At 46.0% G+C, this 65,931-nt stretch overlaps 1 protein-coding gene across 4 annotated transcripts; it reads right to left on the bottom strand.

The window, feature by feature from the left end:
* Nucleotides 1-5,587: 5,587 nt before the first annotated feature.
* On the bottom strand, nt 5,588-50,140 carry WDR62 (WD repeat domain 62). 4 transcript variants are annotated; one of them, XM_084905187.1, is made up of 32 exons: nt 49,939-50,140; nt 47,650-47,741; nt 46,684-46,746; nt 42,317-42,374; nt 41,912-42,082; nt 40,778-40,915; nt 40,202-40,384; nt 37,884-38,044; nt 36,369-36,618; nt 29,362-29,499; nt 26,895-27,124; nt 25,715-25,806; nt 23,477-23,602; nt 19,680-19,747; nt 19,476-19,597; nt 18,581-18,656; nt 17,860-17,971; nt 17,707-17,770; nt 16,875-17,000; nt 15,706-15,839; nt 13,911-13,963; nt 11,935-12,153; nt 10,076-10,200; nt 9,632-9,735; nt 9,174-9,284; nt 8,766-8,900; nt 8,385-8,496; nt 8,143-8,275; nt 8,003-8,063; nt 7,149-7,817; nt 6,016-6,173; nt 5,588-5,921 (listed from the first exon to the last, which is right to left on the bottom strand). In XM_084905187.1, exons 1-32 carry the CDS (start codon nt 50,074-50,076, stop codon nt 5,658-5,660), a joined length of 4,686 nt encoding a protein of 1,561 aa, XP_084761313.1. In that variant the 5' UTR covers nt 50,077-50,140; the 3' UTR covers nt 5,588-5,657. The 4 variants fall into 4 exon arrangements, with proteins under 4 accessions (XP_084761313.1, XP_084761314.1, XP_084761315.1 ...); XM_084905188.1 differs by having other exon boundaries at nt 26,946-27,124; XM_084905189.1 differs by having other exon boundaries at nt 36,369-36,558.
* Nucleotides 50,141-65,931: the final 15,791 nt, after the last annotated feature.

The raw sequence follows: 65,931 nt of genomic DNA, 5'->3' as shown, positions 1-65,931 counted from the left end.
ATGGCTGGTTAGTCAATGACGGGTAAGACTCCTCAAGGGAAGGGCAACCCAAGCCAGGCACAGCCGCAGGAGGCCATCAGGAAAGAACTTGGGAGTCAACAGAGGTGTGGCACAGATCCTCACTCTCCCAACATTACAGGGGCTTGAACACTCGCCCCTTCTGAGGGAGGTCTCCTGCCCCATGGCTGCTTCACGCTTCCCATGCTCAGCTCAAATCAGGACCCAGGCAACAAACACATTTGGCCCAGCTCAGATTGAGACCCAGCTACAAACACAGACTTGGCCCACCCAGCTCATATTGAGACCCAGGCAACAGAGAAGTGGTTGATGGCAGCTGTCCTATATCTAAATCTAGCCTAAATCCAGTACTCAGGGCTTTCTCAAGGATGCAAATAATCCTTTCCATTAATATTTACAGGGTAAATTAAGATTGTCATTAAAATATTAAATTTGACAGTAAAATAGTCAAGTTTTCAGATAATTTTTTTTTTTTTTTTTTTTTTTTTTTTTTTTTTTTTTTTTTTTAATTCTAAAGAGCACTGGGATAGTCCTATACAACACATCTGCTGGCAGCATTTGGCTCCTGGACAGCCACTTCTTTTTTTTTTCTAATATATTTTATTGATTTTTTACAGAGAGGAAGAGAGAGGGATAGAGAGTTAGAAACATCCATGAGAGAAGATTATCGATCAGCTGCCTCTTGCACACCCCCTACTGGGGATGTGCCCAAAACCCAGGTACATGCCCTTGACCGGAATCGAACCCGGGACCTTTCAGTCCGCAGGCCAACCCTCTATCCACTGAGCCAAACCGGTCTCGGCAAGTTTTCAGATTAATTTAAATTGGCTAAATGAAATAAGTGAATATTCAAGAAAATCTAATTGTACAAAAAGCTGTTCCTAAAGCATTAACCAAAATTTCTATTGGTAGTTCATTTCATGGTAAATTGCTTAACATGCAATTAACCTTAAAGTAATCATATTTTTGTGCAAAAATTAAAATGTAAAGTTATCAAAACTGCGTTATAAAAATTTTTTAAAAACCTCTAATAAATAAAATAAAAAAGGAAGACAGTAAAATATCCTGTAAGAAATATCCTATAAGTAAATATATCAGGCCTTAATTAATTTAAAAATCTTTGCTTTTAAAAATCTTACTAAAAAAATAATTTCCATTTATAATGCTAACAGCAAGACACATGATATCAAAATAAGCCATTAGAAAATCATTTGGATAAAATCAAAAGGATCTCAAGTCTAATATATAGAAATGATTTATTAACCTTTGGTCGAGAATATGTTTATATTTCCAGAAAACTCCAAGACTGTCTGGATTCCTGCAACAACAGATCCCAGAGAGGACCTGATAGAATTGTTCTATCCACAGAATAAGCAGTGGCCCACAAGAACAGAAATAGTCCAGATATAAAGATAGTGAAGATGTCTTACTATGATAGCATATGATAGCTATGTGCATTGCTGCAGGTGGCCCAGGACCAAGGGCAAGGAAAGTCCATGTGCATGCACTTCTAGACCATGTATGCACACCCTTCTGCATAGAAATCAAAATGTTTAATGTTTTTACTAAGACCCTGACTTAGGTCTTGCTTTATTTCTAACACAGGGAAGGGTATTAACTGCCACATTAAAGGAGGTATTATATCTCAATTTTATGAATGGATCCAGTTCTAAAAAGGCTGGATCTACTGCAGTTTTGAGGACAAATGTCCTTCAAACCTCTTATATTTCAGTAGAAATACAAGCTCTTATTGATACCTTAACATATTTTACCTCAGAGCCCATCAACCTATAGTAATAGTGCTTTTGTGGTAAGTATAAGCAAAAATTATTGAAACAGCTACTATAAGGCACGCTAATTTAGAAGACCTTTTCATTTAATTTTCAGCCTTTAAAATGTTAGAGGACAATGTTCAGGTTTTATTGGAAGCAATGTCCTCAGTGTGTTATCCACCTCTCTGTGCCAACTTTAGGGGTAAATCCCCAAGGACTTAAACTTAATCAAATCTGGTAAAATATATGTCACTCAATAGTGGAAAAAGCCAATCGTACTCTTAAAATCATTTATTAAAACAAAAAAGGGGGAGACAGGAGGCTCTGTCATGCTTTTATACTTTAAAATTTTTTAAAATTGTTATGCAGAGGATTGTACAGCAGGTAAAAGGCATCAGGCCTCCTGTACGATAGCCTCCACTGAGTCAGCTAGGTGGAAAGGAGTATAAACCACACAAAAGTTTTATCAGATTCAACAATAATGTGGGGAAGAGGTTGTATTTTAAATCTTTCCAGAAGGAGCAATGCAGCCTATTCGGGTGCCAGTGTTACATCCCTCAGCACAATGGACTCAGAAAAGCTCCTGTGCCCCTTCACCCAAAAGGACTGAGAGTTGCCCAGAGTGGGAGAAAAAAACTGAAAGCTATGTAAGGGACTGTGGTGCCAACATGGAGTCATCTGAAGACTGAAGTGGAAGCTACTTCTTTAACCATGTTCCTGCTCATGCTAGCATGTTAGCTTCCAGTCTGCTGCAGTCTTGTGCAGCAAGTCCAAGGACTGAGTAAATCTACACCAGCAACAAAAGAGAATCATTTAGTAGCTAAAAATGTTAATTTGTCCATAGTTCTGATTTCTCATATTGTTGTTTTGCATTGGCATTGTTATTATTTAATAGCCAGAGTTTTGCTCTTGACATTCAAGTTTTGAAAATAACATGTATGTAATTTAGTTTTTGCATTGGCATTGTTTGCAATTGTTTTTAATTTTAGAGCCCTATTATTGTTCAAATTTTATTCTTTTTTAAAAAAATATATTTTATTGATTTTTTACAGAGAGGAAGGGAGAGAGAGAGCTAGAAACGTCGATGAGAGAGAAACATTGATCAGTTGCCTCTTGCACACCCCCTACCGGGAATGTGCCTGCAACCAAGGTACATGCCCTTGACCGGAATCGAACCCGGGACCTTTCAGTCCGCAGACCGACGCACTACCACTGAGCCAAACCGGTTTCGGCTATTGTTTAAATTTTATTTTAATTAGTAAAAAAGGGTGATATGTAGAGAGCCGCCTGAGAAGGCACATGGACATTCTTTTAATTCTTATCAGCTGAGCCCAAGGGCACTGGCAGAATCCAGTTATCAGTACTGATTTCTTAATCCACGTGCTTGGAATGAGGAACAAATAGGATCTTGATTCACCCAGGTCTTGATATGCTAAATCTTGTACCAAAAAATAAGCTTACCCAGATTTTGATGAGTAGGATCTGGGCACACCCAAAACTCCTTTTGACCTTAAACTCCCCTTTGGAAGCCAATAAATATTCTGTGTTGTCTATGGTGAGTGTGACTGTCTCTCCATCAGAGAGATGGCACCCACCTAGCTCCCAGCTTTATGAATCTATTTCTGCCTCTTGTCTCTTTCTTTCTCTAATTTATTAATCCCCAGCTCCTTCCCCCAGGAACCTGTCGTTTTTCTGTGCAGGACGTGGAAAAAGGAGAAACACCACAGGCAGACATACTGGATTCTTTTGAATTACTAGCACACCTCCTTTGCATTGAGAACCAGGCGAGATGGTCAGTCCAAGAAAATCAAAGGAATCTCCATTTCCATTGCCTATGACTGCTCTGAAGGGGAAGGCGTCTAGAAAGGCTTTGCAACCCCCAGCCCCCTTTCCCCCACCCTGAAGGCTGTTTTGCTTCATGCTTTTGCTACTAGTTGGGTAGGGGTGTGCTGCTGAGTGCATGTTGCAGTTGTGAAGGCCTAAGCTGGAGGGTGAAACTCAAATGCCATAGAAGGTGATAGAGCAGAAACTATCAACAGTAACAAATGTCCCTATAGCGTGCACCCCCATAAGCAGGTGTTTGCTACTTGGAGTTGAAAGCTTAACTATAATACAGGATGGGAGGAGCAATTTTCTCAAGGGACAGAGTCACAAGTTGGTCTCCTGGGTGTCCAGGGTCCTGGATGCCAAACCTTACCTCTGGGCTCTTAGGTGACTGTGACCAAGCTAGGCAGGAGCAAGGAAAATGGGTCTCCTGTCTTTTGGGGGTGGCCTGTTAGAGATGCAGTCCTACCAGCCCTGGACCACCTGGGCTCATTAAGGCAGAAAGAGGGAGCTTTGAAAAATAAGATTGAGCATCTCCCCAAACACAAATATCAGGGCCTTTATATTGTTTCTTGGATTTAAATGTCATTAAGCAGTTAAGAACTTGCTGGTGCGATCTCCTCCTCCTCTCACTGCCTGTCCCCTCGCTTGCTCTATTCCAGCTGTCCTGGAATAGAGTGAGCTATTCCTCACATGTACATTTGATCCTCCCATGGGGCCTCTGCACTGGCTCTTCTGCTGGATAGTTTCCTGAAATGTCCACATGGCCTGGGCCCTCTATCAAGCCTAGTCACCTCAGTAAGGCCTTCCTTGACACTCTAGCCAGCACACTGAATGCCCTCAGCTTATCTAGTTACATGATTATTGTTTTAGTTCTTGTGTTTTGCTCTCTAGAAGGCGAATACCACAAGGACAGATGTTTTGTTCTGTCATGTAGAATAATGACAGGCACCTGGGCACCAGCCAGCAGGATTTTATTTTTTTTTAACAACTGCCCGATTGGTTCTGATGTATATCAATATTTTTGGAGGCAGCAGTAGGCCATGTCCTCCTGTTGAAGGGTCTGGCTCTGCCTCTGCCACCAGGTAAGCCCAAATTAGTTTCAGTTCTATGGGACCCTGGACAAGACACTGGATCTCTCTCAACCTGTTTCTCATGGGTCATGACCATCAAACAGAACAGGGAGGAACTCAGGCAAGTGAGAGTTTAGGCCATAGCAGTCTGCACGGTAGGACTGTGCTTTAGGAGAGGGCCCCACCCCTGCTGGCTTCCTTTTTATACACTTGGGACAGTGGGGGCTTTTGTGGCAAGAGTGGCCCTCTCAGCAGATATGCACATGGCTAGATGCCTGCTGCCTAGGGAAGTTGGTACTGGGAGCTCATGGGATGTTGTAGTTGAGTACCGTCTTCCTGCTGGGGAAAAAAATTACTGTCCCAGCTGCTGGGTAGCCTGGGAATGCTGTCCAGATTGTCCAATGGGTAAACCTGTTCATCTTTCCTCTTTTTCCCCTGCTGCAGATGGGAACAAAAGCCTGGCTCTCTGAGGATCCAGCATGGGCCTGACCCAGGGGCCAATGGTAATATGTGCACTGGTAGTCAGGGTCTGACACATGATGATCGCAGCAGCTCCAGTGGGTTCTTGGGCATCAGTAGGGGGTAGGAAAGGACTGGCCCCTCTCTGGGGTATAGGTGGGGCTCAGTGGGCAAGGACCACATATGATCCCTCAGCAGCTCAGTGGGCTGGGGATAAGCAATACGAAAACCAGGTGCTGGGATCATTATTACTGCAGTTCCAAAACTTCTTGGAATGGTGGTCCTGTGTTCCCAATGACAGATTCCGAGAACAGGACTTAGCATCAGGGCTTATGAGAGTTCTTTGGGATGGTCCACCAGAACACTGCCCTCCACCCTCCCTCCCTGCATCCATCCACCTGAAGGGGCTTTGTAGATGTGCCAGATAGGCACCAGCACCCATTCTCCCAAATTGTCCGTTTATTTGCTTAAAAATAACTATTTCGTCAGAAAGTAGCAGGGCTGCTGACCCTCAGTCCCCCTGTGCCTTCCTCCGCACAGCCTGCACCAGCAGCTCTGAGTAGTGTTCCAGCAGGGCACGCAAATCTGGGCTGGCCAGGGGGCACAATGTAGGTGGGGAGGGAGGATCTGGGCTGGGAAGAGCCTGGGCTGGGGCCACATCATTCCCAACCAGCCAGTCATTGGTCTCTAACTGGCTGTGGATCCAAAGGAAGGTGGAGGCCAGCTCAGTCCGTGCCTGCCGTTGCTTGGTACTCAACTGGTCACTGGAGACCATCTGCAAAGGGTGCCAACCTTGTTAGGAACCACCCAGGCCAGGCAGCCCCAAGGCATTCCCTCAGCCCTTTCCCCTGACTCTGGGCTTGGCTCACCAGGTGATAAAGGTCCAGGGCTTCTTGGAAGGCAGTCTGTAGTTTCTGCACAATGTTCCCCACACTGCTCATCTCAAGGGAAGCTGGGGACAGGACTCTGGCTGGCACTCCAGGCTCCCCCCAGTGTCCAGGGCTGTCCCTGAGTACACTGAGTGCATCTGGGGATAGAGGGCAGGGAATGAAAAAGACACCTCTAACTTTACAGCTGTTCTGAGAGAGGCCATGGTGACTGGACTGATCCCTATTACTGTCCCACTGCCTGCAAAATGTACTTTCCTCAGTCCCCCAGGCTCCCCTCCCTCCCCTCCTGCAGGTCTCAAATGCCACTTTCTCTCGGAAGCCTGTTTTCATCATTTTGTTTAAAACTATAACAACAGCCTGGCAGATGTGGCTCAGTGGTAGAGAGTTGACCTATGAACAAGGAGTTCCGGTCAGGACACATGCCTGGGTTGCGATCTCGATCCCAGTGGGGGGCGTACAGGAATCAGCTGGCCAATGATTCTCTCATCATTGATGTTTCTATCTCTCTCTCCCTCTCTCTTTGAAATCAATTAAAAAATATGTATATGTTTTAAAACTGTAACAACTGCCCCCACTTCTCACTCCCTAAACCCTTTTTCTTTTTAAAATATATTTTATTGATTTTTCACAGAGAGGAAGAGAGAGGGATAGAGAGTAAGAAACATCGATGAGAAAGACGTGCACACCCCCCACCGGGATGTGCTCACAATCAAGGCACATGCCCTTGACTGGAATCGAACCTGGGACCCCTCAGTCCACAGTCCGATGCTCTATCCACTGAGCCAAACTGGTTCTGGCACTAAACCCTTTTTCTTTATTTCCCTCCTTAGCACATCACTTTGTGATACATTTAACACTTTCCTCATAGATTTAATTTGGGCATCTTTCCCAATTAAGGTGTAGATTCTTTGTAGTCTTGTTTACCACCTCATCCCATCCATGTCCTCAGGGCCTAGAACAAAAAGCCCAACACATACAAAGTGCTCACTAAATAGTTCAGTAAAGAATAAACGAATGTCATAGCCCCTGTGACCAGGCCAAGTGTCTACCTTTGGAGCTGTTAAATGAGATGAGTTTGGGAGACAACCCCTTATCCCAAGGGTGATACTCACCAGGGGTGAGCTCCAGGAGAGAGGTGATGCTGCCAGGCATGGCCTCTGAGAGTGGGGGGCTGTTGGGGTGGGCAGGGGTGTTGAGGGGCTCAGGGGCCAGAAGCCTTGGAATAAAGGCGGAGTTGTGGAGCCTCAAGGAGCTCATATCTATAGGGCTGGAAGCTGGGAAGCTAGCTGTTGTGACTGTGACATCGGACTGGGTGGCTACAGGTTCCTGGGACCAGACACAAGTAGTGGGTGGCTCCAGTGGGGGTGAGGGCAGTAAAAGCCTGTCACAGACGCTTGACAGGGTCTGCTTGAAGCTGGCCCGGGCTTCATGGCTGCCCTGGGAGGGAAGGACAGGCTCTTGGCCCTCACTGTCAGAACTGGTTGCTGCCGTGGTGGTGATGGCCTGAAGCTCCTGGTCCAGGGTGGCCAGCTTCCCCAGGGATGAGGGCCTGCAGAGGGGTCTCCCTCCCTCTTTGTCAACCAAGACAGGGTCCTCACTGTCTTCAAGGGAAATGCTGGGTGACATCTTGACACAGGAACTGGCAGCAGCCTCTATATAGGAACAGGTAGAGGGGGTGTGGAGGCCTGGAGTAGGTAGGGTTGTGGGTGCCAGAGGCTTCCTGTCTGTAGGCAGCGCTGAGGAGGAGGGGACACAGGAAGCTGGGCCTGTGAGGCAGGGGGCTGTAAAGGAAGCAAATATCCAGGTCACTTTTACATCCAAGCCAGAAAACTGATAGACAGGGCCCCACCCCAGGATAGCTGCAGGGTCTGAGCGGACTTTCCCCATCCCACTCATGGTTCAGCTGGGCATCCAGGGCCATTTGCTGAGAAGCCCAGGGATGTCTACTAGGAATGGTGACACTCACTCAGTGGGCACCAGGCCTCCAGATTGTCAAGGGACTCCTTAGCTTTCCTCCCAGAGAGGACCTGCAAGCACAACCATGAGGTGAGGACAGGCTTCCCAGCTCCCAGCCCTATGTCCTGAGGAGATGGCCCAAGTACTCACGTTGGTCCTCCCTGAGAAGGTGTAGCCAGTACCTGGTTCTGCTCTGGCCTGGTTCCCCTGGAGGTCTCTGAGTTTGACCTCCGGGGACTTCACAAGGTGCAGGTGCAGCGGGGAAGGGAAGGTGTGGTTGAGCCTGTGGGGAGGAAACCAGGCAGTTGTGCCTGCCCTGGGATGTTCCCGAGGACATAGCCCCATCCTGGAATTCAGAAAGCTGGAACATTCAGCAGTTTACCAGCTCCTACCTGGATGTCTTCTGGAGACGTGAGAGGAACTGGGCTGAGATGCTCAGCCGGGGATTAAAAAAGTCCTCATCTGCAGAGGCCGTCACATCTCTTAGGGATCTGTGAAAGAGCTCTAGGGGAAGATGCCAAGGGTGACCACAGAACCCCTATAGCCAACTAGTCCTAGGTCCAGGCAGACCCACAAAGCACCAGGCAAATCCTTCAAAACTCCCGTCAATAGACCACACAGAGCGACTGGAGCAGGAAGAAGAAACTGTGCAACTCAGTGCTTAAGATAAAACATGTGCCCTCCCACTATTTTCATGTTCCCCTGCTAGGGAAAGCCTAACCCAGAGATGCACACACAGTGCCTAGGCAGGGCTGAGAGGAGCAGGGCCCTACCCTCAGGGTGGGTGTCAGTAAGCGTCTCAAAGTGGTGGCGGAGAAACCTCTCTTGCTCAGGGGTCTGGGGCAGGGAGCCATTGGATATGCTTGTCAGCTCAGGCCGAGACAACTCTTCTGCAGTTCCTGGGCATTCTGTGAGAGGCAAATGGAGCAAGCGGGAGAGAACCTTCAACACTTAGTCATGGCAGACACCCCGACAGACACTTAACAATGGAGAAAGCTGGACTTGCCCAGCACACACCCTGGTGCCACCAGGCTTAGAAGGAAAGACTGATGTCTCTGTCTTCTTAAGTGAGGCTCAGTTGGCACCAAGTGTAGGGCTGATGTGGGGCCAGAGTTTATGTATCAAGACCAACCCCTAAGCAAGACCCATGCACTGCCCTTCCTCATGTCTGGCCTATTTACCTGGTATAGGGGTCACGGTCACGTCAAACCGAGGGTCTGAGTCCAGCTGTAGAGGGGAGGAATGGATGGTGGTGAAGGTACACTCCAAGTAGGCTTCTGAATCCCCTGAATCTAAAGAAGCAGGGAGGGGAAATGGGAGAGTCAGGAGCCCAAAACCACGCCCCTTTTGGGTGAGTCAGGTAAGTGGTTCAGTTTTCTAGATTTTAGTTTCCCCATCTGGAGAATGGGGATAATACTCGCCCCCTATTTTTATGGACCAACAAGGTTACACTTGGAGGAGGTGGCAGAGCTAAGCTGCCATCAGTAGGCAGTTTGTCTCCAGAATCCTCTGGTAACACCAAGGACCAAGTCTGTCTTCTACAATAGATTCTTGAATTTCAGGAAGGTCATCCTCAGTGCCCAGAATGAGGCCTAGCAGGATGAGACTACAGCAGGGTCCTTGCCAGGTCCCGACTCACCCTCAAGTTTGCTCTGATCCTTCGAGCCCATAGAGGAGACCCTGAGATAGGAGTCACCTTGCTGGTCTCCAGGCTCACTCTCCACTTCTTCTGAGACGTACTTGCTGCAGAGCCAATAGGGGAGGAGGAGGAAATGATAACATACTACTTAGTAAACAACTGGTCCCTACTCAGAACCCCAAAACATCTGTACCTTGCTCCCTTTGGGAGCACTACTTTGCCTCTCCTCCTTCCTCCAAAGGCTCCCTTCCCCCCAGAGTGCCTTGCACCTCCACCTAGAACCATGGACACATGCTGCAGGGCTGGGCTTCTACTCCATCTGGGCCACATCCCTTCCTCCCCACTCCCATAACCTACTGCAAGAGCAGTTCTTCCAGAATGTGCCTATCAGCTGAGGCTTCCTCTCTCCAACTAAGGCTCCCATTGTGTGTGAAAGACACCCACCTGTCTGTCCCTGGGACAGTCACCTCTACCTCCAGGGAGCTGATGACATCTCTGGCTTCAGAGCACTCCTTCTGTGGAGGCAGGAAGGAAGGATTCCTACAGCCATCTTCCTGGGGACTCTCTGACTGTGGGGTGAAGAGGCACAGCCATCTGAGGCAGCTGTGGCAACCAGGGCCCTTCCAAGTTTCTAAGTGTTACAGTAAAGAAGTCGGGGATAATGGCAGCCCCCACGGTTGGATGCTCACTGTGCACCAGGGCCTAGACCAAGCCTTTTGTTCACCAAGAACTCACTATGTATCCAACTGCATTATCATAAGCCCCTTTACAAATAAGGAATAAATATGGCTCTGACTCTGTAAGTGTTTATTTATATGAAGTTCAAAAACAGGCAAACCGGCCCTAGCTGGTTTGGCTCAGTGGATAGAGCCTGAGGACTGAAGGGTCCTGTGTTCAATTCTAGTCAAGAGCACATGCCTGGGTTGCAGGCTCGACTTCCAGTAGGGGGCATGCAGGAGGCAGCCAACCTAAAATTCTCTTTCATCCTTGATGTTTTTTTCTTTCTCCCTCTCCCTTCCTCTCTGAAATCAATAAAAATATATGTAAAAAAAACAACAACAGACAAACCAGTCCATGGTGAGAGAGGTCAGAATGCTGGTCACCCTGGGTGGAAGTACTGACTGGGAGGGGCACAGAGTCTTCCTGGAGGTAGACATGCTTTATATTTACCTTGGTGGTACATATACACAGGAAATAATTCATCAAGCTATTTACTTAAGATTTGTGCATAACTGCCTGTATATATTATACCACAATAAAAAAGAAAACATATAATAGGATAAAGAAGAATTTTATTTGGAAAATAATAAAATAAGAGCTAAAATTGCTTCAGCACCTCTAAGGGGACCCAGGCTCTGTTCTTAGCACTAGATTTCTATAAAAGTCCTTTGAGGGCTTTTTTTTTTTTTTTTAAATTCTCACCCGAGGACATGCTTAGAAAGAGGAAGGGAGAGGGAGACAGGGAGGGAAAGATAGGTATAGATATATAGAAATAGAGAGAAACATTGATGTGAGAGAGTAACATCGGATGCCTTCTGTATGCTCTGCTACTGGGGATCAAACCTACAATCCAGGTGTGTGTCCTGACCAGGAATAGAACAGGCAACGTTTCAAGCACAGGATGATGCACAACCAATTGAGCCAACCACCCCAGCCAGGCCTCTGAGGACTATATTTCAATAACCATTTTAAGAAATATTTTTAGTCATCTTTTTTTTTTATTATTATTATTATTTTTATGTCTATATTTTTGAAAACTGAAGCCCAGAGAGGCAGGCCTTGCTTTAATTCACACAGCAGAAAAGAGGCAGAGCCGAGTTCCACTTGTTCAAATGCCCCCCTACTCAGGCCCAGGCCTGCTCTTGGGCCCAAACTCTTTTTTTTTCTTTTCTTTTTTAAAAATATATTTTATTGATTTTTTACAGAGAGGAAGGGAGAGAGCTAGAGAGCTAGAAATGTCAATGAGAGAGAAACATCAACCAGCTGCCTCTTGCACACCCCCTACCGGGGATTTGCCCGCAACCAACGTACATGCCCTTGACCGGAATCGAACCTGGGACCTTTCAGTCCATAGACTGGCTCTACCACTGAGCCAAACCGGTTTTGGCTGGGCCCAAACTCTTAATCCTCAAAGGGACTCACCTTCTACATTCCTGGTCTGCCCTAAGAAGTCTCACCAGGCCTAGGCTCACCCTTCTGCCCTCTACCATTTTAGGCAAACCTCTCGTGCCCCTGAAGTGGTACAGTTAGTAGTGTTTTCCAAATGAGAGCATTGACAGTTGTGGAGCTGGGGCAGTCCTTACCTCATTCAGCAGGCCTGCCAGGCGCTGTGGCTTCACTATATCCAGAATGGAGTCCTCCAGACTGTCGGACTTTACGGGGGTAAAGCAGCAATCCAGGTCACGGACATCCAGGATGGTCTTGAGGGGCTCCTGATCAGCCCGCTCTGCCCACCGGCCATGTGGCTGGTAGCTATGCTTGGTGTAGAAGGCTGAGCCATCCACCATATCATCATCTCCAAGCTGAGGATGATGAGATGGTCAGGCAGCCAGCCAAATGATCACAAACTCCAATAAGGGCCAGGGACTGCACAAACCTCATCCAGTCTCTTGGCTTTAAACACTACTCAGAAAGAACTTCCAGACACCTGTCTCCAGCCTGAACCTTGCTCTTAAACTTCAGAAGTATCCATGCAACTGCCCTACAGCTCCAATTTAGCAAACACATTGAAAACTGATCTCCCCAAACCTCTTTCCTAAAGTCTTCCCCATCTCAGCTATTCTTTCCAGTTGCTCAGGCCCCAAACATTGAAGGTCATCCTTCAATCCTCTCTCTTATTTTGTCCCTCATACTCCACATTGTATTTCCTCAGCAAAATCTGTCAGCTTTGTCATTCAAACACATCCAAGATACAGCTACTTCCCCTTCTACCCTGGTCCTGCCAACTGATGCCTACTACCAAGACTGTTGCTTGAGACAGTGGAGGGTGGGTGTTTGAGAATTCAGGCCACCTAGCATCGATTCCATGTCCTCTAATTCCTAGCAGGGTGACCTTGGACAAGTTACCTAACCTCTTTGGGCCTCAATTTCCCTACTGTGAAATGGGATATGAAAAGCCCTTATCTCAATGAGAATTAAATAAGGTTTCACATGTAAAAGACTTAGAACAAAGCTTGCACAAAGCAAATGTACAGTGATTATTTGTTGCATGTAATTCCAATTGTAATCCTATATAATAAAAACCAAGCGACCTAAACCAGAGACCAGAACGACTGTGGCCCCTCGCCCCAGTGAGCCCCGCCCCCCCGTAGGGATCCCCACCCTATGCCCACTAGGGCAAGCCGGCCGGCTCCCACCCATGCACTGGGCCTCTATCTTATATAATAAAAGGTAATATGCAAATTTACCCTAATGGCAGAATGACCAGAACGACCACTTGACCAGTCACAATGAGGCAGGCACACTGACCACATCTTTGTCCCTTTCCCTGTCCGGCAGACTCTGATTGCCAAATGGTGAAAGGGGAACTGGGAGTGGGTAGTGGGAGACGCGAGGATGACCTGCGGTGGGGGTGGGGCCGGCAAGTGAGCAGGAATGGCCCCTTCACCTGGCCAGCAGGCTCTGATCATCTGATGGCAAATGGAGAATGGGGGGGGGGGGGGGGGGAGAGTGGTGGCGGGGGGTGGGAGGGGCCCAGGGCCAGTTGCAGGCAGCCAGGGAAGATGGCCCTGATCACAGGACAGGCCTAGGGACCATACCCACACACGAATTTCGTGCGCTGGACCATACCCACACACTAATAAGGGGAAGCTTGGGGGCCTGAGAGAGCATGGCCAGATGCCCTGACCTGGTCTGCAGGGAAGGGGATTACAGGAGGTATTTCCCTGCAAGGCTTTTATCTGAGGCCTGATATTGTTCCTAAAATAAACCCTCCAAACTAGGGTTTAGGATTCTGCTAGCCTGCTCTTCCTCCAAGATAACAATCATCCATTCAATTCTAATATTATTTCCTTCCTCAAATTTTTCCCCTTCATAGCACTTATAGGCTCCAAAAATAGTTTATTGTGGATATTGTCCATCTCCTATGTAAGAAAATGAACTTGTGAAGGCAGAGATTTGTCAGTAGATACATGTTGCATGAATGAAGGGCTATCTAAGCTGAGACTAGAAGGGTGATGGGATTCTCCAGGGAAGAGAGATATGGAGAGGGAAAATAAACAAGAACATGGAGGAGGGTACCCCTACTTGGCCAGGTATCACAGTTTCCAAGCAGACTTACCAGCCGCTTTGCCCAGAGTGGCAGCTTGCCATTGGTCAGTAGGCACTGAGGATCTGAAGAGACACATAGAATCATGAAAAGAGAATAAATAACCCAACAACCATACATAAACAGGCAATTCTCCAAGCAGACAATATAGAACCCACAGACATATCAAAAGATGCTTAGCCTCACTAACTGTCAGGGAAATGCACATTGACACAATGGGATATAATGTTTTACCCATAAGATTTGACCAAAATTAAAATGCTGCATACTATCAAATGGTGGCAAAAACATGGGGGAAGGAAGCGGGAACACGGATGAGGCAGTAAGTGGATTTGGAGGGCCCTGTTCTCATTTAAGAGAAAAAATATATAACCCCGGGCCTAGCATTGTCAGTCCTCAGCCTTTGTCCTGGAGAAACACTCTCACACATGCCTGAGGAGGACTAGCAGTGGTCAGCATAGTCTCCTTCACAACAATATAAAGTTAGAAAAAACTAAATGCCTATCCAGAGGGAGTAACTTAAAATACCCTACTTTGGTGCTGGTTAAAGGAGGGAAGTTTCTGCTTCATATCCACTAACATACAGGTAGATAAGATACTTTTGAGAGGAAAAAGATACAGAACAATATTATAGTATAATAAAATTTGTGGTCACATATATGTTTGCTATGGATATGTACAATATATCAATGTTCATGAAAAGGCCTATAAGGAGTCACACCTGGAGAGGACACTAGATTGGGAGTGAGGGTGGGTGATGAAGAAAATTAACTTATCCTGATTTTCCCCCAAAGCTGAATTTTCATGATGCTGTTGCCTGCCAATCAGCCATCAGTTGGCCTGTGCCTGTTGGCCCCTTGTTGCTGGAGCCCACCACCCACATTAAAAGCATCTAGTGTTAATCTCTATTCCCATAGCTGGAGCCACCATGCCTGGAGCCACCAGGCCTGAGGGACCTAAGAGAAATCTGTCAGGGCTTCTGGGAAAAGGTTCCTTTCTAAAAGATTCTGGGAGGAAATGCTCTATTCAAACATGATTCTGATGCCTTAAACTTAAGCAACCATCTTACAATTATGAGGCCTACATCAAGGCAATATACAGAGGAGCAGAAATTTATAGAGGGCCTGGCCTTTTGTAAAGACATTAAGCTATTGCTCTCCCTTTTGCCTGAACTACAAAATCTGTTCTGTCTTCTGGTTAATGTGCTCTGTTTCTTCTAGGACCTCATCTTTACACTCCTCCCAGGAAAGGAAGAGTCTACCTGATTGCAAAGCCAATATAGAGAAAAGTAGATCCCAGAGACAGAGAAAAATACATTCCTTTAACATCACCTGACTATTTGTGTTTGTTTTTTTAGAGAAAGCCTTTTTTTAAAAAAATATATTTTATTGATTTTGTACAGAGAGGAAGGGAGAGAGATAGAGAGCTAGAAACATCGATGAGAGAGAGTCATCGATCAGCTGCCTCTTGCACACCCCCTACTGGGGATAACCCGGGTCCCTTCAGTCCCCAAGCCGACGCTCTATCCATTGAGCCAAACCGGTTTCGGCCACCTGACTATTTGGATCCAGCTATGCTGAAGCCAATCCTCTTACATTTTCAGGCACATGAACCAATAAATTCTTTTTCCAGCTTAAGACAATGAGAGTCTGGTGCTATTACACTAAGAGAGTCCTGACTAAAATATGATTATTGAACTTTAATATATGCCAGGCATGAAAGCAAAGCAGTGGGTGAAACCTAGCAATGACCCCATAGACTGACAGAGGTCAACAGAGGGCTCCTTTGGATGGGCCCCCTTCCCAACCTGGATCCAAGCTCTCTTTGGATGGTGTCTTCAGTAATTCTTCAGGTTCACACTCTCCTTCCAGCTCATCCTCCGTCTGCTCTCCAGATCTTAGAGAGCAAATCTCGTTGGGCATGGATGCATATGTCTCCTGCCTGAAACCAGGAATGAGGAAGGCAAGGAAAGAAATAGGTAAGTAGGGTGCTAGAGGAACCTGCCTAGGGCCAGGACCCTGTGCTAGATTCCAAATGAACATATTACTAACTTCAAAATGGTACTGGGAGGTCTCACTACTCTGCTAGAAACATATCACCATAATAAATGAGATTTGAGAGTCTGGGTTCAGAAAATAAGACAAATGCTCCAAGGGCCACCCACAGCAATGGGACCTTTGAACAGTAAAGCAGATAGTGGGGCTTAAGTATTGAGCTGCTGGTTCTGTTTTGGGAAGTAAAGGGTGGCAATGAGATTTTTAGCTCCTTTGGAATACAGGAGACTAAAACATGATTGACACGAGGTGAGCACTGGTGCCAGGACCTGCTCCAGCCAGAGTAGGGTGCGAGACTCAAAACCAGGAGCCAAAGGTAGCTGCTCTCTCCCTAGGTGCCTATATCTACAATATTTCCAAAACCACTGCACATATCAAGGGCTGGTCCCCACAGGGAGGCAATGACAAAGCCTCAAAACAGAGATGGGGACAGCTCCAGGAGGAGAAAAAAAAAAAAATCCCACAATCTTGCAATAAAACCGAGACCTCCAAACCAAAATCCTAAATAAAAAACTAGATCATGAATTCACTCCAAATAAAAGTGGTCTTTCAGCATAAAAACTTCAAAGAATAGAAGATATCTCAACACCACTGGACCCCTTCCTGACCTTCTTCCCTACTCCTGGAGCCTCCTGGGCTTCCCTATCTGGAGAGCCTGGGAGCACTGTGATAGGGGAATATCACAGTGCTCCCAGGCTCTCCAGGTACTTTGCTTTTCCACTCCCAAACCCTTCTCATATATATTATCACAGCTTTGTATTCAAAGCCCGTCTTCTACGCTCGACTGTGAGAGTGCAGAAGGCAGGGCCCAGGGCTGTCTTGGCTGTGGCAATGTCCTCAGCATCGTCATCTTGGGGCCAAGGGCAGGAACATATTCCTCTGAGGGAGGAGAGATTGAATATGTACAGGTGGCTGCTAGGACCTGGGATGGCTTCTCCATTTCCCATCCTTTGTATTCTGCTGCTGCTGCTCCAGATGGTCAATTTCCAGCAAGTGCTGCTTCATGCAATTGGTAATCTCTGGGCCCAGGTGCCAGATGAACACACAGCTGTAGAGGCCAAAGAGAGATGTGGAGGGAGAGGAACAATGACTATGGATGCAATCTAACTCTGAAGCCACCTGAGTCATCACAGCCAAGACTGAATTTCCTGGCACCTCCCAGAAAACACAGTCCATCAGCTTAGTGCAGGGGCTGCAGCCATGCCAGGTCCACATCCTGGATAGGCTCCAGGGCAGCTAACCAGGACCTGTTCTGAAATCTTCCAGACCAACGAAGGGGGCTGTGAGAAAGCATTGTAGCAAATTGAAGGGAGTGGCAAAAGGGACTTTCTTGAATAACAACATTGTGATAAGAAATTCATTTTTATTTATTATATTTACTATAAATTAGTATATATATCATTTATATAAGGAAATATATCAGAATGACATATATGATCATCGCTTTTGATTTTCACCATATAATTTTCAAGGTAGATGGTATCAGCTCTCTTACAAAGGAGCAAACTGAGGCTGAAAGAGGGAAATGACCTGCAAATAAGTAGCAGATATGGGATTTGAACTCAGGACTGGGTGTGACACCAAGGTGCATGCTGATCAAGGAGAGAGAAAGCTGGAATTTTCAGAAGAGCTCTCTGCACAGGCAGGTTGTGAGCCTGGTGTTTCTGGTCTCTGAGGCCCTGCTCTCCCCACAGTGTAGGTCCCACCTGTTCCTAAAGGGAGGCCAGCCTGGGCAACCTCGAGGCCTTTCCCACCTGTCTCCAGATACTGTAATCAAGTGACGACAGTCATAGGTGAACTTCATGCCAGTGACAATTTCTAGAAACAGAGCAGAGAAGCTGCATTGACCTGAGTCAGAAGGCTATGTGGGGTGGGGAGATGTCTCAAGTATTGTTAGGCACACCCACCAGAATGGCCAAACATCTTGGCAATGCACTCGCCCGAGTAAAAGTCTATCACCGAGATGCTTTTGTCAGAGCAGCTTGTGGCCAGGAAGGTGCCAGAGGGGTCCACGTGGACCTGCCAAGAAGAGGATGCAAATGATGTTTCATGTTGCCTGCTTCTCACCCTCAGCCCCCACTGATTGAGGACCACCCGCCTGCTCAACTCATCCCAGAGCCCTCACGACACACACCCTGGTTCGGTAAGAACTCCTGTTCCCATTTCACAGGTAAAGAAATTAACAACCACAACAATGGTACTGATGCACAGAACAACCCTGTGACAGAAGCTCTCTATATTTGTATTTTACAGATGATGAGCCAGACTGGAAAGATAACGCTTGCCCAAGGTTACAATCAGCCTGAACTCTTACCTAGTCCAGAGGCTCTGAGAAGGTCCTTGCCTTGGCCTGGGTAACACAGGCAGGGGATAAGCCTGGCAAGAGAGCCCAGGCCTCTTCGCAGCACATTCTGTTGCCCTCAAAACGGAAACCAGTTAAAATGGCTCCACTTGGGAAATGGCTCAGTAAGTAAAGGTGAAATAGTGTGAGCTACCCCTTGGCTCTCAGCCAGACCAGAGTGGGTAGTTGGCCAGCAAGTGATCCTTTGACCAGAATAGCAGATACAAAGGGGAACCTTGTGTGTGAGGTGTGTTATAGTTTTCACCCTGGGGGCTGTGGCTCCTCACCTTCAGCAGAGACCCTTCGTCACCTTGGGAGCCCTTGTAGCATTTCTTCTGCTTTCCATTCATGGTGTTGTAGACTCTGGGGAGGTGGTTGCAGAATATGGCCAACACGGACCTGTCTACCCGCCCCCTCCTTTCTCTGGAAGCCCACTGCCACTGCTTATCCCCCATTCAATGCCTGGACTGAAATTCCATCTCAGGCTAAAGTCATGGAAATTACTTATTAGGGTGTCTGTTGAATTAATGCCTGTCTCCCTGCCATAGAGCAAGCTTGAGTGTCTAACACCCAATTTGAATGAGCAAATGAAGGAGGTGAGAACCTCTTTGTGCATGCTATGTCCTCCGCACATTCTCTTCTCCCCTTCTTGGCTCAATCCTTCACAGTCTCAGTTCAGACATTCCTTCCATCAGGCCCTGTTTGATTCCCAGGTGGGTTCAGGTATCTCTCCAGAGCCCAACCCCTTGGTTTCCCCTATCCCAGCCCTGACCACTCCATGTGTCGCTGCCACGTGAAGTGTCCACTTCTCCTCCACAGGACTGTGAGTTTTGTGAAGGCAGGGCCTGGAGCTGCCCTGCTCACTGCTGCTACTGACTATCCCAGGCAAGTGCTCAGGGAATATAGGAGAAAGAATAAGTTTTAAGTCATATCAGCACATCTCAGTCACCCCACATAGGCTTCTGGAGAGCCTGAAGGAACCCTCTGCTAATCTGGAGGCTATGCCTAGGTGAACCCACCTCCTAAGAAACACCTGCTGGGTCCCTCTACCCACTCAGCTTGGTGAGCAGGGTGAAGGAGAGCAGATAGCTCATGAGAAAACAGACTTAACTAGGTCCCATTCAGGCCCCACTTATCAAGCAGCCAAGGCCAGGCTGAGTAAGAGCCCAGGCAGTTCCTTACCTCACGTTGCGGTCCTGGCAGGCCACAGCCACGTACTTCTGGGTGATGTCAATATCCATGTCATACAAGGTAGTCTTTTCTGCCACATGGTGTGTTCGGACAAAGTGGAGCCCATCGGAGCCCTAGCAGGGCAGGCAGGGCCTTCAAAGGACAACTCTGACAAGCCCCCAAACCCCAGCCCCCAAGAAGGCCACCTCACTCTACCCGCTGGGCACTGCGAAAGTAGATGCTCTTGTCGGCCCCACAGCTGATCATTTGGATGTCTCTGTTGCCTGGAAGAGGAGGAAGTGGTGTATTAGGACACCCTAGGCCTCACTGGGGCTAGGATCCTAGCTACAGAACTCCACTGCAAGAGAATTCTGCTAGGAGTCAGAGCGACTTTCCAGTGGTTAGGTGGGTGCTAGGTGCAGATAGGAGTCTATAAGATGTGAGCAGTGTGTGTGAGGGGGTACAGATGGAACAGTTGCAAGGGAGGCCTCTGTTGAACAAGGATACCTAGGGAAACAAAAGCCAGGGACACAGAAGGGGCACCATGTCTAAGAAAGGTAGACTACTGGAGGCTCATGCCATCAAGAACTATCAGAACATCCCCACATACTTCAGGCCAGGTCCCATGCCACGTTGGCTTCCCTCTTCCTGACTGCTCACTAGCCACTCATATACAAATGGGACCCAGGGCCTGAGTCACATGGTCCTTGACTCAGGGTGCACAGAGTCAGGACAGGACCAGGACTGAAGCCTGGCATTCTCTGGTTAAATGCTGTGTTCTGAACCCTGCTTCCTCTCCAAACCTCAGCTTCCTATCTGTATAATAAGCCTATAATGGCCCCTGCCCTAAGAAATTGTGTGAAACCTTTGGGAACAGTGGCTGGTAAGCACTTTTATTATTGTTCTTCCTTTATTAAAAAAAATATTTTTATTTGTATTGATTTCAGAGAAGGGAGAAATACAATAGAAATGTGGTGAGAGAGAATTACTGATCAGCTGCTCCTGCACGTCTCCTACTGGGGATCAAGCTTGCAACCCGGACATGTAACCCATCTGGGAATTGAAACATGACCTCCTGATTCATAGGTTGACGCTCAACCACTGTGCCATACTGCCTTTCTTTATAGAATAACAGCACAAATACCTCACAGAGTTGTGGTGAAAATGAAAAGGCAAAATAAATACTTAGAAGCTTGGTACAACAGATGCTGCTCCTTCATGACAAGACATTTGAGAGAGCCCAGGACTGACATACAAGTTAAGATGTTACTCTAGCAGGAGTCACTGGCTCATAGAAGCGAGTGAGCCATTTGTAGGAGGGAGTATGACATGGGAAAGACCCAGAGAGGGCTTTAACATTACTGTTAATGTTCTGCTTTTTAATCTGGGATGGTAGGTCCAAACATTTAGTAATGTTAGGACCAAGAACAATCAGAACAATCGCTGGCTATAAAAAATTGATGTATGTATTCTAGTGCATACCTACTGACAATGAACCTTGATGTGGATATTCACTGTATTAGTCATGTGCCACTTAATGATAGGGATATATTCTGCGAAATGTGTTGTCAGGTGACTTTGTCATTGTGATACCATCACAGAGAGCCCTTAGATGATAAAGCCTATTACATGGCTAGACTGTATGGGATAGTCCATTGCTCCTAGACTATAAGCCTGCACAGCATGTTATTGCACAAAACAACACAAAATTAAATCAAGCATTAGAGAAAATGATAAGATCAAGAGAGTCAGTTAGACAAGATGTATAAGGCTGCTGCCAGTGTAACATGGCATACTGTTTTATAGCAAACTTTGTTTTGTAAGTATAAAGAGTATATGCTAAAATAACTTATAGTAAATACACAAACCAGTAACTTAGGTGTTTATTATTATTATTATTATGTACTACATGTAATTGTATGTGCTATACTTTTATATGACAGGCAGCTAAGATTTGTTTACATCAGCATCACCACAAACACGTGAGTACTATGATGTGTATTGCATTGTGATATTACAGTGGCTACAATGTCACTAGGCTATAGGAATTTTTTAGTTCATTATGTTATGGAACCATCTTCATATAGGCAGCCTGATATTGATTGAAATGTTGTCATGTGGCACATATTATATTCTGTAAACTACATGTACTGTCTTCTACTTGTATGGACATGCTTCACAGGAAAGAATTAGAAGACTGAGTCTTTCTTTAGCAGGATAGTTTCAGATAGATTCAGACCGACTGGTGCCCAGTTTATATTGACTATCATCAATGTTTTGGGCATAACCAAGTGAGCCAGCCTGGCAGAGTGGGGCACTTGGAGCTTCATCCTCTCAGACTGGCTGGGGCTCTAATGAAGGCCCACCTTTCAGAAGATGGCCTAAAGGACCAACTCCTGGCCCAATTATCATCTTTCTTGGATCTAGACCATTCATTAAAGATGAGGTCAGTGCCCTGGCTGGGTAGCTCAGTTGTTGGAGAGTCATCTAACAGGGTTGTGGGTTTATTCCCCTTCAGGGCACATAGAGGAATGAACCAATGAATGTATAGGTAAGTGGGACAGCAGATCTCTCTCTCTATAGATTTCTCTCTTTCTCTTCCTCCCTCTCTGTTTCCTTCGCTCCCTCTCTCTCCTCTCTCTCCAATCAATCAATAAATTAACTTTTAAAAGGCAAGAGGCCAAACTGCCAGATTTGCTGCTTTATTCTAACTACTTCTAGTCAATGGAAAGAGCAGGGTGTCTGAGAAGGATGTCTGAGAAGTTTTAGTGAGGTCTTCATCAAGACAAAACATAACTTGTTTTTGTTCAGCATCCTATCACCTTTGCTAGAGAGAGGTAGGGCAAGAAGTGGAGAGGACCAAGGGACATTAATACATTCTCAGTCACAAAATTATACTGTAAATAACATTTCATAGTCAAGAACTAGACTAGATGAATGCATTCTCCCATGAATATATATATTTAAAAAAAATACATATTTCATTGTTTTTTTACAGAGAGAAAGGTAGAGAAGGATAGAGAGCTAGAAACATCAATGAGAGAGAAACATCGATCAGCTGCCTCCTTCACACCCCCTACCGGGGGATGTGCCCGAAACCAAGGTACATGCCCCTGACCGGAATCGAACCTGGGACCCTTCAGTCCACAGACCAACGCTTTATCCACTGAGCCAAACCGTTTTCGGGGAATATATACTTCTTAAATAGAGCTTTAAACATGTTCTTAGGTTCTGATCACTTACACCCCACAAGGCCTGCCTCCCCTCCCCTTGGAACTCCTGAGGGACAGGGATTTCTATACTGAACCTTTTCAGTGTTGGAAGAATCCCTTTGATTTCCTGGTTGAGCATGGGCTTTGGAGAAGGCAAGATCCTAGGCCTGCACCTACTAACTGTGTGACTCTGGCTATAAAATGGGTTAAGGAATGGGATACTACTAGATGGCACAAGGATAATCCCCAGCAAAGAATTAGCCTCTAGCAATTGTCACGGTTACTTTTCCCCCCGGTTAATGTCATCAGTGCTCAACCTGTCTTCTCAGAGGACTGGCACCCTGATTTCTCTTTGGAGACCAGCCCTCATCTAATACCAGTCCTCCAGGATCAGGAGCAGAGGTAGGTGGTGGCTGGGCACACGAGCACGACCTGGCCAAAGAGAAACCTCTAAAGCCCTGGCACCAATAGCTATTCTGTAAAGGGCAGGGGCCTCAAACCAGCAAAAGAAGTCAGTTCCAATTTCTGCCAAAATGGATAGGAAGGTGGCAGATTTCTCTCCAGTGGCCCAGTGACAACCAAGATCCTGCCCTCCAGAGAAAGGCATAGCTATCAGAGGAAGAGAGTCCTAATAAATAATTTAATTTAAAAAAATTCAACCTTTGGATCCAGCTGTGCCAGCTTGTTTCTCCCCTTTGGGGGGGGGGGGGGGGGTCCTAAGCTGAAAAGAGTTTTTGCTGTTACTTGCAGCCAAAGGAATCCATTAAATGAGATTGTGGAAGCGAGAGGGAAGGGACTCACCTGCAAATTTGATGGCTGTGATGGAGGAGGAGTGGTCATCCAGGGTCTGCTCCAGCTTGTAGTTCTTCTCCACGTTCAGCACGTGGATCAGTCGGTCCCGACTGGCCGAGGCAAGCAAGGTCAGCCCTGTGAGTGGAGAGGGTGGCCCTGGGTTCCCTGGAGACTACTTAATGCCTTGGCCTCCTAAAGAGCAGCATGGCGAACTTTCCAGGTCTTTGGTTCCATAATTGCTGCTAACTTGCTCTAAACCCAGAAAGGGAACACTCCCTCAGCTCCATGCAATCTTTCCCCGGTCCTCCCAAATCCAGGCATTTCACATCCCATTAATCCAGGGAGGATTAATCTTCATGTAAACATGGATGCTCCTTCACTTGTGCCACAACAGACATTCTAGTAGAGTCCAGCACTCCCTCCAACTCCTTGGCATGCCCTATTAACTTCTCAGCTTCCCCAAAACACTTCCCCTTCACTCTCTGAGCTCTGACTACATGGGCTTTGTCCAGGCCCTACTGACTACCTATCCACTGCCATACTTCCTTCTATCATTAGGCCTTTCCTGCTGGCCCATTTATTTATTTATTTATAAATATAGTTTTATTGATTTCAGAGAGGAAGGGAGACAGAGAGAAATAGAAACATCAATGATGAGTCATTGATCAGCTGCCTCCTGCATACCCCACACTGGGGATTGAGCCTGCAACTCGGGCATGTGCCCTGACTAGAAATCGAACCATGACCTCTTCATTCATAGGTCGACGATCAACAACTGAGCCACGCCAGCCAGGCTCTCCTGGCCCCTTTAGACAGTGCCTACACTGGTCACCTGGTACATCTGAGGTGTAACATATGACTAGAGGTGGAAGGGAACTCAGGAAAGATAAACTGAATAAACAGAGATTCAGAGAAAGTTTAGTGGGATAGAGGGTGCCAGGGAAGGAAGAAGGAAAGAATCATTAACATATGAGGATATACCTCTGCCTAAGTTAAGAATGTATCATCAAAATCAAATTATGAGGAAAACAGACATACCCAAATTGAAGGAAATTCTACAAAATGACTGGCCTAGCCCTGCCTGTGTTTCTCAGTGGCTAGAGTGCTGGCCCACACACCGAAGGGTCACGGAATCAATTCCCGGTCAAGGGCACACACCTAGATTGCAGGTTCAATCCTGGCAACCAACCGATGTGTCTCTTTTATATCAACGTTTCTCTCCCCTCTCTCTCTTTTTTCTCTCTCCCTCCCCTTTTTTTCTCATGTGAATCTGGACTGGAAAAACAAAGGTGCTAAAACGACAAAATATTGGGACACCTGGCAAAATGTGAATAAGGACCATAAGACAGATGACAATATAGCATAAAATCGAAACTCCCACATTTGATAAGCCCTATGATCATATAAATGGATGTCCTCATTCCTAGGAAATACAGAAGCATTTAAAGGTGAATGGGCATCATACCTACATTTACTCAAATAGTTTAATAAAAGAAAAAAAGAGAATGTATATGCTATTACTTTATTACGTGTGTTTATATACACATACAAACACAGAGAGAAATGAAGAAAGGGGAAGCAGATAAAGTCACAGGGTCAACAGAATGTAAAAGAAAAAATGTGGAAGCCAAAACCGGTTTGGCTCAATGGTAGAGCGTTGGTCTGCGGACTGAAAGGTCCCAGGTTCGATTCTGGGCAAGGGCATGTACATTGGATGCGGGCACATTCCCGGTAGGGGTGTGCAAGAGGCAGCTGGTCGATTTTTCTCTCTCATCGATGTTTCTAGCTCTCTATCTCTCTCCCTTCCTCTCTGTAAAAAAATCAATAAAAATATATTTAAAAAAAGAAAAAGAAAAAACGTGGAGAATCTGAGTAAAGAGTATGTAGGTATTCATTATAATATTCTTATAGGCATTACACTTTTTCAAAATAGCATGTTTAACTATCAATCTATCTTCATTAGCAGAGGATGAACTTATTCATACATTCAGCATTCACCTCTTCAGCCTGAGTACTGATTGGGGAACTGGGCACCAGGGTAAGCTAGTCAAGTCCAATCCTGCCTGCCAGTGTCTTGTTTTCTGGAGTCCTAGACACTTTGGTTCCAGGGCTTAGGACTGGGCCCTTATTAAACACAGCACTTCCAGCTGTCATTCAGAGTCCTAATAGATATCAAGTACCCCTCTATGTGGTTCTGCCAGGGGGCCACTCCCCTGCCTTCCTCCTGCCACCCTGCCATGGGCTCACCAGTCTCAGGCTTGGAGTATTCCAGGCATAGCACCTCAGCATCATGGGCTTCCATCTTGACCAGCTCATCCATGAAATGCAGCTCATGGATCCTGGGAGACATGCACTGACTGCTATACCCTTCTTGGAGGGCCCTCCCACCCCTGCTCCCACCCCAGGCACTCTGCCATTGCCAGGCAGGTGACATGGAGAACTAGTTTAGAGATACCCAACCACTGTTATCATCCCCAAACATGCCATCTTAAAGGAAGCAATGCCAAATGCGGGAGTATCACAGTGAGCACCCAGCCCTAGGGCAGAACTGTATCAGAGGTGATCCCAGGGGAAAGGGGGAGCAGAAGTCAGAGGTCATATTCAAGGATAGAACCTGGGGGGGGGGAGATTTGATTCCAATCTGTCTTCCTTAAAGTCTTAAATCTAAACTTTCTTCATTCTCTCCAAGTGAAATAAAACAATCAAGAGGTCATCCAGAGTTGAAATAAGAGACAATCATCCCAATTTCTCTCTCTCTACCTATGTAATCTTAGCCTAGTCACTTGGCCTCTCTTAACTCAGTAAACCTATCTGAAAATGGTGTTGATAGCAGCACTTACATCAAGGGTCAATGAGAATACTAAATTGGTCGTTACACACAGTAACAGGCCAGTGGCCAGCCCTAGGGGGAAGAGTGCTATGCCCACGTAGCTCTTGTTACTATTTTTGTCATTCATGGCAGGCAGCAGCCCTATATATTCCGTTTGCCTCATATAGTGATTGATATCAAAACAGTTGCCAGCATTTAAAGAAATAATATAATTCTCACAGAAAAAAAATCCTGCACTTTCTGTTCTTCTTGGACAATGAGAACACGACAGCTTAGAGGACATGTCTCCAGTTCCCCTGGTCCCTTCCATCGCTCAATAGTCCCAGGACCCATATGGTCACAGCTGTCATTCATCAATTTAAACCTGGTCCCTTTAACAGGGCTCATAAGCCATCAGCACCTGTTGAACCAGTAACATCTTGAAAAAACTCTGCAGTGAGGTCCCAGTAGCTACTTTAACCTCAGCCCTTTTGGAAGACACTTCTTGGCATAAGTTCCAAGGGGTGGCTGGTAACAGAATGGCTACTCAAAGCCCCTCATTCCCAATGAGTAGCTGGAGGTACAAAGGTCAGGGTTCCTCCCCACCACCCTGAGTACCTGAGCCTGAACTGGGAAGTGTACACTGGACAACCACAAGAGTCCACTTGCCTCAGATTTCCACTTCGGTCACCTGAAGCCAAGTGTTGGCCATCAGGACTGACTTGCATGACTCGTACCCCAGCTTTCACGTCCATAGGTGTCCCATTCTCACTACCCCGGTCTGGGAAGTGTGACATGTCCTGAAGGTGCTGAATGTCATTCTCTACATATACTACCTTCAGTAGGGTCTGCAGAAAGGAGAGGGCTGAAGTCAGTACTGTGAGATGGTCTGAAGCACCTCTGAAATTTTGTATCCCAAGAGCTAGTTTCCTATTCTTCATTGTAAACGAAACTCTAATTTTGACATGGGAGGTTCACTACTCAGAATAATAACTATGTTTCCCAGCCTCCCTTGCAGCTCGTTGAGGCTCTGTGAATAAATTCTGGTCAATGAGATGTAAAGCAAGTGAGAACACTTCTGCTTCCTTCTTGCTGCCTGAAACTCACTGATATAATGACTGGAACTCTAGCAGCCATTTTGGATGATAAAGAGCAGAGTAAGAATTAGAAGGCTCTTGGATCACTGAGGGCTTCCTGCAGCTGCCATAACAGACTAGGATTACCTCTAGACTATTTTTATGAGTCAGAAAACAAAAAATTTACCTCTTGTTTTGGGATTTCCTATTGTATACAGCCAAATATAATATGTATATCACAGATGCAGAAGAAAAGACAGTATAGCATTGTGGTGGAGGGTGAAGGGAGTAGTAAAGGAATACCTGCTATACATTCCCTACATTAATGGCCATATATATAATATATATGTGTATATATATATATATATATATATATATATATATATATATATTTTTTTTAAACATTCTTCCCCCCCCCCCGCCCCCACAGAGAAGAGCTTTTTCTTTTTCTTTTTTTAATATATTTTATTGATTTTTGTACAGAGAGGAAGGGAGAGAGATAGTTAGAAACATCGATGAGAGAGTCATCTATCAGCTGCCTCTTGCACACCCCCTACTGGGGATATGCTCTTGTCCGGAATCGAACCCGGGACCTTTCAGTCCCCAAGCCGATGCTCTATCCATTGAGCCAAACCAGTTTGGCTATTTTTTAAATTTATTTTTATTTTTTTTTAACACAGAGGAAGAGAGAGGGATAGAGAGTTAGGAACATTGATGAGAGAGAGAAACATCGATCAGCTCTCTCCTGCACACCTCCCACTAGGATATGCCCACAATCAAGGTACATGCCCTTGACCAGAATCGAACTTGGGACCTTTCAGTCTGCAGGCTGATGCTCTATTCACTGAGCCAAACTGGTTAGGGCATTAATGGCCTTTTTTTGTCCCAGCCCCACTAACTTCTCACCAATCTCTTTCCCACTTCAGGGCCTTTGCACAAGCTGTTCTTTTGGGATGAGACACTTTCCCCTCCCCTCTTCACTCTTCCCAATCCTCCATATCTGAATGTAGTTATCTTTTCCCCCAGGAAGCTGCCCCTGATGTCACAAATAAGATCAGATGACTGTTATATATCCTACTAGCACTATGTAATTTTCTTTCATGGTGCTTACCACACTTATAATTATATAACAATTTGTACAGTTATTAGTTCACTCTTTGCCTCCCCCAACTAGACTGTGGGTGCCATGAGTACAGAAGGGTTTATCTTAGTGACTGATGTGTCTCCAGCAGGTAGCATGCACAGACCTTAATAAGTATCTGCAGAATAAACAAATGCATGATTCAGGTCTCAGTTCCTCAGAGAAGCACCCTTAGTGACCTAGCAATACCAAACATTTCTTCAGCAAAGTGTTTTCTCCCCAGCCTCACCTCATGGCTCTCTGTAGTGTCCTGCCAGCACCCCTACCCATGGCCTTACTGCATGGCAGCTAGTTGACAGGGGAAGCCCCTGCCTGGCTTGGTTGGTGGACCCAAGAGCTTTCCTAAGGAGCTCAACTGAAGACTTAGGGAGCAATTTCTCTTCTGTTGGATATGTCAGGTTACCTGGAATGGCTGTGTAGACACACCTGGACAGTAGCTGCTCACTGGCAGAGAGAGAGCTATGCTACTCAGAAAGAAAGAGAGAGAGCCGAAACCGGTTTGGCTCAATGGATAGAGCGTCGGCTTGGGGACTGAAGGGTCCCGGGTTCGATTCCGGTCAAGGGCATGTACCTTGGTTGCGGGCATATCCCCAGCAGAGGTGTGCAAGAAGCAGCTGATCGATGACTCTCTCTCATCGAAGTTTCTAACTCTCTATCTCTCTACCTTCCTCTCTGTACAAAATCAATAAAATATTAAAAAAAAAAAAAAAAAAAGAAAGAAAGAAAGAGAGAGAGAAACAAAAAAGTAACCTGTCTTGGTTTCTGGTTCCTGCCCAAAGTGCAGTCTAATAGTAAGATCCTATAAAACGTCCTCCTGCCTCAATGTCCTAGTTCTTCCTAAAAGATGATTCACCTTGAAGTCACTCACATTACTGAAGATGTTTTTCTGCCAGGGAGAGTCAGGGCTGTTATTTATGTTCCAGAAGCGAATGGTGTTATCTGAGGAACAAGTCAGAAAAGATCCAGTTGGCAGACAAGCTCTCTGATCTTCAAACTCAGGATACACCTACAGTTTCCAAATAACAAGGCAAAGGGCAATTCATTACAACCACTTCAATGATAGCACTATGATATACTGTTGTATTTTGGTGGGAAAAAAGTAAATTGCAGAGCCATAACTAGCATGGCTCCATGGCTGGGGCGTTGGCCCGCGCACCAAAGGGCTACAAGTTTGATTCCAGATCAAGGGCACGTCGTATCTGGGTTGCAGGCTCACTCCCCACTCCTGTTCAGGGTATCTTTGGGAGGCAATCAGTTGATACACATTGATGTTTTTCTCTTTCCTTCTTTCTCCTCCCTCTTTCCCTTCCTCCCTCTCTCAAAAGCAATGAGAAAAATATCCTCACAACCTAACCAGTTTGGCTCAATGGATAGTGTTGGCCTGTGGACTCAAGAGTCCTGGGTTCAATTCTGGTCAAGGTCATATGCCTTGGTTGCAGGCACGTACCCAGTGGGGAGTGTGCGGGAGGCGGCTGATCAATGTTTCTCTCTCATTGATGTTTCTGACTCTCTATCCCTCTCCCCTCCTCTCTGTAAAAAAATCAATAAAATATATATTTTTAAAAATAAATTAAAAAAAGAAAAAAAATATCCTCAGGTGAGGATTAACAACAACAAAAAAGTTGCAGATAAGTAAGCATAATTTAATGCTTTCTATGTTAAAAATAAGCAAGAGAAAAGGGACACAAAATGCTACCATATATCGTCCATGCCCTATCTTCGGCCCAGGCCATAAAATATCCCCACAGATAAATTTCCAAGAAAAAATGGGCAGCTCACAAAACACAAAAGGAAACAAGGTACCATGAGCAAGCAGCAACAGAAACATCAGACAGAATAAAAAATAACTATGCTTAATATTTTTAAAGAAATAGAAGAACTAGGACAAGATTAAAAGTATGAGTAGCCAACCAAAAACTATAAAGAATAACTAAGCAGGGCCAAAAAAGAACAAAATAAAATTGTTTCTAGAAGCAAAAAATAGACAAGGGAAACAAAAGAATGAACACCTCAAAATCAACACCCAAAAATCGATGACTTAATTAAAAAAAAAATTTTTTTTTAATTGATTTTTCACAGAGTGGAAGAGAGAGAGGGATAGGGAGTTAGAAACATCGATGAGAGAGAATCATCGATCAGCTGCCTCTTGCACACCCCCTACTGGGGATGTGCCCGCAACCAAGGTACATGCCCTTGCCCGGAATCGAACCCGGGACCTTTCAGTCCGCAGGCCGATGCTCTATCCACTGAGCCAAACCAGTCCCGGCAGGATACTAGGCTCGATGACTTTTTAATACACCAATAATGAATTCTCAGAAAGAGAAACTAAATAAACAATCAAATTTACCATTGTAACAAAAAAATTAAGATACTTAGGAATTAACTTAACCAAGGAGGTAAAAGACTTGCACTTGGAAAACTATAGGACATTAAAAAAAGAGATAAAGATATAAACAAGTGGAAGAATATACCTGTGTTCATGGATTGGTAGAATTAACATCATTAAAATGTCCATACTGCCAAAACCAGTTTGGCTCAGTGGATAGAGCGTCGGCCTGCGGACTAAAAGGTCCCAGGTTCGATTCCGGTCAAGGGCATGTACCTTGATTGGGGGCACATCCCCAGTAGGGGGTGTGCAAGAGGCAGCTGATCGATGATTCTCTCTCATTGATGTTTCTAGCTCTCTATCCCTCTCTCTTCCTCCTTGTGAAAAATCAATAAAATATATTTAAAAAAATGTCCATTGTACTCAAGACAATCTATAGATTCAATATTAAAATACCAACTGCATATTTCACAGATCTAGAACAAGTACTCCAAAAATTTATTTATTTATTTTAAAAATATTTTTTTTATTGATTTAATTGATTTCAAAGAGGAAGGAAGAGGGAGAGAGAGATAGAGACATCAACGTTGAGAGAGAATCATTGATCGGCGGCCTTCTGCATGCCCCCCACAGGGGATCGAGCCTGCAACCGGGGCATGTGCCTTTGACCTGGGACCCTTCAGTCCACAGGCCAATGCTCTATCCATTGAGCCAAACCGGCCAGGGCCAAAAATTTACATAGAACCAAAAAAGACCTCTAATAGCCACAATAATCTTGAGAAGGAAGAACAAAATTGGAGGGATCACAATACCAGCTATCAAGTTATACTATACTACAAAGCCACAGTAATCAAAACAGCCTGGCATTGGCACAAGAACAGGTGTATAGATCAATGGAACAGAATAAACCTCAGAAATTGACCCACACCATTAGGCTCAATTAATATTCGACGAAGGAGGCAACAATAGTCAAGACAGTCTCATCAATAAATGGTGTTGGGCTGAAACCAGTTTGGCTAAGTGGATAGAGCGTCGGCCTGCAGACTGAAAGGTCCCAGGTTCGATTCCGGTCAAGGGCATGTACCTTGGTTGTGGACACATCCTCAGTGGGGTGTGTGTAGGAAGCAGCTGATTGATGCTTCTTTATCATTGATGTTTCTAACTCTCTATCTCTCTCTTTCTCTCTGTAAAAGAATCAATAAAATATATTAAAAAAATAAAATAAATGGTGTTGGGAAAATTGGACCAATACATGCAAAAAAAAAAAAAAAAAAAAAAAGAAAAGAAAAGAAAGAAACTAGACCACACACTTACACCATACATAATTAACTCAAAATAGATAAAACGTTTATATGTAAATTGTGAAACCATAAACATCCTAGAAGGAACCACAGGCAACAAAATCTCAGACATCTCTCATAGCAATATGTTTACGGATACATCTCCTAGGGCAAAGGAAGCTAAGGAGAAAATAAACAATGGAACTACATCAAAATAAAAAGCTTCTGCATAGCAAAAGAAACCATTAACAAAATGAAAAGGAAGCTCTGTATAGGAGAACATATTTGGCAATGATACATCTCATAAAGGGTTAATCGAAAATAAATAAGGAGTTCATTCACCTAACAAAAGGAGGACAAACAACCCAATTAAAAATGGGCAAAAGACCTAAGTAGACACTTTTCCAAAGAGGACATAGGATCAACCCTCTACCACTGAGCCACACTGGTGGGGCCTTTCTCATCATTAATGTTTCTCTCTCTCGCTCCTTCTCCTTTTCTCTCTCTGAAATCAATAAAAACACATCTACATTAATAAAAGAGAAAGATGCAAATTGATGTACCCTCTTGACACCCACCAACAAAGATGGTGGGTTAATTTGCATATGCAGGCACCAAGCGGCTGGGGGCAGGGTGGGACACCACAGCCGCTCCGGGCCTCTAGGCAGTGTGGGAAGGCGGAAAGGCAGCTCTGGGCCAGAGTGAAGGTGGTGTTGGCAGCCAGGGGAAAGAAGGCCCATTCTTACATGAATCTTCATGCAGCAGGCCTCTAGTCTACATGTGTAAAACCCTAAGTGACCATTTGACTGGTAGCAATGATGCACAATGACCACCAGGGAGCAGATGCTCCAACTGGTAGCTATGATATGCACTGACCACCAGGAGGCAGATGCTCAAAGCGAAGCTGCTGAGCTGTAGTGACTTGGTAGCTGTGGTTCTTAGGTGAAGCACCTGGACCAGAAAAAGAGCCTAATTCCAGGGTGTGTCCCTGAGAATCTCCCTCTTGCAATCCAGGACCTCTTGGGGGATGTCAGAGATGGTTTCCATCTGATCCTCACAGGCCAGGCTGAGGGACCCAACCTGCTGGAGGGACCCCATTCACTCCGCAGACAATTTTCAAGCCACTGCACTGCCCCAGGTACAGCTGGCTGGGGAGGGACTACTGGAGGTTGGTCAAGGTGTGTCCAGCCCTTCTCACCCAGTCCTGCCCTGCCAGCTACCTTCTAATTAATTTCCATTCAATGTGCATGAATCTGTACACTGGGCACTAATTATATATATATATGATAGAATTGGAATATTACCATATTGCAATTCCCAGTAAATAAATGGATCTGACATTTAACATCAACAGCTGCCAATGACAGTCAATGAATTGTACTTTTATTTATATATGCGCGTGTGTAGGTTCATTCTCACAAAAATCAATATTTTAATTGATTTTTAGAGAGAGGAAAGGGGAGAGACAGAGAAAGAGAGAGACATCGATTGGTTGCCTCCCATACATGCCCCAACTGAGAACAGAACCTGCAACCTAGGTATGTGCCCTGACTAAAAATCAAATCCACAACCTTCTGGTGTATAGGATGATGTTCCAACCAACTGAGCCATCATCCTGGTTTTGTGTTTTTTAAAAAAACATATTTTATTGATTTTTTTTTTTTAGAAACATCGATGAGAGAGAAACATCGATCAGCTGCCTCCTGCATACCTCCTACTAGGGATGTGCCCGCAACCAAGGTACATGCCCTTGACCAGAATCAAACCTGGGACCTTTCAGTCCGCAGGCTGACACTCTATCCACTGAGCCAAACCAGTTAGGGCCTATGTGGTTTTTTAAGATCTCTATTTTATCTTTAAAAATAAAGGATGCCCTAGATCAGTGGTTCTCAACCTTCCTAAAGCCGTGACCCTTTAATACAGTTCCTCATGTTGTGGTGACCCCCAACCATAAAACTATTTTTGTTGCTACTTCATAACTGTAATTTTGCCTCTATTATGAATCATAATGTAAATATCTGTGTTTTCTGCCGGGACCGGTTTGGCTCAATGGACAGAGCATCGGCTTGGGGACTGAAGGGCCCCGGGTTCGATTCCAGTCAAGGGCATGTACCTTGGTTGCGGGCACATCCCCAGTAGGGGGTGTGCAAGAGACAGCTGATCGATGACTCTCTCTCATTGATGTTTCTAACTCTCTATCTCTCTCCCTTCCTTTCTGTACAAAAATCAATAAAATATATTAAAATAAATAAATAAATAAATAAATAAATAAATAAATAAATATCTGTGTTTTCTAATGGTCCTAGGTGACCCCTGTGAAAGGGGTTGAGACCTACAGGTTGAGAACCACTAGCAGGGTCACCTAATGCCACTGGAAAACACAAATATTTACATTACAATTCATAACAGTAGCAAAATGAAGTAGCAACGAAAATAGTTTTATGGTTGGGGTCACTACAACATGAGGAACTGTATTAAAGGTTCACGGCATTAGGAAGGTTGAGAACCACTGTCCTAGATGGTTTGGCTCAGTAGATAGAGCATCGGCCTATCGACCAAAGGATTCTGGGTTTAATTCTAGTCAAGGGCACATACCTTGGTTGCAGGCTCCTCTCTGGTCAAGGCCCTGGTCAGGACTTATACAGGAGGCAACTAATCAATGTGTTTCTCTCACAATGATTTTTCTCTGTATCTTTCCCTCTCTCCTTTACTCTCCCTAACAATCAATGGAAAAATATCCTTGGGGAAGAGAGGAGGGGAGGGGAGGGGAGGGAAGGAGAGGGGAGGGGAGGGGAGGGGAGGGGAGGGGAGCAGAAGGGAAGCATAAATTTTGTGCACTGGGCCACTAGCCCTACCTAATAAAAAAGAAACATTCAAATTGACCACACCTTCACTATGCCCACAAGCCATGCCCACCAGCCAATCAGGGTGAGTATGCAAATCAACCCAACCAATATGGCGGTTAATTTACATACCCAGGCCAGAGCAAAACTAAAAGACAGCATAGAAAGAAGCCAAGTACTGCAGAAGGGAGTGAAGTTTTGGAGAAGCAAGAAGCGGGGCGGGGAGAAGGGAGGAAAGCAGGCAGGCTGGGGAGAAGGGAGGGAAGCAGGCGGGGCCCTATTGCAGGAATCTTCCTGCAATGGGCCTCTAGTTTATATATAAAATTTTAAAGTTATTTAAAAACATTCTTGTTAAGTGAGAAAAGTGCTGGTAATAGAAGCAGCAGATACAGAAAAGCAGATGGATTCAAACAGCCAATAGGCTAAATCAACACTTATTCCAAAGGATTAAGTTATTTTTTTCCAATTCTGAATTGGGCCACTGAAAACGCAAGTTCTCTAGGACAGACATTCCTAGTAGTAAGATATTTTCAGGGGGGACAAAAATGTAGAGTACAGCCGAAACCGGTTTGGCTCAGTGGTAGAGCGTCGGTCTGCGGACTGAAAGGTCCCAGGTTCGATCCTGGTCAAGGGCATGTACCCGAGTTGCGGGCACATCCCCAGTAGGGGGTGTGCAAGAGGCAGCTGGTCGATGTTTCTCTCTCATCGACGTTTCTAGCTCTCTCTCTCTCTCCCTTCCTCTCTATAAAAAATCAATAAAAATATATTTTAAAAAAATCCATGCAATGGATAAAAAAAAAAAAATGTAGAGTACAATTCTTTCTCCACCAGTTGTCTAATTTGCAAGGAGTACTTAGAACAGCTTTAGAGAATGAAAACACCCCCACAGATTCTTATAAAATAAAAACATCTTTAACACAAATTAAAAAAAAACAACTAAATGACACAAACAGCTTCCACAGAAGGCTCTCTGAGGTACACAGGCTACTGCTACAGGACTGTTGTTCTCCCAAGTGGTCCCATGCCTCTCATCCCCTCACTTCCTGCAGTTCTCTGCTTGAAAGTCAAGTCCTCAAAGAGGCCTTCCTTGACCACTCTCCTCTCTAGAATAGCAATCAGCCTTGATCTCCTTTTCACCTACTCCGCTTCATTTTTCTTCTGAGAGGTACTGCTATGTGGCATGTTTTATACTGATGTTTATGGGTTTACTTTCCCACCCAAATGTAAGTTCCATAAGGCATGACTCTTGTCAGTTTCCTTCCTAGTTGAGTCCCCAGCACCTAGAATAGTACCTGGCACATAGCTGGAGTTCATTTGAAGGAATAGGGTATCCTTTGAAGGAATGGCTAAATGGGATCACCAAACTCTGCAGAAGTTTTCTTCAAATGGGGGCTAAGCAAAGTCTGGGGAGGGGAAACGGACTCACCTCCACATTCCAGACGTATGAACTGTGGAAGAGCTCTGACCACACCTTGCCTACTTTGTTGATATCTTTGACATCCCAGATATAGATGCTGTGGTCCTTATACACGCAGGATAGCCATTGGTGGATGGGGTCAAAGGTCAGTGCCACTGTATCCGGATAGATTGCTTCTGCCTTCCTGCTGAGGAGCAAGCTAACAAGGCAACATGGGTCATCAATTACTATCAGTGTCACTGTGGGTAGTGACAGCTCCCTGTGGGGACACGGTGACACTTAAGTTATCTCATGTCAATGCCACAGTGGTCCACCTCTCCCACTCCAAATCCACTTCTCCCTCCTGCTCTGTTTCTAACACAGAGGTTGTAAAGTGAAAGCTTCCACTTGAGAACATTTGAATTTCAACTCCTGTTAACATTTTCTCCCCTCATTTCACCCAACCCATGCTCTGTACTGTCTCATGGAAAGATAATGGGAACAGACCTCAGGCCTTCTCTCTCGTGGGCTCTACCAACACATGACCAAACATCTCTGTACAAGGGAATAGAGTTGTTGTCCCCTGACCTGGGGCCTCCCTACAGTTTATTGAGCATCTGCTGTGTGCCAAAGCTTTAGCTGCACCAAATCCCCACAATGAAAGGTAGGTATTATATTTTATAGATAAAGAAATCGAAGCACAAGTTGATATAGGCCACATAGCACAAAGCAGAAGCTGGCAGAGCTAGGCAGCCTGGCTACTACAACATAGTCTGTGAGTTGCTGACCCACCCTCTATCCTTTGAGACACCCAATAGCCCCCCTCGAGGCTATTAGAAAAGGCACTCCAGAGACAGTGTCCAGCAATCTACAGAAAGGTCACCCCAGGCACCCAGTACTCCTGGTTATGCAGCTCCTCTGCCCCCCTGTTCCCCAAATGACTTACAACAAAGGGAAAATATGTCATAGCTCAGCTCTTCTACCCATTCTCCACATGGCAGCCAGTGATCTAATGCTCAAAGCCTGATCACATAATGCTAATACCTGAAATCCCAAGTGGCTGCCATGGACTTCATAATAGACTATAAGCTCCTACCAACTTCCATCCATTCCCAGACCTTTCTCCTATTATTCTCCTCCCCTGGGCACACTGGGCTCCAGCCACACAGCCACTCGGTTTTCCTGCAATACACCAGGCTCAGTGTGCTATCCCCTTAAGGCCTTTCCACTTGCCGTCAGGACCCAGTTCTCCACACAGCTGGCTCCTTCTCCCTAGAAGCTTACACTGGCCACCCAAATATGAGTATTTTATTTCACCAAAGTATTTGTGACTAACTGAAATGATCTTATTTGTGTAATTGTTTACCATAAAGCTCTCTCACTAGACTAACGACTTCATAGTGGCAGGGATTTTGCTGCCTCATTATAGCTGTATCCTGCTTCCTCCTGCCTAAGGCTGGCCAGTATGGGGATGGATCTAAAAGCACGAATGTATACCAATAGACAGACTCTGGGTGGGCCCCTTTCCTTTCTCTCAGGTAGTACCTGGGCTCCAGCCCCTGGGCCACATCCACTCCAAGGTAGTGTGGCTTGGGCAGGTTGGCAAGGTAATGTAGGTTGTGGGCCTGGAAGATGCGAACTATCCCATCTGTGCAACCGCAGAAGATCAGCTCCTGGCTGACACAAAGGCAGGAAGACAGGGAGACCTGTGGGGGGAAAGGAGACCCTAGTGAACTTTGTGCTTTATGTGGCCCAGTTCAGGGACAAGGGGACTGACAGAACATGGGCCTCCAGAGAAGCCTTAGAGTTTCCTGGGTCTACGAAGCCCATCTTAGTAAATTTTAAGGTTTTTGAACTCAGGATATTGCATAAGATCACTCTTGAAGGAAATGTGCCAGCAGGTAGACTGGGATAGAGTTATCATTGCTACCTATAGAACTCAGCTGTGGGTGGGAAACATCTATTCAGCAGACTGTGACTAAAGGTCACTTGGAGTAACAGGGTTGAGTTTTAGGCTTAAATTTTATTTCCTATTATTTAAAAACAACTTCATAGAGATTATACTCCAAAGTAGCATAGTAAAAAGTTAATGAATACAGGAAGGACTATCTATCCTGCCAGGACATATAGAAAGAGCCAGGAAATGCCAGAACTCTGGACACAGATTAGAGGAGTTTCTAAAAATTCACAGGGACTTATAATTTATGAGTCACTTATGACAACCGCTCAGGGGCTACACATCTATCTGTCAAAAGCTTCTGACTTGCATGCGTTCTAAAATGAGGATTCAAATGAAAAGTGGTTTTGCAATTTATCATTTAGTTTAAAATGTTTTTGGTATAGTCATTTAGTTTAAAATGTTTATTTGGTTTAAAATGTTTTTGGTATAGTCTTTTTGACTGAAAATGATTAAGTCAATAATACCGCATTTTCCGGCGTATAAGACAACCGGGCGTATAAGATGACCCCCTAATTTTACAGTTAAAAAATAGGTTTAGGCCTATATTCGCTGTATAAGACTACCCCCCACTTCCGAAGCAACACCAGTTCTTTTTTTAATAGACTGCCTCTCTAACTCAGCCAATCCAAGCAGGCTTTTTATGCATGCAAATTATACATGTTCTGTACCCGAAGCTAAACTATGTTCTAGTAAAAAGCCTGCTCAGATTGGCCAGAGTCAGAGTTAGGCCTATATACAGCGAATATAGGCCTAAACCTATGTTTTAACTGTAAAATTAGGGGGTCGTCTTATACGCCGGAAAATATGGTACTTTGTATATATTTTTTAAAATTCAGGCCCGGCCAATGTGGCTCTGTAGTTGAGTATCATCCATGAACCAGGAGGTCACAGTTGACTCCCGGTCAGGGCACATGTCCAAGTTGTGGGCTTGATCCCTGGTGTAGGATATGCAGGTGGCAGCTGATCAATAATTCTTTCTTATCATTGATCTTTCTATCTCTTTCTCCCTCTTCCTTCCTCTCTCTGAAATCAATAAAAATCTATTTTAAAAATTAAAAAAATGCAGTTGTCCTACTAGCCAAGAGTGCTCAATGAAGAATAGAAATATGAACTGAATCAAACGGTGAGGAAAGCAATTGTAACCTGACCTTGTTTCAGGGGACTAGCATTGTACTGAATGCGTTACCTATATTATCTCACCAACTCTGTGAGATATACAGCAGTATTTCCATTATACAGATAAGGAAACTAAGGCTCAGGTAGGGAAACTCATTTACCAGAATAATACAAGCAGATCTTTTTTTTTTTTTTTTTTTTTTAAATATATATTTTATTGATTTTTTACAGAGAGGAAGGGAGAGAGATAGAGCTAGAAATGTCGATGAGAGAGAGACATCGACCAGCTGCCTCTTGCACACCTCCTACTGGGGATGTGCCCGCAACCAAGGTACATGCCCTTGACCGGAATCGAACCTGGGACCTCTCAGTCCACAGACCGATGCTCTACCACTGAGCCAAACCGGTTTCGGCAATACAAGCAGATCTTAAGGTCAAACCCAGAGCTGGACCCTGGCTGGTGTGCTCCGTACAGCATTGGTCCATAGATTGAAGGGTCAGGGGTTTAATTCCTGGTCAAGGGCACATACCTGGGTTGCAAGTTCCATCTCTGCGCTGGGGAGGTAACCAATCGATGTGTCTCTTTTACATTGATGTTCTCCCCTCCCCTCCTCCCGCATTCCCCTCCGCTCTCTTTAAAAAAATCAATGGGAAAAATATCCTCGGGTGAGAATTAACAAACCCAGAGCTAGTGTGATCAACCATCAGGCAGAAACACTGCTGAGTGTCCCAGGAGATCATGTCATGGAAAGAGTGTTCTCCCCACTGTAGAAGAGAGGTGGGGTACCTTCAGATTGATCCACTTCTCCAACACCCTCTTCTCATTGAACTGGCAGAGAAGGCCCGAGTAGGACACACAGAAGGTGTTGCCTGCCATCTGGCCCCGGCCGCAAGCCACACCACAGAAGACATTGTTGTGCAGCTCACCCAGGATGCCTGAGCGCCCTATGAGGGGCACTGTCCCGGTCACCTGGAGGCATAGCAGGACACAGTGAGACATTGTTCACATAAGCTTGATGGGTCTCTCATGACCAGAGGAACAACACAACTACACAGGAGAACCCTAAGAAACTCCTCCAAGAGGAGAAGGAAAGAAAAAAATCGAACACACTTCCAGGCAGAGTGGCTGGAAGGCAGCAGTCCCAGAACAAGAGACTGGCCCAGGGCTAGCAAGGAAGGGAGTGCAGGGGGAGATTTCTAGCAAGGTTTGCCAGTCAGCACTGGAGGGCAGCCAGAGGCAGACAGGCTTGAGAGGCCAGACAGTCTGAGATCACTGCCCGCTATCTCAGGGAGAAAAAGGAGTCTATTCTGCCCCTGACAGTTACTCCCCAGGTCTGGCTGAGGTGGCAGGGACAAAACTCACCTTTGCTTCAGTGGAGACTTCTAAGAACCAGAACCTAACATGCCGGTTACCAACAGTAACAAAATAGCTGCTGTCCTCTGAGAAAGAGAGGGCAATGACCCTGCATGATACCTTGTTGGAGGCCACCAAAATATCTTTCTGGAAGAATCAATACAGAAAAGTTCATGCTAGCACCCACCCCGTTAGACTTCAGCCTTTGCCCTTAGCCCTGTGTCTCCCCTGCTCCAAGTCTGTTTTCCTTGGACCCTCCAGTAAGCTAATCTATGGGAGAACCTGTGTGACACTCTTATTACCACTACAGAGGAGACTGAAGCTTGGGAAGGTACCCACATGGGAGTAAGTTCCAGAACTCTCCCTGAGCCCAAGCTCTACAGCCCACATGGTGTAGAGCAGCAGTAGCTAACCTTTTGGACCACCAGTGGTCTGCAAACCACAAGTTAGCGATCGCTACTCCAAAGGTTTCCTTAAACCAGCGGTTGCCAACCTTTTGGACCTCACGGACTATCAGTGGTCCGCTGACCACCGGATGGCGACTGCTAGTGTAGAGGACAGCCATAGCTGGGATGTAAGTATAACAACCATGGCTGTCATCAATAGAGTGCCCATTCTGGGCCTTGCTGAGCACTTCAATGGATAACTCATGGGATCCTCTCAATGGCTCTATAAGGGAGGTACTTCTCCTCCCACTCTGCCATACTAAAGGGAAGATATCATGTGTTCAAAGTCACATAGCAGGTTATGACCAGAACCAGCTATTCCAGAGCCCAGTGATTCAAATCAACTCATTGAAGTCTCACAATTCAACCAGGTGTATATTATAATACCAATTTAAGAAAACAGACCTACAGAGAAGTTAAGTCTCTTGATCAATATCCACAAGGAAACAGACCCACAGTTCTAAGTTAAGTCACTTGATCAAGGTCACAGCTGGTCAATATAAATATAATTATTTTCTCACTAATTGAGAACTTGTCATATGCCCTTCAATAAATGCCTAAAACAGGGATCAGGTGCTCAATAAATATTTGCTGGATGAGTAAGCACTTTACCAAGTTATCTCATTTAGTTCTTCCAAAGCCTGATACGCAGGATGCTCCAGCAGCTGCCTGCCCACACACCCACCAGTTGGCTCACCTTCCAGTCCCAGACGTTGAGTACCATGTCGTGCTGGTAGCCCATGGACACAATGTGCTTCATATTTGGGGAGAAGGCGACACAGGCCACGCCGTACTTGTGGCCCAACATCTCTGCCACCTGACTCTTCTCATCCACATCCCAGATTCGCACAGTAGGCCTGTGCCCGTTCTAGGGAAGGTGGGGCTGTTACTGCTGCTGGCTTCTATACCAAACAGGGCTAGAGGGGCCTGCAGGGCTGAAGATGGCATTGTCCCGGGATATGCCCAAAAGCCATTTACCCCATCTGCCACGAGGCTTTTGTGGCCCAGGAAGGAGCTATTCCAGGGACTCCCCAGGCCTATGGAGACAGAATGAATGGCCCCAAGACACCTCCCCACCTACTCAATCATGATCACAACTCACCTCCCCCGTCACTATGTACTTCCCATCAGGGGAGAAGGCCAGAGAGCTCAGAGACTTCCTAAGAGCAAGGAAAAGGATTAATATCACTGGTTCCACTGAGGGTGGGAAGCCAGACCCCAGCCTGGCTATGCTCACAGCACACTGCCCATTCCTCACTCCCAAACCTGGAGAGGCCAGGAGAGGTGAGCACCAGCAGCTCCCACAGAGCCAGTGCTGCCTATGTGCCCAGTACAGCACATGATGCATTCCTGCACTCCCTGCTGCTAGGAGCACAGGGAAATGGGGTTCTATAAAATCAAAGGTCCCTTCCTCTCTTAAACTCCAAACCCAGATGGGATGGACACTGAATGGGGAACCTTTCTTCCTCTCCCTCTACAACAGTAGGCTTCCTAAGACCCCACAAGCCCTATGATCCTGAGAAATTCAGATGCGGGAAATGGTACAGATCTGGCCTAACTATGGAGGTGGTGCTGAAGGGAGGACCCAGGCAGGCAATCACACTGAAACAGCCACAGCATATGCTCCACTGCTAATCGCTCAAGGTGTTCTGGAAAACCGTTGCCAATCAACATGTTTCTCTCCGATACTCCCAGATAGCCAGCACAATGACTGAATAAGATTAGTTTGCAAATTTTTGGTAGCAAGTTTCACTGCTCCAAGACTGCATTGTTTTTTTCTCTCTCCTCCTCCTTTTTTTTTTTTTTTTTTTTAATGCTGTTTTTACATCTCTTCCTTAGTCTAGAACTGTGGTCAGCAAACTGCAGCTAGTGAGCCACATGCAGCTCTTTGGCCCCTTGAGTGTGGCTCTTCCATAAAATACCACGGCCTGGGCGAGTCTATTTTGAAAAAGTGGTGTTAGAAGTTTAAGTTTAAAAAATTTGGCTCTCAAAAGAAATTTCAATCGTTGTACTGTTGATATTTGGCTCTGTTGACTAATGAGTTTGCCAACCACTGGTCTAGTATAGTAGTCTCCCTACATGAGTAAACTGGTGTGCAGTTAACTAAGTCTTTCAATAAGTCTTTGATAATCTTATAGAACAATTTATCATCCATTCAACCCTCTAATGGCTTCCCATTGCTCTACAGCAGCAAAGGTGAGCTGCCTACCTAATAACAACTCATCTCTCCTTCCCCACTCACAGAGTATCAGTTTTAATTGGGATGGCAATGTCTCCAGCTAGAGTCCATTTCCTCACCTCTCTTATAGCTACACAGGTACAGCTACATACTTAGTCTGGCCAATGAGAGGTGCTGTTGCAGGTTTCAAGAAAAGCTTCTCGATGCCAAAACCGGTTTGGCTCGGTGGATAGAGCGTCGGCCTGTGGACTGAGGACTTTTTTTTTAAATATATATATTTTTAAATATATTAAAGAAAAAGAAAAAAAGAAAAAAAGAAAAAAAGAAAAGCTTCTCGAAGGGAATTCTGTCCTGTTCCCTACTTGTTCCCCTTCTGAAGAAAGTACATGACAGCCAGAACTCCATCTTAGGTCAAGTGGTGACTTCAAGAACAGAAGCCTCACAATAAGCATGGTGGAACAGAAAGACAGAAGTGGGGCCAAACTGGTTTGCTCAGTGGACAGAGCGTCGGCTGTGGACTGAGAGATCCCAGGTTCGATTCTGGTCAAGGGCATGTACATTGGTTGCAGGCACATCCTCAGTAGGGGGTGTGCAGGAGGCAATTGGTCGATGTTCCTCTCTCATCTATGTTTCTAGCTCTCTATACCTCTCCCTTCCTCTCTGTAAAAAATCAATAAAATATATTAAAAAAGAAAGAAAGAAAGAAAGAAAGAAAGAAAGAAAGAAAGAAAGAAAGAAAGGAAAGAAAGAAAGAGAAAGTCAGAAGTGGGGGCCCTAATGCTCACAGAGACACCAGCCCCCTGGGTGTCCACCTCCAGACTTATGTGCAGGAAGAACATGCCGTTGTGTCCTGACTGTCATGTGCCCCAACTTTGTGCCCAGCCCTCTGTCAAATGCTATATGGGCATCAGTACGCTGATTCCTCACACAGATTCCATGAAGTCAGGACACTCATTAGCCAGTTTTGAGATGAGGAAATTCCAACAAAGGGAAGTCCCCTGCCCAAAGATACCTAACCATACAGGGCAGAACCTTGGACTGTAGGCCAGAGGTTCTCAGTCTTGGCTGCATGTTAGAATTCCCTAGGGAGCTTTTAAAAAGTGTTAAAGCCATGCTAAGACTAGTGAGTAAAAGTTTTGTGAGAAACAGGGTAATATCTGCAAAGCTTCAGAGGAGCTCCGCTAAGGGGAAAATAGAGGCTTCATAATGGAGAAGTCTGGCAGACACCACCTTAATCAAGGGCACAAAGTGAACACCACCAGTCATGTGAGAGATCAACATCATGAACTTCCTGATAGAATGTACTGAGAACACAGCATTCCTTCTGAGGTGTTCCTGCCAAAGATGTAGACGTGAATCTATGTATGAGGAAACATCAGATTAACCCAAGGTTGGCATATTCTACACATTACTTGGCTTGTAATCCTCAAAAGTGTCAAGGTCATAAAAGTGAAAAAAAGATGGAGAACTGCTTCAGACTGAAAGAGACAATGATAAGCAATGCATGGTTCTGGACAGAATACTTTTGCTATAAAGGACATTCTTGGGACAAATGGTGAAACCTGAATGAGAATAGATGGTAGTGAAGTATCAATTTTAATTTCCCAATATTGTTGAATGTATTGCAGTTTTAAAGGACATCATCTCCCTTCCCCCCAGGAATACAAGCTGAAGTTTTTAGAGATACAGGAACATCATGCTTGCAGTTTACTCTAAAATGACTCAGAGAAAAATTAATATGTAGTATATAGACAGAGAATGATAAAGCAAATGTGATAAAATGTTAACATTTGGGGAACATGGGTAAAAGGTATACACACACTCTTTGTACTATTCTTGTTAAGTCTATAATTATTTTAGTCCGGCCAGTGTTCATTAGTGGTTAGAGAATCTATCTGTGCACCAAAGGGTGGAGGGTTCAATTCCCAGTATAGGGTGCATACCTGAGTTTCTGTTCAATCACTGGCCCTAGTGGAAGCATGTGCAGGAGACAACCAATCGATGTATCTCTCTCACACTGACATTTCTCCCCCACTTCAATATCCTTCCTCCTTTCCAATCTTTCTAAAAATCAATGGCAACAATATCCTCAAGTGAGGATTAACAAAAAAACAAACAAACAAACAAACAAAAAAATCATAAAATGAAATAATTTTAATATAAAGAGCTTTAAAGTTCCAAATGCCCATGCCTTACTCCAGGCCAATGATTAGGCCTTCTCTGAGAGTGAGGCCCAGGGGTCAGGTGACTCTGAAATGCAGCTGAGTGAAAACCGCCACTCTGGCCACACCACCTCCTAAGACAGACCCATCAGTGATTGAAAGTGGACCCTTTCCATGCCATTTTTTTGGATGGCACAGTGATCAATCAACTTGAAGGCAGACCCCTGGACACCAACTTGGGCTACTCAGTGCCAAGAGCCTTCCCAATAAGGGGAAGTTAGAGGGAGCTTTCTAAATCACATTCATTCATTCCTGAAATAGTGTCATCAGTGTGCTACCTACTGCTCTAGGTGAAAGGGACATAGAAATTCACTAAGAGAAAAGAAAGTCTCTGCCCTCAGAGAGTTCACACTATGGAAGAGAGACAGTAAATATCATTAGTGAGGAAATTTTGTTGCATTATGAGAAAGAAGTCCTTTTGTGGAGAAAAATAAAACAGGGAAGGGGGACTGAGGGTACTGGAAGGTTAGGGTGTAAAAAGCATATCTTTAACCTATAAATGCCCTCCAGTGGCTTCTCTGTGCAGTCAGTATCCAAGCTCCTCCCTAAGGCCCAGGTGATGTGGCTTCTGCCTGTTTCTGCCTCATTTCCCCCCACCCACACATCTATTCCAAGCATGTGGATCCTTGGCTATTCCTCAAACAACCCAAGATTCTTAGCCTTTGCCCTCTGCCTGAAATGCTTTTCCCTCACCTTCACGTGGGTTACCCCTCACTTCCTCCAGGTCTCAGCCTCAAGAATGCCTTTCCAGAGCGCTCTGATATGGCTATCCTCTACTTTCTGCCTATAAACCTGCCCTAACATATCCCTTATTTCCTCATAGCAAAGGTCACAGCAGGCTTGCTAGTGAATTGGCTTTAGTCTGTCTCCCTTTCTGAGTTGTCAGCTCTACTGAGAGCAAAGATTCTCATCTCTTTTGTTCACTGTTGTGACCTCAGCACCTGGGATAATACCTAACACAGAGACTTGGTTAATGTTGCTGAACTGATGGGTGGGTGAATGAGTGAGTCATCTAACCATGAGCACTTCCAGGGTTCCACCCCTGCCCATGCCCAGGCCCCAGCCTACCTGGCAGTGTTAAAAATGTGCTGCTGCTTGTTCTCCTTGGGGTCCAAAATCACCACCACACAGCTGGGGAGAAAAAAGAAAATGTGCCCAAACTGAGGGGAGTATTGGAATCCAGGTATATTCTGTCTCCTACAGAAGAGAGCTCACTCATAAAAAAGGCTCCCTCTGAACAGAAAATTCTGTGTAAGACATCACTCTTCCAGATGTCTATGCTGAGAATTCTAGAGCACTTCATATTTATCTTTAAAACATTATTAAATAGAAACCAACACTTCCTCTGTGGTAATTATCCTTTCAGGCCTGACTTGTGTGCATGATCTCTTTAAACCCTTACAACTGCCAGAAAAGATCAGGAATCTTCATCCCATTTTATAGCAGAGGAAACTGGAGCTCAGAGAGAGGAAGTCCTTTGTCCAGGACTACCCAGTAGGTCTGGGACAGAGTGGGGATGTGAATCTATACCTGTCAAGATTCAAAAGCCCACCCTTGTTCTTTATCTTGAGTTGCTTACTTCCCCAAGACTAACAGATTCATGTTTATCAGTAATGATCGGGGGCCTGCCCTGCCCTACAAGGGTTGAAGGGGGAGTCCCTTTGGTGCCCAGAACAGTGTCAGACTTTATCAGTATTTGTGCAATATACAGTTGTAGAATGTCCTTCAGTACTCTCAACAATCCAAGAGGAGAGTATCACTATTTCTGTTTTATATCTATAGAAGCAGAGGCTCAGAGAGGGGAACATGATGGACCTGAGACACAAATCCAGGTTGTCTGATATGGCTTAAGTTTTAACCACTTGTCTTTCCTATAATCATTACCATCTCCTACCTGCAGTCATAATAAGGCTTTCATATTGCTCACATGCCAAGTACTGTTGTAGATACAGATGGAATCTTCTCCACAGCCCTCAGAGGTAGGCAGCATTATCTGCATTCTACAGATGGAAAAACCAAGGCCCATCCACTCACCCTGCTAGGTAGGCTACGTGGCCTGTGCTGGGGTCACAGGTTAGGCCACTGCTGTTCTGGGCTGTGATGCCAAGCACCTTCTCCAGTGACACCTGCAGGGGAAAACTCCAAGTCAAAAGCACCTACCCTCAGCAGGTCCCATGTGACACAGCCCCCTTAGTCACCCATTCTGTTCTTGTTATATTCAACACACTCACTGAGCTTCTATCATTATCTACCAGTAACTAACGCTTGTTCTCCTCAACATTCCTTTGACAAATACACAGGGCCATGTTAAAGGCCTAGCATGGTGAGGAAAACACACAAAAATCCCTGCCCTTCTGGAGCTCACATTCTGGTGGTGATGAGATATACCAAGAAAATGAATAGAAAAAACATGCAAAATAGGTATCAGGGGATGATAAGATCAATAAAGAAAAACAAAGCAAGAAAGGAAACTGGGAGCACAGGGGTAGGGAAGAAGGCCTCACTAACAAGATGACCTTTGAATAAATTTTTAAGTATTTCATGTGGATGCAAGAACTGAAACTCAAGTAAGAAGGCACTATTATCAGCACTGTTTTTATAGATCAGGACACTGAGGTTCAAGGTCCCACACCAGCAGAGTAGTCTGGCTCCAAGGTCAGCACTTTAGGCCATGCAGGCAGACTCAGCAGTGAGCAGACATGCACACTGTCCTTCCCCTCATCAAATTTATAGTGTAGAGGTTCCACAGGTAAAGAAACAAGTGAACAATAACCAAACAAAGAAAATAAATAAATGACATCAATTACCCAAAATGCACAATCATAACAATAGTAGCTAACACTAACAGTTTTTTTGCAATGTACCAGGTGTTGTTTTAAGTGCTTAAGATATATGAGCTCACTTAATCCTCACAAATATTATCTAATGTTATATCTATACTATTAGCCTCATTTTACAGAGGGGGAAATTGAGGGACACACGGAAGAAGAGTTTAAGGTTTACATCCAGGCATTTTGGATCCAGAAACTGTGTTCTTAACCACCTTGCCATCATTATTCCTCTACATTATAGAAAGTTTAGAGCTGACAAGACACTTTCAGAAACATGTGTAGGGGTGTCGAACTCAATCAGAGAAGGGGCCAAAATCTAAAATCCAGCCTAAATCGCGGGCCGAATGGTTTACTGAACAGTCATAAACTGACAATCATAAACTGACAGCGGAGTGCAGTGACGACAGCGCGGTGCGGGCCACATTGCAAGGCCTGGCGGGCTGGATTTGGCCCGCGGGCCTTGTGTTTGACACATATGGGGTAAAGGCTATGAAGTATAGGAAGCTGGATGAAAGATTAAGGTGGGTACTTGCTTTAGGCTGGAGTTCAAGAGGCCTTTATTCTGGCTGAGACTTGAGGGATGAGGAACCATACTAGGTAGACTATGGCAAACAGCTCAGACTCACCAAACACAAAGGCTAGGAAGTGGAAAAGAGCTTGGTGCCTCAGGAAAACAGACGGCAGGAGAGTGAGATTGAACCTTTTTATGAGGGAGGATGGAGGTACCACCAGAGAGGTGGATAGGGGCCACCTGCCCAGGGCCTTGCAGCCAGGAGTGGGTGATATCACAGAGCACAGCATGTATCCATCCTTTATCTGGACTGTGCCAAGCAGGTCATAGTCACAATTTTATTTCATTTCCCTGTAACTCCGTGGTATGGTTACTGTTATCTCATTTTATAAAAACATACTTTATGGCTCAGAAAGTTGAAGAACAATTTTTAAAATTGCTGCTGTGCTAATGGAATTCCCTCTACCTACTCTAAAATCATCTCCTTTGTTTGTGTGCCTTAGGACTTCTGCAAGCCTCCCTCCAAGTAGCACTAATGAGATATTACAATTACTCACATCCTCACCATAATTTTGGGTGGTTATATAGAGTAAGAATCCCACCTTGGTAGGGAGAATGGAAGAGAAGGCAGAGGGGTGAGGGAAGGTGGGGAAGAGCTGAGGAAGAGTTGGGGCAGGTAAGACTCTACGGGGCGGGCGAGGTCAACAAGTGAAAGGGCCCAGAGAGACTCCTAAAGCCTGAAGGAATATGCACGCAGGAAGGTAGAGACAAAGGAGGAACCCAGGTAAGCTCCAGGGGCTGAGGGTGGGGCCAGGGTAAGAGAGGTGGGGCTAGGAATGACTGGCAGTACCCGGGAGAGGAGATGGGGAAACGGAGGGGCCTTGACTAACGGGACGGGCGGAGAGCCAAAAGCCGGAGCTGATGGGCGGGACCAAATACCTAAGGGAAGGGCCTGGGGAGGGGAAGGCCGGCGCTCCTCACCCGGTTCTGCACTGTGTCCTCGGGCGCCGCGGGGAGTCGCGTCCGCCGGCGGAGACAGAGCGCTGGAGAGGGAGGCGGGGAGGACTGGCCTCTCCGCGCATCGTTCCGCGCGTAGCCTCCGGGCCCCAAGGCCGCCATGGTCGAACTGGAGCCGGGTGGCCGTTACACTCAACTGCCGCCGCCGCCTCCACGACCCTCTCAAATAACGAACGGCGGCGGGAAAGCCAGTGCCGCCGCCCATTGGATGCGGTAGTCGCCGGTTTGGCCAATCGTAGAACTGCAGGGCGGTGCTTTTGACCAATGAGGAGTAAGAGGCGGAGTGGAGTGTTCGGCGGGGTGGAGCCACAACTAGGTTCAAGGATGGTGACTTATCTAGTCCGCTTTAACTTTTTTTTTTTTTTTTAATATATTTTATTGATTTTTTACAGAGAGGAAGGGAGAGGGATAGAGAGCTAGAAACATCGATGAGAGAGAAACATCGACCTACTGGGGATGTGCCCGCAACCAATGTACATGCCCTTGGCTGGTTTTAACTTTTGCGTGGCCAAGACCAAAGCCAACACGTCTCGCTTTTTGCTGCCGCCGCAGGGCAGCCAGCCTGGCGGCGGCGTCTCCCGGACGTAAGCCAGGGTGGAGCCGAAGCGGAGTGACGAGTTGGCGCAGGCTCAGAAGCGCCGTGACGCCACCTCTCCCCGAACTGGCGATCAGGTCCGGGTGAGGGGAAGAGACTCCTTTTCCCCCCATTCACCACGTAACCAGGTGCAGGTGAGGTAACCGGAAGGGCGTGTAGTTCGCAGGCGCACTCCTTCCTCCCGAGGCACGTGAAGAGGCCCCGGGCTCTGAAATGAGCCCAGAAGTGGGAGCGTAAGCAGGGTGGGCTCCGGGCGACCACCGCAGTGCTGCTGCAGACCGCGAAAACGACGGGCTAACAGCCATGCCCAATGCTGCTGGGCTCCGAAGTGCTCCAGCACTGCCGGCCTGCTGTGAGCTTCTAGTGAGCGCCGAAGTGGAGCGGGGCCTGCATGAGGAGGGGGCGAAGGTAAATCCCAATGCGAGCACCTGGTCCAGCTTGCAGTGTAGAAGCAGGGTTGGCAGGTGAAGAGAGAGACGGTATTCTCAGCGTTTCACCAGCAAACACCGCACATAACAATATACATTATACAGGGCTAGACAGCCCTGGCCGGTTTGGCTCAGTGGATAGAGCGTCGACCTGCTGACTCAAGGGTCCTGGCTTGTGCCTTGTTTACACGGGCACGTTGGGAGGCGTGTAGGAAGCAGCTGATCGATTTTTCTCTCTCATCGATGTTTCTAACTCTATTCCTCTCCCTATCTACAAAAAAATACATATTAAAAAACAGGGCTAGACAATTACAGGTAGTGAGTGAAGGGAGCAGGCGGAAGGGCAGGGGCGGGGGGCGCGCTCTGTAGGGAGAAGTGAGGTTGTTCCTGGGTCTGTAAGGAATCACGAACCATCTCCACGAATTTGAGACAGCTCAAACTCAAAACATCCGAAATCGAGCTCCTGACCTTGTCTCCCCCAAACTTTCCACAACCTCAGTTAATAGCTTACTCCATCCTTTCTGTCCTAGAGTCATCCTTACCTCTTTTCCCTCACACTTGAGAGAGTAAAATTCACTTGAACTGTAAAAAAAAAAAAAAAAATCTGCCTTCCCATTTATTTGGCTGGAATAACAGACACAAAAAAAGCCAGATGAAGAGTTAAAAGGGAAAAATATTCCTATATTTTTTCAGGAATATGCTGCAGATGTAAAAGAACACAACTCCCTTTCTTGGAGAGACTACTACTTTCTACGGACTAGGAAACTTTGTTCTCTAAAATCATAGACTATCACAAACTTTTTTGTTTCAAGTTATATCAGTAAGAATGGAACATCTTACTTATAGGGTCAGAGGAATTATAAGTCGCTTTGGCACAGAAGCAGCCTCAATTCACAATGGCGGTGCAGAGCTTCAGCTAAGGTGATTCTGGACACAATATTCCACCTCTAAACCTCTATTGTTTCCAAGGGGACAGGACCGTAGGCCCATTTCACAATCAAGACTTGATATTGATCCCTTTATATACAGTTATACTTTGCATTGAGCCTATCCACTTTCATTTACATCTCACCTAAATGTCACCATTCCCCCAGACCCAAAATAACTATCTTTTCCTTTGGTGAGACTCCCAGCAATACCGCTCGTGTGGAGTCTCCCTCATTGCTGTGGTAAATAAACCTGATGTTGTTGGACTACAGGTTTGTTATTCGAACTGGGCCAGACATATTCCTTGTCCAGTCCATTGGCAAATGCTGTTAGCACTTCCTTTAAAATCTATCCAGCCTGGGGACTGAAGGGTCCCAGGTTCAATTCCAGTCAAGGACATGTACCTTGGTTGCAGGCACATCCCCAGTAAGGGGTGTGCAGGAGGCAGCTGTTCAATGTTTCTCTCTCACTGATGTTTCTCTCTATCCCTCTCCCTTAATTTCTGTAAAAAAAAAAAAAAAAAAAAAATCAATAAAATAAATTAATAAAATAAAATCTATCCAGAATTGACTAATTCTTAACTCATTCGCTTCCTCTCCCTGGTTCTAGCCAGTATCACCTCCGTACCTCACTATTTTAGTAGCTTCACTGGTCAACCTATTTCCATATTCTGTTCCCCTCCTGTAGTCACAGGGAACTTGTGAACACCTGAGCCATATCAGGGCCCCCCTCTGTTCACTGTATAAAAGACAAGATGGTGAGGCTGAACAGGCAAAAGCAGGCCTATAAAACCCTACAGAAACAATCCCTGTGTGATCTCATCTCCATCCTGTCCCTCTTACTCTGCTCCAGTGTTATTGGCCTACTTGATGTTCCTCTAACCCAGAGGTTCCCAAACTTGTTTGTGCCGTAAACCCCTTGCCGTGTTTTTCGGTTTTGGGTAGACCCCCTACTTACCTGATATTGATTTTTTTGTAAATTTCTAACTGTAGTGAAGTTTAGTGTTAAAATTTAATAAAAAATAATGTACCTACTTTTCTCCGGCATTCTCAAACAAAATAACACTGATTCACTATAATTTGTATGATAAACTACCAGTTTATATTTTTTTAAATATTTTCTCAGCACTTTCCTATTCAAGATTCAGGAAATGAATGAACGTATTTTTCTCACATTCATATTTATAGAGTGACGAATTGAACAAGTCGGTGCAAGTTCGTGAAGCTTTGAGACAAAAATTGGCAAGAATGTTTACTGCGCGTATGCTTGTAACAAGATGATACTGGTATATCATTATGTGCAGGTTTTTATCCTAGAACTTACACAATTTTATAAACATATATAATAAATTTTTTTACTTCATAGGTACTTTTATAAATAATTTATATGTTTTTATATTATAAGATAATATGATGTAAGTAAATAGGTACTATCAGTGTATGTTGAGATCCACTATCGTGGACCCCCATTTTCATTTCATGGACCCCCAAATTTTTTTTTCGCTGACGTAGACCCCTTGCAGGTTGTCATAGACCCCTGGGGGTTGATATAGACCACTTTGGGAATCACAGAGTCTAACCTGTCAGGCACATTGTTGCCCCAGGGCTTTTGCCTGTGTTGTTTGCTCTGCCTGGAAAATTCTTCCCTTTATGATTGTCACTCTGTAAAATGATAGCCCTCTCCCAGATACATACATATTCTTCTGTCTTCCTTCTGTTTTTATTTTCCCCTTGAATACTTAACACTGTCACGCCACATATTTGATATATTCATTTATCGTGTCCCTCACTAAAATGTCAGCTCCATGAAAGTAGGGATTTTTATCTATCTTATTCTCTCTTATGTACTCTCCACCTAGAATAGTGATAATGCTCAGTAAATATTTGTTGGATAAATTCAATGAATGTATTTCATATGGGCTCCCCAGGAAACAGCAATTCAAATTCCTTGAGGGACTCTACAGGGTAGAGGGGATGCAGAAGAGTCTTTAAGCCTAAATCAGTGTCTTCAGACTGCTTTTTAAAATATATCACTCTGCCCTGGCTGGTTTATCTAAGTGGTTAGAGCGTTGGCTCATGGACCAAAGGGTCAGGTTCAATTCCCAGTCAAGGGGACATACTTTAATTATGGGTTTGTTACCCAGCCCCGATCAGGGTACGTGTGAGAAGCAACCAATTGATATATCTCTTTCACATTAATGTTTCTCTCCTTTATCTCCCTCCCTTCCATTATCTCTCTAAAAATTAACGGGGGGAAAAATCCTCAGGTGAGGCTTAAAAAAATAAAATAAGGATATGTGTGTGTGTGTGTGTCCTATATAATAAAGAGCTAATATGCTAATTAGACCGAACAGCTGAACGTCCCTCTGGACATCTTTCCGGACGATGTTCTAGACAAAGCTGAGGCTGCGAGGGCCGAGCCCCTTACATGAATTTTGTGCATTGGGCCTCTAGTATCCTATCTAATAAAGAGAGAATATGCAAGTTGACCATCATTTTGTCACAAAGATGGCTGCATCCACAGCTGAAGCCAAGTTCCTATAAGGAGCCTTAACGAGCAATCAGCAGGGACCTGCGGCTATGCCCTCACCCATCCCCCGTAGGACTTGACAGGGCACCTCAGGTCACATCCCCTGCCCCAGCTCCAGGCCCCCTGGGTCCTGAGACCACGCCCTCCGCCTGGCAGGGCTTAACGAGGTACCTCAAGGTGTGCTTCCCATCCTGTTGCTGGGCAAGGGGACCTCAGGCTGCTCCCTAGCCTCAGCACCAGGGCTTGACAGGGGTCCTCAGGCTGTGCCCTCCACCCAGCACTGGGCCAGGGGACTTGAGGCTGCGCCCCCTCTGCCTGGCAGGGCTTCACAGGGGACCGCAGGACATGCCCCCTACCCAAAGGGCTTGACAGGGGACCTGAGGCTGCGCCCCCTGCCAGTGGGGCTTAATACGGGCTCTCAGGCCCCCCCTCCTGGTGCTGGGCCAGGCGACCTGAGGCTGCGCCCCCCTTGGCAGGACTTGATGGAGGACCTCAGGCCATGCTCCCTCCCAGGGGATGGGACCTCAGGCAGTGTCCTCCACTTGGTGAGGCTTAATGGAGGACCTCAAGGCATGCCCCTCTTCCCCAGCCCAGTCTGGACTGAGGGACCTCAGGCCACGCCACCATCCTGGCGCCAGGCCAGGGGACCTGAGGGTATGCCCCCTGACCAGCGGGGCTAGACAGGGGTGGGACTGGCTGGATCTGGATCTAGCCTAATGGGGTGGGGGTGGGCAGCCAGGTCTGGGTTTCACGCGATTTTGAGGTGCATGGGGGTGGGCAGGGACTTGACTTGGGTCCTGTGGTGTACCCCAGATTCTGACAGGAGGAAGGTTTTCATATACATTTTACTAATTTTCTTTCATCTCTGACACTTCTGTTATAGTAAAAGGGCAAATAACAATCTTAAATTATTTCCTCTAATTAATCCCCTTTTAACGTGCATGAATTTTGTGCACTGGGCCACTAGTGTGTGTGTGTGTGTGTGTGTGTGTGTGTGTGTGTGTGTGTATGTATATATATAATCACTCTGGCACCATTTGTTAATTCAGCAATTCTAAATGTCTTCTGAAGTAAGCTCCTGTTGGACACAAAGGGCCCTGACAGATCTTGTTGTTGTCTGGGCAGAGCTCATGGACACGCAAGTCCTCAAAATTGAAGAACTAAATATATAACCTGGGCATCATACATAATCCTTTCTTCTCTTTAGTACCATTGCCCCCAACCTAGTCCACTAAGCCATTCTTTGACTCACCTCCCCTGAACACGTTCCCATCCTGCAACAATCACAATCAAACCCCTAACACATTGACAATCTATACTAATAAAGGGGAAATATGCAAATTGGTCGGATGCCCTCACAGTAATGACCAAACAGCAGGCTGTATGGGGAGACAAGGCAGTCAGGGGGCTTAGTGAGGGACGACCAAAAGCTGGACAGGCTGTGTGGGGTGACAAGGTTGTTGGGGGGAAGAAAGGGGTGACCAGGCCAGCAGGGGGAACATTGAGGGGTAACTAGGCTGGCAAATGGGGGCAGTGAGGGAGATCTGGCCAGCAAGGGGGGGGGGGGTAATTGGCAGCAACAAGGCTGGCGGGGGGGCAGTTGGCAGCAACGAGGCTGGCAGGTGGTGGGCAGTGAGGGGTGACCAGGCCAGCAGGGGAGGCAGTTGGGGGTGACCAGGCCGGCAGGGGGGCCATGAGGGGTAACCAGGCCAGCAGGGGGAGGCAGTTAGGTGTGACCATGCTGGCAGGGGGGGCAGTTGGGGGCCGCCAGGCTGGCAGGGGGGAGGGCAGTTGGGGGTGACCAGGACAGCAAGGGTGGGACATTTAGGGGCGACCAGGCTGGTAGGGAGGGGCAGTTAGGGCGATTAAGCAGGCAGGCAGGGAAGAAGTTAGGAACCAGCAGTCCCAGATTGTGAGGGGGATGTCCAACTGCCGATTTAGGCCTGATCCCAGGAATCGGGCCTAAACTGCAGTCAGACATCCCCCAAGGGGTTCAGGATTGGAGATGGTACAGGCTGGGCTGAGGGGATCCCCCATGCATGAATTTCATGCACTGGGTATCTAATCCTAAATAATCCTATATAATAAAAGCATAATATATATGCTGTATCGGTTGTCCAGTCAACCAATTAAAACGTAATATACTAGTGATATGCTAAGGCCACTCAGCTGCTCACTATGATGTGCACTGACCACCACAGGGCAGACAGTCAACTGATCAACCAGTTGGGCCCCTAGTATATGTGCATTGACCACCAGGGGGCAGACACTCCAACTGGTAGGTTAGTTTGCTGCTGAGGTCCTGCCGATTGAGACTGAGCGAGATGGGCCAGACATGCCCTGGAGCCCTCCTGCGGTCCCTCCCCTGCTGGCCACCCTCCTACGTCCTTTCCTGGCCCCGATCATGACCAGTGGGGACCCTCAGCTTGGTCTGCACCCTCTTACAATCCGGGACACCATGAGGAATGTCAAAGAGTTGGTTTTAGCCTACAGCGGAATGACCGATTACTATGATGCGCTCTGACCACCAGGGAGCAGATACTCAATGCAGGAGCTGCCCCCTGGTGGTCAGTACACTCAGGGAATGCTGCTCAGCCAGAAGTCTGGCTCACTGCTGGTGAGTGCAGCAGCAGTGGCAGAAGCCTCTCCCACCTCTAAGACAGTTGGATATCCGTTGAGGGCTCCTGGTGAGAGGGCACAGGCCGGGCTGAGGGACCCCCCTTCAGTTTACCGGACCTCTAATTTTGTTATAAATGCAAATGGAGAAATCCTAACTAAAATAGTAGGAATAACAAAAAAAACAAAACACCATATTCTCAGTCTGATCATTTCTGTCACAGTTTAATCCAGGCTACCATCATCTCTTAAGGAAATGCTGTGGTAGCTAATTGCTGGTCTCCCTGCTTCCACTCTTGCTTCCCTTACAGCAGCAACAATAATGACTTACTTAGCACTAGCTGTATGCCAGACACTGTTCTAAATGTTTCACATATAACAGTGAGGAGAATATGACAACTGTACCCAGCAGCCAAGTAACTATAAAAATCAGTTTATGTCTGTGTTGTTTAAGTCCCACAGGCCGTTATGGCTGCCACGCCATTCCTCTCACAGACCAGTCCATTTCTACCTCAAAGCCCAACCCTGAGTCAGTCTTGCAGAAGCCATATAGCTTAGGGTTGGGTGAGAATCAGTTTCTTTTTTTAATGTATTTTTAAAAATTGATTTCAGAGAGGAAGGGCAAGGGAGAGAATAATTGATTGGCTGCCTTCTGCACGCCCCAGTGGGGATCGAGCCCACAACCTGGGCATGTGCCCTGATTAGAAATCAAACAGTGACCTCCTGGTTCATAGGTTGATGCTCAACCACTGAGCCACACAAACCAGGCCAGAGGTTTATCTCTTGCTCACACTATGTCTTTTACAGGTCATATGCTAGTGATATACTAGCATATCACTAGTATATTACGTCTTAATTGATTGAATGGACAACCGATACAGCATATATATATTATGCTTTTATTTATTTATTTTTTAAATATTATTAATTTTTAGAGAGAAGAATCTCTGAAGATGGAGGGGGAGAGAGATGAGAGTAAAACATCAATCGCCTGCCTCCTGTACCACAGATCGAATCTGCAACCTGGCCTGTGCCCTGACCAGGAATCACCAGCAACCTTTCCATGCATAGGACTATGCCCAACCGACTGAACCTTACCAGCCAGGACGCTACTCCAAACTATCTTAATTGGGGACTCAGGATAAAGGTGTTATAGGACAGAAGAGGGCCTGGTCTTCCCTGGTTGCAGTGGAAATGGTGTTTTTGGGGTACTGCTGGAATAAGTATTTCTAGAGGCCACATAGGAGGATGAAATATGGTAGAAAGCTTTATTTCCATGGAATTACACTCTTAGATTTCCAAAGTCCCATTTCCCTTAGTCCAGTCATAGAAGTATAGGTGGGGCTTCAGTAGAGCTAAAATCAGGGCCAGTGCCCAGTTTTCTTTCCTTGTTGAAGCTGAGTCCAAACCAGCATCAGGCTAACATTAGCTTGTGTTTTCCTGCTGCAGTTCATTATTCCATTGCATGTGGGGTCTGCAGGGCCCCAATGCTGTGGAGGAAATATGGGCAGGAGCAAAACAAAAGAGCCCCACAAGCCAAGAGGAACCAAGAGTCGAGACACCTTTGTTTAGGAGATTATGTATTCCCAAATTTTCGCACACTTGCAGTGGCCACACCCATTCTGGCCAGTGATCTCTGTTAGGTGTGATTGACAGGCAAGTACCTTCCCTCTGTCACCCCAACTTTACTGGGCATGTGTCTATCTTTCCTCTGACCCATCCCCTTCCTCCAGTGTTTCCAGGGAGTGCAAAGCCGAAACCTCACCAGGTTACCCTTCTTTTATATTATTAGTAACTAGCTAGTTACAGGGGTATTAAAGAAACTACCCCTATGTGGAATATTGCTGGTCTTCTGGGAGAGGGAAAGGAAACTGGGGAGAACCACCCAGTGGCTCCTGCTAAATTGTATATTTTAGAAGTGGCCCATGCCACTTCACTCCTTTGGTCAAAACAAGTTTATGGCAAGCCTCAGGTGAATGGAGTGGAAATCATGTAGGGAAGGGCAGCAAATACTTTTAAACAATAATACAGTCTACCTCGGGATTTATTTCTCTCTCATATAAAACAAGTACAGAGATTGGCATACTGGTGTGGATGCTTCCACATTCATTATGAATGAAGGGCCTTTCTGCCATCCTTAGCACATAACTTCCATCCAAGATGGCTGCAGTGCCCCAGCCATCATTCTCTACCATTCCTAGTAGGAAAAAAAGGAAGGGAGGTCAAGCAAAAAGGACTCAACTTTAAACTGAGAGCCCCCTTTACAAAATCTTCACAGAAGCCTCCCCCAGTGTTGGGTTCTTTATCATTTGTTGCCCCCAACTGCAGAGGAGGCTGGAAAATGTAGTCTTTTAGTTGGACATTTAATAGCCCTGAAGAAATTATGAGTTAGTAAGGAAGAAAAGAAGAGCTTCTATAGTGTATGCTATTCCATGCTCTAGATAAGATGACCAACAAGACTAAAATCCTAATATGTAAAAACCCAGGGTCTGTAATGACCGAAGGCTCAACTGAACACTGGAAGTCAGTCCTACAGTCAGTACTGGATTGCTGTGGCTACCCAGCACTGACTGCTGAGGGGTTGCAGATAAGGCCCGGAGAGAGACGCAGGGTCTGAGCCACAGCCTCTGTGGCAGCCCCTGTTGATCAGGCCTTGCCTCTCTCTTTCTCTCCGGGCTTCACCAGCAGCAACACCTCTGTTTCTCTCCGGACCTCCGCAGGGGCTGCTGATCAGCCCCACCTCTCTGATTAGGCCTGGAGATGCTGACTGGCATAGAAACCAACCAATCAGAACCAAATCTGGGTGAACTGCGAGGAGCCAATGGCTGCCTAGGAAGCAGAACTTTTGATGCTGACTGGCATAGAAACTGACCAATCAGAACCTAAACTGGGTGAACTGTGAAGGCAGACTTAAGGTGAGGGCTGAGGAAGGGTTTTAAGGGCAACAGCTATTTGGTAAAAGGTGTAAGAAAGCCGTTCAATTTTTTAATGACCAGTTTGGCAGTATAGTGCATATGGCTGGCTATCAGTCCAGATATAGGGATTATGTATTTTTGTCTGCCAAGAGCATCTTCTGATGAAAAAGGCTTCCTCTCCCATTTAAGCAATCCTATCCTATATAATCTACACTACTAAAAGGGTAATATGCTAATTAGACCAGGTTAATCAGCCATCTTCCAGACATCCAAATTCCTTCTAGAAAAAGCCATGGTGATGGGGGTCAAGGCAGAGACAGTTAGGGGCAATCAGGCCAGCAAGGGGGGGGGGGCAGTTGGGGGTGAGAACAGGCCAGCAGGGGAGGGCAGTTGGGAGTGAGATCAGGCCAGCAGGGGAGGGCAGTTGGGGGCAACCAGGCCAGCAGGGGAGGGCTGTTGGAGGCAATATCTGGCCAGCAGGGCAGGGAAGTTGGGAGCAAGATCATGCTGGCTGGGAAGGGCAGTTTGGGGCAACCAGGTCAATAGGGGAGGGCAGTTGGGAGTGAGATCAGTCCAACAGGAGAGGGAAGTTAGGGGTGATCAGGCAGGTAGAGGCAGTTAGGGGCAATCAGGCTAGCAGGGGAGAGCAGTTAGGGGTGAGATCATGCCAGCAGGGGAGGGCAGTTAGGGGTGATCAGGCAGGCAGGCAGGTGAGTGGTTAGGAGCCAGCGGTCCCAGATTGTGAGAGGGATGTCCGATTGCCGGTTTAGCCCCGAAGAGGGATTGGGCCTAAACCGGAAATCGGACATCCCTCAAGGGCTCCGCCATTGGAGAGGGTGCAGGCTGGGCAGAGGGAACCCTCTGTGCATGAACTTAGTACACTGGGCTACTAGTCCTATCTAATAAAGAGGGAATATACAAATTGACCCTCAAGCCATTGCAAAGATGGCGGTGCCCACAGCCAATAAGGAGGGGATATGCTAACATAATATGCCCACAGCCACAAGATGGTGGCACCCAGTCTCTTCAGCCCCACTGGTGTGGCAGGCGCCTGGCCTTGCCGTGTTCCTGCCTTCAGAGTTCCCCAGTCTCCTCATCCCCCCAGCTGCCCAAGGCTGGCCTGAGGTGCAGTCAAGCCTCAGGTGGAGGCTTCCCAGCCACCCAGGACTACCCAAGGCTCAGGTAACCAGGGCCGGCCAAGGCTTGCACTGCTGGAAATGGCAGCAGCAGAGGTGTGATGGGGGTGTTGCCTTCCCCTGATCACCAGGTCGCCTTTTGCCCCAGAGGGCTCCTGGACTGTGAGAGGGGGCAGGCCAGGCTGAGGGACACTCCCTCCAGTGCATGAATTTTCATGCACCAGGCCTCTAGTATTCTATAAAAAAGGAGGACACTGGCCATTCACTCTCTAAAAAGTGGATTTTTAGAGAAGGCTATTGCCTGTCATAAATGTTGCCATCCAGAGGAACAGGAGAATGAAAATGACCAAATTAGGAAGAGGTGTTTTTGTTTGTTTGTTTGTTTATGATATTCACTACCCTCTTTTGCCCCTTGAGCCGCTCTGATTCCATTTGAGAACTTCACATTTAAGGTAACATCCCTGATGTCTCATGCAACATGAAAGTATTCATTGGCCAGAACGTAGTAAGTGGTCTCACCTAGCTAAAAGGGAATGTGGGAAATACTATTTTTGAATGGCACATTATGACTTCAAATAAAGTTGGAGTTTTGTTACTAAGGAAGAAGAGATTTAATAATAGAGTAGTCTTGGCCCCAGCAAAGGGGTTGGATAGTGCTGCTACACTGAGTTTCTATGTGTGTCCAAATAGAATGGTGCTGGTGAGAGCATTTGGATTCTAGACCGAAGCTAAAGGGACTACAGCAGCCACAGTTCCTGGCTGTGGGCTTGGGATCAGGTCTGAGAGTGCCACATTTTTTCTCTTTTACCAGTTTCCTCCTCCCTCTTTCCCTTTCTATCTACCTGTTGCCTGAGAAGTCTTGCTCCCATATGCACCTTTGTCCATCTCATCCAACTCCTCCCCTCTGGTGGTCTCTTTAGTTTTATGTGTCCTTCCTACTGTTTATGCAAATACAAGTAAATCTGAATATATGTTTACACTTCCCCCCTTATTACTATACTAGAGGCCCAGTGCATGAAATTCGTGCACTATTGTGGGGGGGGGGGCGGTGTGTGCCCCTCAGCCCAGCCTGCACCCTCACCAATCTGGGACCCCTTGGGGGATGTCTGACTGCCGGTGTAGGCCTGATCTCTGTGGGCAGTTGGACATTCCTCTCAATCTAGGACTGCTGGCTCCCAACCGCTTGCCTGCCTGCTTGCCTAATTGCCTCCTAACCACTCCCCTGCCAGCCTGGTCATCCCTAACTGCCTTCCCCTGCAGGCCTTGTCACCACCAACTGCCCTCTTCTGCTGGCATGGTTGTCCCTAACTGCCCTCCCTACAGGTCTTGTCCCTCCTAACTTCCCTCACCTGCAGGCCAGTTGTCCCCAACTGTCCCCTGCTCGCCTGTTAGCCCCCAACTGCCCTCCCTTGTTGGCCATCTTGTGGTGGACATCTTGTGATGACATGGGGGTCGTCATCTTGTGACAATATGGGTGCAACCATCTTGTGACCACATGGGGGTGGCCATCTTGTGTGAGGGTATGATAGTCAATTTGCATATTGCCTCTATTATTTAGGACTAGATTCCTGTAGCTGTTATAACAAACTTGGTGACTTAAGACAATAATTATTCTCTCATAGTCCATATCAGGTTTTCTGAGCCAAAGTCAAAGTGTTGGCATTCACTGGAAGCTCTAGGGAAGGATCTGTACCGTGTTTCTTCCAGTTTCTGGTGTCTGCAGGCATTCCTGGGCATGTGGCCACATCACTCTAATTTCTGTCTCCATGGTTGCCTTATCTTTTCATTTGTCTGTAGTATTTCATTTAAGGCCAACATGGATGATCTAGGAGAGTGGTTGGCAAACTTATTAGTCAACAGAGTCAAATATCAACAGTACAATGATTGAAATTTCTTTTGAGAGCCAAATTTTTAAATATATATTTTATTGATTTTTAACAGAGAGAAAGGGAAAGAGAGAGAGCTAGAAACGTCAATGAGAGAGAAACATCGACCAGCTGCCTCTTGCACACCCCTTACTGGGATGTGCCCACAGCCAAGGTACATGCCCTTGACCGGAATCAAACCTGGGACCTTTCAGTCCGCAGACCGACGCTCTACCACTGAGCCAAACTGGCTTCGGCGAGAGCCAAATTTTTAAACCTAAGCTTCTTTAACGCCACTTCTTCAAAATAGACTCGCCCATTCTGTGGTATTTTGTGGAAGAGCCACACTCAAAGGGCCAAAGAGCCACATGTGGTTCTCAAGCCACAGCTTGCTGACCACTGGTCTAGGAGAATTTCCCCATCTCAAGATCCTTAACTTCATAACATCTTTTGCATGAAATGTAATATACACAGGTTCCAGGGACATAGATATCTTTTGTCGACCATTATTCAGCCTACCACAATAACTTAAAGCAGACACACTATTTGGAACCTTGCTTTATTCACATAGTATATGCCTGACAATAGCATGTCAGTTCCTAGAGTCCTCCACAGTATGCTTTAGAGCACACATGTCAAACACAAGGCCCGTGGGCCAAATCCGGCCCGCCAGGCCTTGCAATGTGGCCCGCACCGCGCTGTCATCACTGCACTCCGCTGCGTTCCATCACAATGAAGCGCGGTGACATAGGAGGCTTGTGATCTCGCCGGCCGCCTCGCCGGCACTGTACTTGCTATCTATTACGCATGCGCATAGATAACAAGTCACGCGAGATTCAGGAGGCGTGACCTATAGTCCGGCATCCGATGTGGTTGTGCGGGTGGCAGAGCAGAGGAGAGAGTGAGTGTGCGGGCATAAAAAATACACAGCAGAAGCTGCCAGTTCCTGGCATAAAGTGCAGGCATAAAAATCGCAACAGAATCTGCTATCTGTACCCAGCCAGGCATTTATTGACTGACTTTTTTTTTCTCCACTCCATCTGCCAAATCAAGCTATCCCTGTGCAGTTTTCAACTTTTTCCTTCTAACGCAGATTTCCAATAAACTACATCTTTTACTGCCAATATTGATCCCAAAATGTCCAGGAAAAGAAAAGTTGACGGTGAAGGCAGACAATTTAATGACAAATGGGAAAATGAATACATGTTTGTGCTTAGAGAGGGCAAACCAGTGTGTATATTGTGTTATGAGTCAGGGTCGGTGATGAAAGAGTACAATATACATCGTCATTTTGACACCAAACATAATGTTAAGTATGGCAAATATACTTTGGAAGAAAAGCATAAAATTGTTAAAGAACTAAAAGGCAAACTACAATCACAGCAGCAAATGTTTACAAAGGCTACAACGAAAAATGATGCTGCAGTGAAAGCAAGCTTTATAGTGGCTGAAGAAATTGCCCGTACTTCAAGGTGTTTTTCAGAGGGTGCCTTTTTGAAGCAATGCATGCTAAAAGTGTGTGAGCAAGTATGCCCAGACCAGATACAGAGTTTTCAAAATGTCAGTTTGTCAAGAAACACCATTGCAGATAGAGTTCAAGAACTCTCAGAAAATCTATCATCACAGCTGGCCGAACAGGCATGCAGTTATCTCGCTTTTTCACTTGCTATCTATGAAAGCACAGACAACACTGATACAGCGCAGCTGTCCATCTTTATACGTGTGGCGAAGACCGACCTCTCTGTCACTGAGGAACTTTTGGATGTAGCTGCCATGCATGGGACGACGACTGGTAGAGATATATTTGAGGCTGTGGAGAAATCTATAAATAATTTTAAATTACCCTGGGAAAAGTTGGTGGGGCTAACTGCCGATGGCGCACCTTCAATGTGCGGAGAAAAGAAAGGCTTGGTTGGACTAATGAAGGAAAGAATGCAAAAAAGTCACTGCCACACACCCTTGATTACTTATCATTGCATTATCCACCAAGAGGCTATGTGTGGAAAAGTTCTGGACATGAATGACATAATGACCACAGTCATTAAAACTATTAACTTTATACGGGCACGTGGCCTGAATCTTCGCCAGTTCCAGCAGTTTTTACAGGAGGTGGGTGCAGAGCATGGAGACGTGCCATACCACACAGAAGTAAGATGGCTGAGCAAGAGCGCAGTCCTCAAAAGATTTTTTGAGCTCAGAGAACAAATTGCTCTTTTCATGGAAAGTAAAGGAAAGCCCTTGCCTGAACTGTCGGATCCCGCCTGGCTATGTGATTTTGCTATGATGTGTGACATATGCGAGCATCTCGCCCAACTGAATCTGAAGCTGCAGGGACGCAAACAAGTCATCACGAAGATGTCTGACATGATCACAGCATTCCAGCGTAAACTTCAACTATGGAAGTCCCAACTGGAACAGGACAATCTTGCCCACTTTCCCGTTTGTTTGAGTATCTCAACCACTATTTCTGGTACTTTTCCTTGCAGTCGGCTGGCTACCAAAGTTGGCCGTTTACTAAGTGAATTTGAGCGGCGCTTCTCTGACTTTAGAACACAGCACTCAGGCTTTGACATCTTTGCCAATCCTTTTACAGTTGATGTCAACAATGTGCCCCATCAGCTTCAGATGGAGATAATCGAGCTTCAGTCTGACAGTGGCCTGAAATCAAGGTTTCAGGATGTTGAAATTGAGGACTTCTACCCTCTACTGCCCCCTGACTCAATGCCAGAGCTCCGACTTCATGCTGCCCGTATTCTATCCATATTCGGGAGCACCTATTTTTGTGAACAGATGTTTTCAATAATGAATCTGAACAAAAACAAGCACAGATCACGCATTACCGATGACAACCTCCATGCTGTTTTGCGGGTTGCTACAGCCCAAGAAATAAAACCGAACGTTGACTCATTGATCCGGGGAAAACGGTGTCAGACATCTAGCCAGAAA

Source organism: Pipistrellus hanaki, assembly GCF_964339955.1.
Source record: "Pipistrellus hanaki genome assembly, chromosome: 15".
Lineage (NCBI taxonomy): Eukaryota > Metazoa > Chordata > Mammalia > Chiroptera > Vespertilionidae > Pipistrellus > Pipistrellus hanaki.
Note: the sequence above shows the minus strand (reverse complement) of the source record. Positions and strands in the feature narration are given on the sequence as shown.

Bases quoted from the DNA above. Each gene is read 5' to 3' on its own strand.
- WDR62 (XM_084905187.1), bottom strand. From the start codon at position 50,076: ATGGCGGCCTTGGGGCCCGGAGGCTACGCGCGGAACGATGCGCGGAGA. The intron at 40,916-41,911 runs GTGAGCCAACTG...TGATTCTTCCAG, and splicing joins TCAACGTCTGGGACTGGAAG to AAAGATATTTTGGTGGCCTC. The intron at 17,972-18,580 runs GTGAGGAGCCAC...TCTTCTTGGCAG, and splicing joins ACGAAGGGTCTCTGCTGAAG to GTCCACGTGGACCCCTCTGG.